We start from the raw sequence: 72,089 nt of genomic DNA on the forward strand, positions 1-72,089 counted from the left end.
TTAGGTGAACAGAGGGAGAGAGAAAGACAAAGGGAGGGATTATTTGGCTGAATTTGAAGTAAACGTCAGACTATAAACTGAAAGCATTCATTGTAAAAATCAGAAAGTCAGAATCCTGAAATTTCTTTTTCTATGAAAAGTTGAAGTTATAGAGCTATAGTTCAAGTTGATGGAACATATCAATGTCCCAGTCAACTCTTATATGATTAAGTATTTCAAACCATCATGTCTTTTAGTGATTTCACCAAGTTTTAAGTTTTAATAAAGACCATCCCCATGCTCTGATTCCCATGGCAAGTAATCGGTAGTTACTGGTTTGCCAGCTAGACCTCACAGTTTGGTCTATATCTCATGTAGTCATGTGGAACATGTAAGCAAGTTGAGAGCTAGGCCTGCTTTTTCTCTGTAAAAAGTAAAAGTGCCATTCACTTGCAAAAAGTAAAATCTCACCATGGATTGGGCTACTCTAGAATCTAGCTTGTTAATTGCATTAGCCCCAGATCCTGTCTCATTAGTTCACCGGTGATATAGGAGAGAAGCGAAAACATCCATCTAAGCCTTTGTCTGGATCTTTATTTCCTGTCCACTTTGTCTCACCAAGAGACAAACTAGGAATTTGAAATAATAACCTCACAGAAACCTGCTCAGATTGCCCAAACACGCACGTGGTATTAGGGGAGCGAGTGTGGAGAGTGTGAAGCTGATGATTAATTTGGTTAATTTGACAGAGAAGTCTGGCCACACTGGCCACCCATGTGTTGATCTTTCATTTGGATGTGCCTGACATGACACTCCACAGTAATGATACACTGACTGCCTGAGTCATAAGGTCTGTTGGAGTATGAAGGAGCAGGGTAGTTTGAGGGTCACACTGAAATTAGTGGAGGAAGAGAGTGGACGTGGCGATCGCGGATCTCCATGCCAGAGCAGAGCACGAGCGCGTGAGGACCAACAGTCTGCGGAAGGTTAATGCGTTACCGTGGCAACAGAACGACAGTCAATGGGCATTTGGCATTCGTGAGGACACTCTGGCCATGTCTGTCTGCAACAGGCGTGAGGTGAGGGGACAGATGACAGCAGGAGACCCAACCAAACAAACACGACTGGGAGGAGGAGGAGGATGAGGAGGAGGAGGGGGGCAGTGTCTGAACACTGGCAGTAATCTCCAAAAAGACAAGAGTTCCATGTCTTACCAAGTCAAATGGTTTTAACCAACCATAACAAAGAGATTACAATGTTTTTCGAGGCCACTCCTTAGCGCACAGACCACTGTGTCTGCCCTGTCTACACTGGAATTTGTAACTGCTTGCAACCATTTGGACAACTCCAAGGGGGGCCCAGAATATTATTAATGCTGTGAGACTGCCAGGAAATCTTAAAAGCAGTAATATTCCTTCTCAGGGAATGGCTATTAACAACAACAAAAAAACACTGTAATGCTGCCAAAAGTTATAGTAACAAAACGATAACAGCGGAAGTGTATGCCTACACCATTAAACTGAAGATAGACAAAGAGGAAAAGGTTTCTGTACTCTGCAGCAATCACAGCTTTAAATATCTTGAACTCTGGTTGTAGGTAGGCTACAGGGGCTGGTACTGCTGTGTTCTGGTGCATTGAAGGCCCTTGACCCAAATTAGTCACTGACCCAAAGGGATCACAGCATCAGAGTAGGAACAGGCTAGACTGCCAACACCCACCCAGCCATTCCCCTGTGCATAATGTGATTGGGCTCGAACGGAGAGATGACAGTCACATTCTCATGAATACAGCCATGGGCGGCCATCTCCAACTGACAAGGAGGTAAATTAAGAAGATCAAATCTCACACCATGCATTTCCCCGAACCCACACCCCATCTCTTTCCCACTCGCTTCCTGTCTGCTCTCCACTGTTTTCCCCTCCACATCCATAAAAAAAGGAAATCCAATTAATTTCAATGTAAATATGACAGGAACATTAGACCAATCACATACTTGTGAGCCTCTGTACATGGCAGCACACAGCAATGCGTTTCACCACACACAGTGCTTTCTCCTGAGTAATATATCTCCACATAAAACATTCAGCGTTCATCTCGTGGTAGGTAGGTTGCTGAATAATGTGTTCACAGCTTACTGCCAAGAACATGCAATAAAGTCAAGGGAGAAATCAGTGTGTCTTGGCTTTGACAATATCTTCAGTAGGCTACGCTCTGAGGGAAAATAGGATCAGCTCAAAGATTTTGAGTTGGATTTAGCAGTCATTTTTTAAATCAACATGCAGTATTAGTGGCGACCCGATAACCCCCCCTTGGCTGAAATGTGCAACTGACTTTTTCACCCCCACTTAAACTTTGCCACACTTTTTCATTTTCACCTTTCATTGAAAGAAAACAAGGTGGCTACAAGAGTGCTCAGATGTTGCTCCCTAAGACTTAATCTGGATAGGTGGGTGAGCACTGAAGAATGGCTACATCTATTTGGGGCATAAGTACGTATGGCCTCAGTGGTGGAACACTGGTGTCTGGCACCCAGATGATACACTGTTTATGACTCTCTTCTGCAGCACTGGCCTACTTAGGTGAGTCTGAAAGTGTGAGCAGGCAAACTATATGGCCAAAGAGGAAAATTAAATCAGAGGGCATTTTCTTGTGCCAAAGAGTGCATTTTTGTTGCCAATTCTAGAGCTCCCACTGGGGGCCATTGCTGATTTCAGCATTACTAGAAATGCTACTCTGGCTAGCTGTCAATGAAATACAACAGGCGCCCAAACAGAGCTGTGCTGGGTTCTGTGCTGGCATAAGTACCACTGACTTTGTATCCGTGGTGTAGCTTTTCTGAAAGTAATGCCAATAACAAAAACTAGCATGGATACAAAGATGAAAACATATCAGATGGTGTGCTGTTATCTTAACTGTTTATTAAAATACAATACTCTTGAAGATAAAATCACAGTTATGACTGTAAATTATGTAGTTTCTCTGGAATAATACTCTAAACTGTGTGAAAATGAACATAAAGCTATATCTAGAGTGATCCACCCCACTGCAAATGTCTAGTGTCATGATACTATGACTCCATGCTTGACACACTGGAAAATTAAAATGAGACAAACTTACATAGCCTCTTCCTGTAGCTCTAAACAGTTTCCTTCCTTCATTACTGATCACTGGGAGTATGTAGAAAACATACTGTAAGTGTATACCGAAAGCCTTGGCACAATGAGGATTTTTTTTCATAAGGAATGAAAGTTAAAGGCTGTTTTTTTAGTAATTATTTTATTTTTATTAAGCTACTGACATGACATTCTTTGTGCAGTAATGCTGACTCCATTGCAGAATTATGTGACTCATAAAAAACACATGGCATGTCAACTGAATAATCTCACCACAAAAACATTCACAGTTAGCATACTACATAACACCAATACATTTGTCTCAATCCAAAACTGAAATGTTCTTACATTTTTAAGTATTACATTCTTAGTTAGCACAACTTCGGCATTATTATTAAAATCACCTAGAAAGCGACAATAGTTCCTAGAGGCTAGATACTTGTTTTCAGTCACTTTGATCAAAACCAGGCCAAAAGGATGCGACACTTGACATAAACCAGCAACGCATGGAGTTTGCATGGCTACATGACGCCACCTAGTGTCAGACAGGATCAAACACTTCCCCCCTCAAATTAGAAATACCAAAACGCACTTCTCAATCTGGGCATTTTACACCAGATGGCAATAAAACAGATGGGAAATTACATCATAAGAAAGGTAAAGACTGTTTTCTTTTACAGATATGACAATCATGCATTTGGGGCAAGATACAATTAGAAAGAGATGTATAATGTATTAAAGGTATGATCTGTGATTCTGGTGATACTAATTAAATGACCTGCTGTGTTCCTGAAGCAACGTGCTGATTGGCTGGAATAGTGCACAGCTTGGTTCGAGACACTTTGTTTGTTTGGCATTTACATAGCCAGAACAGAGTTTTTTTAATGCACACACTGAAGGGACAGCTGGAGGGCCGTGTGGAGCAATTCACTGAATTTGTCCAAAAGTGTATTGGATTATAATTGTGGACTGCTCCTTTACGTCAAGAAAAATGAAGACACGAAAGAGAGAAACACATTTCCTTGAAAGTGCGTTCTACATTGTGATACACAGTGTGAAAAAAAATAGGTAGAATTGGTCCACACAGGAAAATACTTTTTAGTAAATGGCAGTATTTATTGTAATCATTAGTATTATTGTACAAAAGTGCAAATACCTAGTAGTGAATTAAGTCTTTATTACCTTAATGAGTAAAACAAAGCTATTATAAAAATATGTATTTTAAGTAACCATTTCATTGTTTCAGAGAATTTGAATTAGCAGCCATCACACTGGAGTGTCCTGTAAATCAAGAAAACAATTAGTTCTTTGAACAATGACCATCAAAATAACATAGATAGTCTATTTTATGGCACCTTCTAATAACAGCAACAACAAATGCTGGACTTTGTGTGCTGAATATGTAACACAAGTATCCAGCACAAAGAGTATTAGCTGTATATCATGAATATGTCAAAGATGAAAAAGCTTTTACCTTTAACAGCACCACCAATAGTGCAACTAGCAGGCCAAGAGCCACCATGGTGGCCAGGACGGCCCAAACGCAAGTGAACCGAGCACAGCTGCAGAGGCGAGTTAGCATGAAGAACTTGGCCCTCTTCAACTGAGCTGCATTCTGGGGTGGGTAGCGGACCTGGTTCATGCTCTCCATGGCCAGTGACTTGATGAGGCATGCTCTGTGGTGACTTAGACGGTCAAAGGTGTGCTTGCCGTGATAGACACCCATCCCACTGTTTCCTACAGGGTAGAAGGGGCCAGAGAACAGGGAGAAGGACAAAAAAAAACTCACTACTCATTTTCCTTCTCTTTAAGCTTGGTGAGTTTCACTTCAAACAAAACACGTCCAAGAAAGGCAAATGTTCATTTAGTTCCAGTCACGACATGAAATTTAAATTAAGAAAACTAAAAGTGACACACATCAAAGTGCCAAGGGGAAAAGAGACACATGTAATTAGTTGACTTGTATTGCAGGGAGTTTACAGCAGTTTTTTGTATACTGGAATGTTTAGTCTGCAAGCTATTCAAAGTAGAAGGCATAACATGAAGGGCTCCAGCCACATCTTAGCCCAAACTTGAGTAGTAGCCAGAAGCACAGTGTGCTGAGACCAGAACTTGTGAGTGCAATACTGCTATTATATGCCTTGAGGCAGTGGCGTAACGTAGTAACGACGGGCCCAGGTGCAAGATATTATGACGGGCCCCCCTAGTGAACGCTAAAAAAAAAAATCGTAGCGTTCCCTACTTCCACAACCGCGTCTAAAAAACCGTTAATCAAAGGTGTTTGTTATCGATATAAATAGTGTTTAATTAATCAACCTTACATATTTCAGAAGTGATTGGTGTGTACACAATTAACTAAGTCTTGTTTGACTCAGCAGGAACATTTCTTACCGTAACAATTGTTAACTGTTGCATGGTTGCTGACACACCACTGAGGGCAGAAACAGCGATTCTGATCCCAGCTGAACTGCTGCACTGCTGACTCCGTGGGCTGGCGACTAGTTGACGGCAATTCAAAAGCCAAAATAATCTAATTTAGGCAGCCTTGCCGCCTTCTCCTCCTGTTCTTTTTTCTCTTGCCCTTTTCTACTTCCACTATTGTGCTTAAAAGGCATTGTTACGAGTAAAGTTGTGCTGTGCAGTGCTCAATGAGCAAGGTTATCAGCCCTTCAGACCTAAGTTATCAGAATTGGTTTAACTATAGCGTATTGTATTGTCACATGATCAAATAGAGACTTGACATTGGACAACAACATACATATTACCCAGCAATCATCATTGCTAATCACAAAAATACCAAAGAAAATAAGAACTTATTCATTTAATTGAATAGTGTTTTGATAGTTTCTATAGTGTATGTAGGATATGCATATGATTTTGTTATAAATTGCTACTTTTTCCCAAAAAATTATCACCACCATGACTGAGATAAGTTTGCCCTTTCAGGTGTATATATAGCATTTGACACTTCTATCGTTTTTAAAATAGCGCGCATTTGAACATAAGCAGACCTTAGACAATTTAACGCTGTACAGGGATCAAGGGTGGGCCCGCTATGCAACCTTCGCTGATAAGGGGGCCCGTAAATTTACGCGTGTATATCTTTGGGCTCGGCTACGGGCCCCGACACCTCACGGGCCCAGGTGCAGCCGCACCTGCCTTGAGGACAGACAGATAGCAGGGGTGCAGTCTAACTGGAATGGCCGTGTAGATAAAAACCCCACCTGTGACTAACCATATAGATAGCTTTACAGAGCAGACCAAATTACATGGGAGTACAATGAACATGAATGAGTGCTCCTAGTTTGTAGTGTGTCTTGAAGCCCCATATAGATGGTGGCTAGCATAACACCATAATGAATTTACGCAGCAGAAGCTTGCACAAAAATGTACCTTCTGCAATCTTCATTTAGAGAAATCTAATAGTTGTTTGCCATGCCAGAAAATAACTAACATGATTTTCAAAAAATCCATCCCATACATAAAAACCCATCTGCATTTTGCAAATGGCAAAGCCTTGTTAACGGACCATACTATATTGTGAATAGTGAATAATGGTGTCATCAGTGTAGCGTTTCCAACTTAAGCAATAGTTAGCCTACTGTTGTCTCTTTGCTTGATTCAGATTTTTAAACCTTACCGACACCACCAAAAGGAAGAGAGTTGATTGTGTAGTGCATAATGACATCATTGACGGTCACTCCACCGCTGGAGGTCTCTGATAGCATTCTCTTTATCACCTGAAAAAGAGACAGACAGTAGAACTACTGAATAGCATTGATTGATGTCTCACAATAAATCCCCATAAAATACCAAATCAAAATCTCACCAACTCTCCACTGGTGTACCTCAGGGATCAGTACTTGGAGCCCTCTTTTTTCTATTTACATCACTTCCTTAGGTGAGATTATTTGTTCCCATGAGTTCTCATATCACTGTTATGTGGATGACACTCGACTGTACTTGTATTTCTCCCCAGGATGACTCCACAATATCAGCTGGAATTTCTGCATGCCTCAGTGATATTTCAGCTCGGAAGATGGATTGTCACCTTCAACTCAATCTTTCAAAAACTGAGCTCCTCGTATTCCCAGCCAACTCGGCTATCCCACAAAATATTAACATCCAGCTCGATTCAACTTCATTGACCCCAACTAAATATGCACGAAACATGGGAGTTATATTTGATGACCAACTTGATTTCTCTGAGCCTGTAGCTTCTGTCTTGAGGTCTTGTCGATTCACACTCTATAATATTCAGAAGATCAGACCCTCTCTTACACAATATGCTACACAAAGTCTAAACTAGACTATTGCAACGCAATTTTAACATGCCTGCCTGCATGTGTAGTGAGACCGTTGCAGATGATTCAGAATGCGGTGGCACGTTTAGTCCACCAAAGAGGACACATGTAACATCACTGTAACACCACTGTCTCGGCGCGGATCTCGGACTGTCTTGCTGATATATCCACATGGATGAAAAACCACCACCTTCAGCTGAACCTGGCCAAAACGGAACTGATGGTCTTTCCAGCCAAACAGGCCATCCACCACAACATCAGCATCAATATTGACTCCTTGTCTCTTGTTCCATCCAAAACAGCAAGAAACCTCGGGGTCATTATTGATGACCAACTGACTTTCACGGACCACATTGCCTCTGTCTCTAGGTCCTGCCGCTTTGCGCTATTCAACATCCGCAAAATCAGGCCGTACCTAACCCAGTATGCCACCCAGCTGCTGGTGCAAACCTTGGTGAATTCACGCCTTGATTACTGCAACGCCCTCCTAACGGGCCTGCCGGCTTGCGTGGTGAAACCACTACAAATGATCCAGAACGCGGCGGCGCGTCTGGTGTTCAACCAACCGAAGAGGGCACACGTCACCCCGCTACTCATTGACCTCCACTGGCAGCCTGTAGCTGCTCGCATTAAGTTCAAGTCACTTATGCTTGCCTACAAAGTGCTTGATGGTTCTGCTCCCACCTACCTAAATGCTCTTGTAAGGGCAAATGTTACACCCAGGATGCTGCGCTCTTCTAGTGAGCATCGTTTGGCACTGCCGTCTGTGCAAGCACGGCAGTCCAGACTATTCTCATTTGTAGTTCCACGTTGGTGGAATGAGCTGCCCAGCACTACCAGAGCAGGGGCGTCCCTCTCTACCTTTAAGAAGCTTTTGAAGACCCAACTCTTCAGAGAGCACTTCCCGTCCTAACTGGCACTTCGACTAGTGCGTAACTTGCAATTACAGCAGTTACACTTCTGCACTCTTTCTTTCTTTCTTTTTATTTCATTTTGTTATATTTCTAATGTAAAGTAGTATTTATTTATTGTTACACCAGGTTCTATTGCTCGTAGCTTGAATATTCTCTCCCTTGTACGTCGCTTTGGACAAAAGCGTCTGCTAAATGACTAAATGTAAATGTAAATGTAAATGTGTTATAATTTAATTGAAATCCCTCACTCTGCCTATAGGACAGCCACTGGATCAGCACCTGCCTATTTAAATGCTATGATTCAGCTCTATTTATTTTCATGACCACTTCACTCTTCTGATAAACGTTTGTTGTCTTTGCTGTCTCTTAGCAGCAAGAGATTGCAGTCAAGACTCTTTTTGTTCCTGGTATGATTTAACTCTTGATCAGTAATAAGGAACAAGTGTAAAATTGCCACTAAGTCTTGATTGTTCCTCGATCAGTTACAAGGAACAAACAAGACATATTGGCAATTTTACACGGTAACTGTTACCTTGTAACTGATCAAGAGTTCAATCATCCAATCCACCAAACAACTCAAAACAAGAGTGAATACCAACAAGAGAAAACAAGAGCATTGGCAGAGAATTTTGGAAAATTTTACTTGGGTGCTACCCACATTATCAGCTGTGCTGCTCATCCCACAAATGCTTGATCCTTACCAGTTGGACATTATTGTTAAGGTCAACAGGCTTTCCAACGATATAAAATGCAATGCCAATTAGCATTGTAACAACAGAGCAATAATCGACCAAACACAATTTTTGGAGGTTTATAACCATAACCTCAACTATAACCATAAAATACCCATAAAATAATATATGTTTAAGGTGCAGTCTGCGATATTAATCCCATACACATTTTGTCAAATTCAGCATATTGCTCCTCAAGCTGTTCATTCAGTGTTTTAGCTAAAAAAAAAGAAAAAAAACTCCAGTGTTCAAACACAGCCCTGGCTCTGTAAATAGGAAACAAACACAGTGGCTCAGACAGAGCCATAATCAATCCTAGCCAATCAACACGGTGCTTCAGGAGCATGGAAGGAAAGGTATAATTACGAAGGGCTCATTCTAAGCTAAGAAAAACACAATTATTCATAGTTACACGTACACTAATGAAAATATAATTATGAATACTATATTCCATTTCTAGAAACTACCCACTGTACTTTTAAATTCCTTGTGCTATTGGCTGGGGACTTCCCACCAATCCTCTCACTGTCACATGTAAGTACTCATACCCAGGGGCGGACTGGGGGGGAAAAGTGGCCCGGGAGATACTGTCAGACCGGCCCACTCAATACAATAATAATAATAATAATAAACTTTATTTTTTATAGCACCAAGGCGCGCTGCCCAATCAATGCATCGCACGTATTGACCAGTCAGTGGCCTTCTTGGAAAAATACCCCTACACTTAACATTATTTTGGATGATTACAAAGAAATTACATCATTTATGTTTTTTTTTTTAATAACATTTGGATCCACCAATTTGCCACATGGAATAAAATTATACTGGCTATTGTAACACTCCAAGGTAGGTATAGTTTGCTAGATGAATAGGCTTAACTCTGGGCTAGTATCAGATGGTTATACGTATAACTACAGAACATTAAGGAATGAATATCCACACAATAAAGAAACTGGAATCAGAGGGTAGAACTAGTATGAACTATATTGTAGAAATGAACAGAATAGAACATACGATGGGGTGTGAACATCAGTGGTATCAGTAGTGTTGCATGCTTGGTGTGTGATTGTGTGTGTGTGTGTAGGGGTGTTGAAGGTGCATAACAAAACAATAAGTTAAGTAACAGAACCTAAACTAACTCTGCTGGCCCGGGTGCATTATAGTCACATGATAGTAAAAAACAATATCAGTATACTCATGTGTTATTATTACCTCACTATCTAATCTAGATAACATATTAACATTGTTTATAATGTTAGTGTTGTGTGTAACACGGTGATTTTAGCATAACAAGCTAGCTGGTCAACTTATTTGACATACGTTATTAGAAATTATAAGATTGCCCTCTTTACAACTACCACCATAGATAGCTTGCTCATCGATTGTAAACAAGTGACTACGTCTAACATGTTACATTAGATAATCTCGATATCAGTGCCAGCTTGCTGATTTTACCGGATCATAACGATCTCAATTTTGGAAATGTATCTACCTAACGTTAGATAGGCTAGCTTGTAGGGAACATTACCTCATCTTTGAAAAGCAAGCTAACAATGGCCAGGTCAAGGACACAACTTACTTTCGTATCACTGTCAGCAGTCGGTGGTTTCCCCAAATAAATTAGAGATTTTTAAATATTTTGATGCACCTTCCTCCAGACATCTTTTCTTTTTCTCCATTTACATTTTGGTGCCGATGACATGCTCTCACTGTCCAAAACGACTTTGTCTGCCAGCGAGTGACGCAAGTGTTGAGTAGGCGCACGAGAACGTACGTTCAATTTAAGAATCATCATCCTAAAAATCCACTTCGGCTGTGTAAGAACCCATTTTCAGGCGTTCATGAGTAAAAAAAATTTGTTCGAAAAATATGCACCATGAGTGTGAATACAGATCGCGAGCAGTAGTATAAATATCAGTCAGTGATTTCTGACGATTATAGATAGAGTAAATTATACGTGTTCTGTGAAGCATACTATAGTCAGTGTCGCTAAGTAAATGGGAGGGCCATTGGGAGATAGATGAGGGCCGATATTTTAGACCACCCCAACCCCGTCGGCCCACCGGAGATTCCCCCGGTATCCCCGATGGCCAGTCCGCCCCTGCTCATACCCAACAACCTAACCTAACCAATATAACAACTGTCCAACCATAGATCCTCTTATCAGTTGAAAGAGACATGGTCCAAAGGGCTTTGACAATGGCTTTTGGACTTTGGCCACAACGTTTTAGTTGGAAATGTTAATGTGGTTCAGTATAATCTATGTACAATCTATCTATGATCATGATCTTTGGACCAGTTCCCCTTTCTAGGTGACAGCACTTATTCCCAAGAAGCAACATTCCCTGATATGCTTTTGGCTATGTACCTTCTTATCTTGTGAGAAGACATAAAGAGCCAAGGGCTTCTCCCTGTCATTGATGAAGCGAATGGCCTCGTCCACACCACTGATGGGGACGATGGGCAGGACAGGTCCAAAGATCTCTTCTTGCATGAGCCTGGCATGGGGTGACACGTCCCGCAAAACTGTGGGGGCTGAGAAGGACGAAAGAGGAGGAGGATGTTAGAGTGGCAGCCAACACAGTCTTCTCTCTCTGAAACAATACCACAAGCATCACTCTCCAGACCAACTTCACTAATGAAATGGGCCAAATGATAAGTAAATAAGTGTATTCAACTTGCTTTAACTGCACAATGACTTTGAAAAGGGGATCAAATAAGATTTGTGCTATTTTGTTACTCGCTCTCTCCCAGGAGCAAGTATTTTTAAAGAACTGATACTACTTCATTTCCTGTTACTCATGCTTACTCGTGTCCTACTTGTTCTCTCTGCTCTCTGTCAGTGCACTTCTGCTCTGTTCATTATACCAGAGAGCATCACATGGAATTGATTTTCCATCCTTACAAGTATACATTAAGGAGTAAATGATTAGACTCCCACGTACATTGTTAAAAACAAGTCAATATTTGCCCATGACTCCTCACCAAATGTGTCCTTTAATGCCTTTCATTTTGGGATTGCTGGATAATCGCTACCGAGGTGGACACAGATGTTATTGCTATTCAACATGTTAATTCATCTTCCTTACCTATGTAGCATTCTTCTCTATTGTTCTTCCCCCCGACAGTAACAGTGCTGCCTTCCAGGAGAGCAATGACACGATCAAAATGGTGCTGGTTGATGATGCGGCCATAGTCCGGTGAGCTTTTAGGGTCTTCACCATAGAACTCCTGCAAATACATTGGTATATACAGTATGTAATGTCTACTGAATACTTCACTCACAAAAACATCAAAATCACCTCTAGAATGATGAAAACTAACCAGTAATGTCCGCTGAATCTCTTCAACAACTCGATCTTGGATGCCAGGCTCACACAGGATGTAGTCAGGTGCAATGCAGGTCTGACCACAATTAGCAAACTTTCCCCAAGTGATGCGACTGAAGAAACAAATCAATCCATCAGAAAAGTTTAACAAGATATTCATAGCTCTCATGCTAAGAAATAGTTGAATAGGTTGAATTTTAGATGATCTTCCTCTTTAGAAAATTTCCTTTGGTGTTTGTGGAGGTTTAAAGAAATTGATAGGAAAGCAAAATTACAACTTTTCTGTGAAAATCTTGTCCTACCGACATTCTACGGATATGCCACACTTACCGGCATGCTACGGATAGGTCGCAGTCTTTGTCGATGTAACAAGGGCTCTTCCCTCCCAGCTCCAGAGTGACGGGGGTGAGGTGGCGAGCAGCCGCCTCCATCACCAGTTTCCCCACAGTGCTGTTCCCCGTGTAGAAGACGTGGTCAAAGCGCTGCCGCAGCAGCTCCTGGGTCTCAGGGACGCCCCCCGTCACCACTGGGTACAATTCCTGACAAAAATTAAAAGAAATAAAGTCAAATAACAATAGTAATTGTATTGAACTGTAATGTATATGTCTGAAATGCTTAGAACAGAGATTCTCAACCTTTTTGCCCCCAAGGCCCCCTTGTGTTCAAGGAAATATTCCTAGCCCCCCTCCCCCACAGGAGATGTGATAACCTGTCTGCCTGTCATCATGGTGACTTCATCCACTCCAAAGTCCAATACAGTACGTCAAGCTTATTCAATTTGACCCCATAAAAACATTCAAAAACAACTTTTGCCATAATCCTCAAATATCTCAAGTGGCATCCTTCATTTCCCATTCCCATACATCCAAAGATAGTGAAAAGGCTATTGTTGTATATTATAAAACAATTGGGTTCTATTGAATTATTTAGCTGTTTCTGATTGGACGAGAGACGTTCCATGAGTTGGAATATCCCAGGACATCCCAACTCGGACTTTTCACAGCTAATAATAAATCACTCCGCGATGAAACATTCTATAGCACGTTGATACAATTAAGGATAATCGTTAATTCAAAGTTCTTATAATTCCAAAAGACGTTGACAATGGAACTATTTTTTTGTTGCGGAGAAACAAGGGCGAAATAAAAAAAATGTAATCAATAACTTCGTGTTTAAATGTGAATTGGTTGACTATAAAATTGTTTTATAAAAGCAATATAGTACTCGTGCGAGTGGGGTAGGTAAGGGATATTCCCACGGGTGTGGCCTCCGGCCTCGTGGCTACGGCCGAACACCACCCGTGGGAATATCCCTTACCTACCCCACTCGCACTCGTACTATATTGCTTAAATATTAACTTCTTTGTATTATTTATGTTAGTCGAATAATTACTTTAGTTTTAAGGTTTTGTAATTGAAGCATTCAGTAATGGGCCTCGTTTATCAATACTAACATGTGCATCAGAGTTTGAAAGGTGATGGGTGCCATAATTCACTTAAAACACAAAATATTTCATGATAGAACTTTTGAGTGTAGATTTTAAAATGTTCTCTGTACAAATGTTTGTGTGTTTCACTTCGGAAATCATTTTTAAAAATGAGCCCATCACCTCAAGGCCTCCCTTGCAGCTCCCTAAGGCCCCCGGACCCCCTGTTGAGAACACTTGCTGGCTTTTTCAGTGTAAAATCATGATAATAGCTTCAAAATGTGGAACTCTCTCTGAGGCTTTATAATCAGCAACTAACATTTCAACATAATGAACTAACTGACTCATTTCCATGTAAGTACTGCAGAACTTTGATGGAAACAAATCTGCACAAGTCCCAGTCTTGGTTTAAAAGCAAATACTGCTGCAATACTGGAGACCAGCAACAGTATGAGAGGAGTGGTGTCAAAGGTCACTGGCACTGGCACCACAAAACACAGAACCAAAATAAAAGCCACCATGAAGCACAAATTACAGGGTAACAGAAATACAAGGATGTGAACCTGGTCCAAATACTGAGGGAGCAATTCTTTGAGGAGACTGGCAGAGTGCTTGCTCAACTCTGAGGGCTTCACAACCGCCGCATTTCCTGCCCAGTGAGAAGGACACATAGACAGAGAAGACAGAGACAGAAAGTGGACAAACAGAAGAAGTGAGAATCAGCTCGAAATAGAGGCATGAGTATAGGGAATATTCAAATACGTCAGACAAGATTAAAAATAGAGAAGCGAATCTGCTTAGTCAGTGGTACCGGCAGCAATGGCTCCAATGAGAGGCTGTAGCGTGAGGGCCCAGGGGTAGTTCCAGGCTCCGATGATAAGCACCACACCCAGTGGCTCCGCTTGCGTGTACACCTGGTCCGACAACGTGAGAAGGTTCTTCTTTGCGGAACGTGGAGCAGCCCAGTCTGCCAGACTGCTCTCAGCCAAGTTGATGTCATTTTCCAGCCCAATTAGTTCGAACAGTGGAGTGTCAAACTGGCTCTTTGTACAACAAGAACACCCAAGTTTTTTCAGTTTAATGATTGCTCTAGTTAGTCATTACATTAGCAGTAGAGATCTGCAAAACACTATCAAAAACTAAATAAGACACTAAACAGACTTAAAATGAGTGAGATTTGAGGCTGCCGGCTAAAGTACAAATAAGTGAATGAAATAAATTCAAATGACATGTTTAGCTACAATAGCACATTGTACTGAAAAAGCTCAGAATATCGATCTGTAGTTACTGATATACGGCTTACTCGATTGATATCCTGTTTGAGAGCTGATGCAATCTCTGCTTCCTTCTCTGTGATGAGCCTATGCAGGGCGTGGAGCTGCTGAAGCCTGAACTGCAGGGGTCGTGACCTGCCTGAAAGGAAGGCCTTCCTGGCACAGTCTACTGCCTGCTTCTCCATCAGTCACGTGTCCACTCTCTTTTTGTCGACCGTAGAACAGCAACTCTGCAGGCCAACAAATGTAGAGACTTTTTCCAGTAAACAGATACCAAGTATTATAATCTGTGCAGAACTCAACTCAGCTTAATAAAATCACACAAGGAATCTATGATGTGAGGGCAAGCATGAAATAAAACCTGTAAATCAATCAATAAATACATGTGTGAATAAGTTACTACAGAGATAAGCAAGAGAGAAATAGCAACCTCTTGGTATTAAGGTTTTGTGTCTTATTTTGACATCCCTGGTTTTCATATCATAACATTAGTTTTGATCATATTTAACCCTTAGGGGAACCCGTGGGGAATATGGAGTTTTTTGTAAGGGTATGCTTAGATTTGATTTTTTTTTTACTACATTCCTTTTACTCTCATGTTATTATTGCTGAGGTCTTCTAGAATATAATCATACATGCCACTTTTGTCTCAATGTTATTTGTTAGAGGAAATATACAAAAACATCAAGGCATGCCAGACTACCTAAGACACGTTGTCACATTTCCTCATTTTCAGGATTTCCAAACCTCAGACACAATACAACCATTAGTCTGAACAACCACGATTTGTGTGCACTTTGCAATTGCACTTCCAATAATATAATTATGGCAATAACAACTATAATAATATTATATAATTGTTTATAAGTATTTATAATTATTAATGGAAATTAATTGTGATACATACAAGTCATCTTTACAACCACTTAATATAGGTCACTTTCACTGGATGGTAATGTTATGTGGGCATTTTGCTTTGCTCTTGCAGGATAGTTTTGCTGTAAACAAGTATACAAAACAAACACTTACCTATTAACAAAATTAGTTTGTCTTTCCTGTCGAAATGTAACATTTAGCCCTACCCTGCTTTTGTATTCGTTTGTTTAGATCTTACAAGACACCACAATGTAAACAAATGCAATGAGAATGAAACTGAATATGCAAAGTGCTTAATTTAATGTGTTGCTTAATGCTCTCGTTCTGCCGTGACTGTAGGCGCTAATTTGTTGTTATAGGCCATGTTTTGAAGCATTTTCATTTTTTGGCTTAACAACTTTAACCTCGTATCAGTAAGTGAACTTAGCTAGCCCATGCGTTACAGCTGGTTTGTCTTAGGGCGACTGAGAGATGGCAATACATCCCTATTTCAGGTCATATGACATATGTGCATGTTAACAAATTAAAGCTTAACAAATAGCTAGTTTATTGAGGCAGACTAATACAAAAGTAGCTACAACAAAAACAAAACAGCAGAAATACCCAGCCGCAGCCCTCGTCCCAAAAAACGGCATTTACAAGCAGGACGGGGAACAGCGTAATACGTAATACGGAGCCCATAACAGGAGAAACTAGTCAAACTGAAAATATGCCTCAACACAGAAATACTAAGAAAATAGACAGACAAAATCTCCGAAATCTCACATCGGCGGGAGTTTAATCGATTAACGTTAGTCCAATGGCAAGATTGAATCTGAGTGAATCACGTGCCAAAGCAACAGTAGATAAGACCATCACATTGCTTACTGCTAATCAAACACCTCTAATGACATGATAAACATAGTGGAACAGTTGAATTCCACGCGAACGTCTGACTTACCTTATAAAGACTTCGGCTGCCCGTAGTAATGCAGCTCCAGTTATCACGCTGCAAGGGTACATGTAGCCTTGTGTATTTCCCTCGTTGTCCAAGGGCGGCGTATGAGATAGGAAGTATCAGCGCCATAAATTATCTGATATCGAATTACGGAGCAATTATCATTAATCATTAACTGTCATTGTAACTGATAAGCAACTTCAGGTTTTCAGAATTCAGCAATACACCAGATATGTTTAAAACTAAAGTTAAACATATTTCCTTTTACTCTGTTTGACAACAACCATTTGCTCTAAACAAATGAATTAATACAACGGTTGCAATGATACATTCAGAAAATATAATTGAGCCAAACGTAACAACGATTCATTCAATCAGACGGGTTTATTTTAATTAATTGTGCTTTCAATGGATCTTAATCCTCGAAACAAAAAAACACAATTCTGTTTGTAGGAAGAAATATTTAAGTGGATGATGTGAAATGATTTGACCAAAAATGAACAAAACTTAATTCACATTGTAATTAAAAGTGGAGCAAAAACAAATTATCATTCATGAATGTGCAATGTAGTCAATTTGACTCCTAGAAATGTTTAAACTAAAACAACACAGATAAATATATATATACACATATATTACTGGGACGGAGTACAGTCACTATAGTTCAGTTTGTTCTCTGACTGCCATACCAATGTGCCTGGCTCTTTTGCCATTGTTGTGAGGGTGCAGGATTGTAATGCCGTATGCCCCAGGTTTGAGTGCATGTGTGGCGTCTGCTCTCTCTTCTTCTCTTTGTGACAATAACTTACTGCTACTCTTTCCAAGGACATGCTGACACTCCCACCAAGGGAACTTCGATCAGTGACCACATTTCTGAGGCATTATCTTAAAAACCTCTGTAAAAATAAGAAACAGAATGGGATACAACATAAGTGATAGCAGCAATAAATGAAATAGTTGAGAGTGTAGGCATATATAATACATAGGTGATACAAACAAAGGTAAGAGGTAATTTAAAACAAAAGGACCATTTACTGGTCGTGGCACTGTAGCATAACTAATTAAAGCTCGAAGATCATAGGCCTCTTTGTGCTTTGAAGTCTTCAACAAGTAAACACATTGTTTGTGCAGAACAAAGCATAATTGTTAGAGTGATTCTCTGGATCAAAATACTGGAGAACTGAATCCATGAAAGGAAAGAACTGTTTAAAATGCGAAAAAACTATTTCAGAATAGAAAAGTGTCACAAGCACATTTAAAAGAGTCATCACAGAGTTTCTGTCTAAAACTAACAAGCGAACTAGCCAACAGCCAAACTACTTGGAAATGTCAGCAACAGAATTATCGGCACTGAAAAAATAGATTCTGTTCACACATTTTCATGGGAACGTCATCTGTGTCCCTTACCTGTCCCTCACAAGAGAATGTATTATCAAAATGAATTTAATGATGATACAGAAAGTAATTACTTAAAAAACAGACCTTAAAAACTTTAAAAGCAGACTAAATTTTTACTTTCAAAACCTGCAAATGTAATTCACTAATTAATCATAATAATCTAATAGTCAATCATCAATCTAATAGCGAGCCTACTAAGGTGCTCTGCCATGAATTAAAACTACCTGATCTGAAATCATCCAGCTCTAAAATGAACTAAGCGGAAATAACAAACTGCTTCAAGGTTGAAACCTGGCAAGCAGAGAAAATCCGTTCAGTCAAGGTTTAGAAGGCTTTTCCGGTTCACTTTCAAACTGGCTAGTCAGGGACGGCTTACCTGGACTATAAACGCTGCCAAGACTGCAAGCATAGCCACCTTAGCCACCTTTCGCAGCCGGCCCAGGTTCACCTGCTTAAGGAGAAACAACCGGGCCCACTGCAGTTTTTTAGTGGTATGTGGTGGGTAGCGCATCTGGTTCACCCCCTCCATGTTGAGTTTCTTAATAAGACAGCTACGAAGATGGCTCAGCTGATCAAAAGTGTATTTGCCATGGTAGCATCCCATGCCACTGTTGCCTGAAATATCAAAGGTATGGGTTTACTTCAGTGCAAATCAATGCTTGTGTAGTATGGTGAAAATAACCGTACATTTTAGGGGAAACTCCTCACCGACACCCCCAAAGGGTAAGTCACTGATGGTGTAGTGCACAAGACAGTCATTGGCCAGCAATGCCCCGCTAGATGTCTCTGAAATCATCTGTCTAATCACCTAGAAGGAAAAAAAAGCAAACAGATCAAATGTGTATCTTTGCCTACTTGTTACCACCGCCAATGAGGTTATGTTTGAACCCCTGTCCATTTGTCCTTTTGTTTGTAGGATTACGCAAAAAAAACAATGGCCCTATTCATCATGAAAACTTGGTGGAAAGGTGGATCACGGACCAAGGAAGATCCCACAACATTTGGGAGCGGATCCGACTCAGAGTATCTGCATGAATTTAGCTTCACTTTAGCTTAAATTGAGAGATATATGCCATTCGTTTCCGTTTCTCTAATGTTCCGAGGTACGGCATTAAAAGTGACCATTGGGCCTTGGCGGAGGTATGCGCTCTACTGAGTGCCATTCATCTAATTAAACTACATATGATGGGACTCATATGAACTGCATGTGAGCTATGATAACACAAGTAACATACGGTATATGATAAAGGAGACAAAAGGTGTGCATTTTTCTGATTTGGATGATAAACTAATAAATGTGGCTCATCCTTAGTAAAGTACTTATAACACACATCATTGAGAAAACAGCTTACTCACATGTTCATAGTTACTAATTATGAATTACCACTTCCTCCTTCTGTCTATGGTTAACAGAACTAGCACTAGAACTAAGGTTAAAAGCCTAGAAAAACAACGTGTTTTTGTTGGACTTCGCCCAGCAAAGAACTCAACAAAGCAAGCGTTCCACCTGTGTCACTTAATGAAATACCAGCCTAAAAATCTGCATTTTATTTTGTATTCCACCTTGTTGTTCGAGGAGAAGACATAGAGAGCCAGAGGCTTCTCCCTCTGGTTGATGAAGGAGATGGCCTCCTCCATTCCATCGACCGTAATGATGGGAAGCAGAGGCCCGAAGATCTCCTCCTGCATCACCTTGGAGTTCGCCATCACCCCTTTCAGAACAGTGGGCGCTGACGTGAAAACAAAAGCACACTCAGGACGTCCACTCCACACAGCCTCCTATCATAAGCATAACGATGTGAGAAGGGGGGGTATTGGAGTACCGATGTAGCACTGGGATTCATCAGTGTCTCCTCCGACTGCCACGGAGCTCCCTTCCATCAGGGCCATCAGCCTCTTGAAGTGGCGCTGATTGATGATGCGTCCGTAGTCCGTGCAAGTTTTGGGGTCGTCCGTGTAAAATTCCTGGCAGGATGAATCAGCCCGCCAGAGAGAGAGAACGAGAGAGAGAGAGAGACATTAATGATTCAGACAATGAAAAAGTCAATTTACAAAATGTGTAATGAGTCATCTATCAATGTGGCCTGGAGTTGAAGGACACGTTGATGATTACTGAGAACTATGAGTCCATCACCCCCCATGAAATATAGTTGTAGTAGTGGAGCCAAGCTTATTTCAGGGCCCTCTAGTGTTCAAATGATCCAGAATGTTTTGAGTCCATGTACCAAGTTTGGTCTTGATACATCAAAGCGTTGATGACATAAGACTTCACAAGACTATGCAGTTTCACTGCTTGGCCCCTAATTCATGAATTCATCATAACTCACTGACCTTAATGCATTTAGTGATCTCGTCAATCACACGATCCTGGATGCTGGGTTCACAGAGGATGTAGTCAGGAGCAATACAGGTCTGGCCACAGTTTACATACTTTCCCCAGGTGATGCGGCTGAAACCCAGAAAAAAAGCAACAATTATTATTTTAGATTCTCTTTTTGATTATCGAGTGAATAGGCAAGGACGCCAGACCAGGCATATGTGGACTGATATAGCTAAGAGCTGGATATAGAAGAATTAGCTGAAATCTGTCAGCAGAATAAGTATCTTAAAAAAGGTGTGTAATTTGAACTTCATGTTTACAGCACTTACCGACAGGCAATGCTGAGGTCGCAGTCTTTGTCGATGTAACAAGGGCTCTTCCCTCCCAGCTCCAGAGTGACGGGGGTGAGGTGGCGAGCAGCCGCCTCCATCACCAGTTTCCCCACAGTGCTGTTCCCCGTGTAGAAGACGTGGTCAAAGCGCTGCAGCAGCAGCTCCTGGGTCTCAGGGACGCCCCCCGTCACCACTGGGTACATTTCCTGGTGGCACAAGCATTCATTTGATACCCTTTTTTAAGAAGAATGACCTGGATTGGACCAGGGTTATTTGACCAAGGTGTAACCTGTGTTACAGTTCAGACCAAGCCAGTCAACGCTGGTTATACCCAGGTTGTGGTAATATTCATATTTCATTAATGAGATGTCTTTTTCCATGATGATTCATACGTGCTATTGTATATGTACATACATGAAATACATGAAATGTCAGTATTTTTGGTTAAAGACAGAAACTCTAACAAACTGTTTCAGACATAGGGTGAAGCATGTAAATCTATTCTAGTAGACCCCTAGATAATTATGAACATTGAAAATGAGCTCCTCTTTAATGCATTGTTTACAGAATTATAATGTTGTTTGCAACATTGTAGTTGTTAGCAACCTGAATCGTGCCATTCATACCACAATCCACCCATGTTCAACTCTTGTACGCAGGTGAAGAGGTATGTTGAGAAGCTGTGTCTAATAACCTGGGTGGACCTTTTTATACTAAATATCAACACTGGTTTAACCCGGTCACCATTATGAAATTATTCTGCTGTAATAAAAATAAATACAGTAGCAAGTAATGAACTGTTTATTTTGTTATGGCAATAGTAGAGGTGGGTTTTACCTTGTCCAGATAGAGGGGGAGAAGCTCCTCCATGACTTTGGCTGTGTGAGCGCTCACTTCTGATGGCTTCACAACAGCGGCATTGCCTGAGGAATGATGACAGACACCGGGGGGCGTTGAGAGTAATCCCGGCAAGGAACAGGCCACTAATAGGTCCTAAAACACCATTACATTACCACAGCAGAAGCTACAAACAAACAAACAAACAAACCAACAGAACAAAACAGTGTGGATGTGGATGCTTTTGAAAGGATGTTACCTAGTTGCTGAGGCCAACAGATAATAAAGACGCCTCACCTGCTGCAATGGCACCAATGAGGGGTTGAAGAGTGACTGCCCAGGGGTAGTTCCACGCTCCGATGATGAGCACCACACCGAGAGGCTCGGGCTGGATGAACACCTCGTCAGCGATGGTGAGGAGGTTCTTCTCCACGGGCCGAGGAGCCGCCCACTCCGCCAGCCGGTCCACGGCCAGGTTTATCTCCCCCTCCAGCCCAATCATCTCATACAACTGTGTTCCATTTTCACTCTACATAGACCAGATGCAGATGCAGGTGAAAATTCATCAAGCGACTATAGAGGCAATGCACAGCACATAGCATAGATGGTTTTCATGCTGGATTTCTACATGGGCACCTACCTTATACAGATCATTCTTAAGAGCATCAACAATGTCTGCTTGCTTCTCTGAGAGGAGCCTGCGGAGGTTCTTAAGCTGGTTTATTCTGTATGCCAGCTCTTTAGACCTCCCAGTTTGGAAGGCCTTTCTGGCTTGCTCAACGGCTTGCTGCTGTCGAGACATTCCTGACAAGAGGAGGCATGACAGACACCGCAGAGACAAGTCATTTTCTGCTGATCAAAGGAAAGAGGGCAGGGGTCGCCTCGCTCTGATCTGATCCTAGAAGAAACATGTTGCTCATCATGTCTGCAAAATAACTGCTAAAAACAATCGTGTTGTTTCAAATTAAACACAAAAATTAAAGCACAGGTGGAGATGCTTATCTCTGCATGCAGAAACAGTAGCTGTCTTCGATATTGCCTGTGACTACTGTTTCTGCATGCAGAGATAAGCATCGTGCAAGACTGATAACCAAAAGTCGCTAAAACAACAGGCAAACCTCTCAGCTTTTTTATGCTTTGGTTGCCTTGTTTAAACAAAAGTGTATTGAAATCCGTACAGCTACTCTGAGTTTATTTTATATGTATGGCTCATCAATTTTGAAACGCACTTAACGTTACTTTATGCAGCCTGAACTAATATATAAGAACTTGGTTTTGTGACTGATTAATCGAAGTCTAGTTAGCCTACAGTGTAGGAGCAGAACATGGTAGAGCGACATTTTTGAAACATACAAGTTATTGAGCACTTACCAAATATGAAATACGCTACCTAATATCACATAGGTATCAGGGTGTCTGGTCAGTCCAGCTGTGCTGTGTTATTTAGGTACATTCTTCCAGCAGCGTGTAGCCAGCAACAATAACGAACATTTCAATATGGCCGTCATTCGTAATACAAAAATAAAATAAAAGTCGAAACTTATTTATTAGTTTTAAATTATACAAGAATGGCAAATGCTCATTTATCGAACTGTATGTGCTACCAGAGGTACAATAATCGTGAAGATGGGACAATACAAGCCAAAATGAAAAAAAAAAGATTGATTTAGAACGAAGGAAGCCCAAGAAGTGGATCCTAAGAGATTTTCAACCCTAGCCTTGCCTGTATTTTTCATGGCATTTTATTTTTTGTCTGTAATGGTACTTCTGTAGCTTGCTTTATGATATTGGTCTATTGTTTCTTTCTGTTTCCTTTTTGTTTTGTTTGTTTTTTGCAGTCATTTGTATTCCTTTATCAAGTCTATCATAGTGTTAAGTTCTAGTGGTGATGCTCCATCAGTTAAAGACTTTATCAAGTGTATGGTGTAGGAAACACTAATAATCATTTGAATTGTACTCTGATCAAGTGTAGCTTTTGTATAAAAAACAAGGATTGGCACCGGTCCAAATCTGGATTTTTTCCCCCTCCCTCTCCTTGCTTTGGGCTTCCTTCGGATTTAGATACCCTACTAGTGTTGTTCAGCTAATTTGTTTCTCCAAACAAATTGTTGGAAATGACAAATCCAAAAAAATTATCTACGAGAGAAACGCTGTTTGAACATCTACATGAGTAATTCCACCTGCCTGAGACTGAGTTGAAAAGTAGACAATAACATCCATAGAACTGGCCTACAATAACTGCCTACTGATGAACTTCAAATTGTGTGGCTGAGAAAACAACAAATTGTGCATCGTTGATATGGGGGTGAAATTAAATCATTATAACTACTTTAAAGAAATATATAAATATTGATGCCTGAATCACCGTTGTAGGCAACAAAGTTATTTCCGGCATTACTTTTTTGTCTTTTTACATGTGAATGACATTAGAGAGATATAGATACCTTCCCTGTCTTGTTAACTGATATGAAGTGCAAAAGTTACAATTGACTCTTTGTTCATCAGCTGTCATGGGTGTATATAAATATTGTTGTGCTGCATGTGTGCGTTTGTGTATGTATTGTATACATGTATATTTTAAATAGGGAACACAATATTGGCACTCTGTAGTTAGTTGTGTAAAGGAGCTTGTCAACAGGTCATTTTAGAAATACTGTGCATTGATATTGAGATCTGAATCGCCTACCAGGTTATAAAAACCCCAGTTGAGTCACATATAATAGGTCTATAGAAATGTATTTCTTTTTAGAAAATATATAGACATTGAGGCCTGAATTGAGCCTCACAAAGAAGTCGTAACAGAGGATGAACTTCCTGAGGCTGCAGAAGATGTTCAACCTGCCAAAAGCCATGATGGTGCACTTTTACACCGCCAGCGTTGAGTCCATCCTAACCTGCTCCATCACCATCGGGTACGCTGCCTTCACTGTCAAAGACAAGAGCAGACTGCTGCATATCATTCGTTCTACTGAGAGGGTGATTGGCTGCAATTTGCCATCGCCCCCTCCCAACGTGGTCAGGTTTTTTTTTTTAAACTCCCCTGTGGTTAGAGACTGCGGTGCTTCAGGCCCAAAAACTCACGCCATCAGAACAGTTTCTTTCTAACAGGAGTCAGTTTCATCAACAATCCCCACAAATGTCTGTTTCAGCCCACTGACAGCTATTCAGTGAGTCATGTTAATAATTGTATAATTGTCAGACTTTAATCGCACAAGCGACACACGTGAATACATGGAGGCGACACAGGACACACACACACACACACGCAGGCCTGAGGTCGTTTGTAAATTTAGCTTCTGCATTTATCCCATCCCGGACGGTCCTTCCTCCAGGACCCCAGGAGCAGTGGGCAGCTTTTTTAAGCGCCCGGGGACCAGGTGAGATGAACCGTCTGTCTTGGTCAGGGACCGACGAAGAGTGTTCTGTTCTTTTGCATGTTTTTTCTGTTGGGGTTGTTAGTGGAGGAAACCCCATGTGAACACGGGGAGAACATGCAAACTCCACACAGAAAGGCCCGGGAGATAGCCCACCTGAGCACTGAAGGTCTGGGGAGGACCTGCCCCCCAGAGCCAACAGCTCCCCATGCGGGAATTGAACCCATGATCTTCTTGCTGTGAGGCTGCAGTGCAAGCAGTGCAAGCAACTGAGCCACCGTGCCATGTTGACACAACCTTGCACTGTTGCACATTTCCAAGATTCCTTTTAAATTCATTTTGATACATATTTAGCTTAGTCTATGAACATTTTTATTCAGATGGTTGTTGTCTATTTTTTTGACGATCTATAATAGATTTAATGGAGAAATTAATTGACATTATGAAATGAATAAACAACAAAAAATCATCAAAATGTTGTGTAGCTTACCTAACAGGCCACCATCTCATTCCACAGTTATTTGCAAGAGGAGTCTGCAATAATGACAAAATTCGCAAATGCAGTATGCAGTTGATTTATCTTGAGTAGTTAGCAGCACAACAGGCATATGCCGTGAAGAACGTTGAAACATTCTATTCGTCAAACTGGATTTTCAGACAAAACTTTGGAGAGGACTTTTATTTTACGTCTTTTGTCGCCATATTACCTCCGGTTGTCGATAACTGTCGCTAGCTTCATGGAACTTATTCTACCACTTCCCTTTTCTTCGTTTGCGAATACTCAACAGTATTATATTCATTGTCGCCATCTGTCGGAAAGGGAAAACATTGCAGCAATGTAAAATCTCGAACTTCGCTTGTTGGCTCACCATAACCAACTTGAATGAGAAACTCATTTGATACTCATTTGTCTGTTTTCCCTATGAAAGACGCTTAAATAAAGCACGGACTATCTCTTAGTATTCCACAGAGTTGGACACTTGAGAGCATTCTGAAAAATATAGCTGCACTTGTAAAATATTAGATACAGTGCACTTGAGTTATTACAACTATTAGTGCAAGAAATATCAGCCAGCCATTATTCCCCTTAGGGTCACTGAAAGAGTGTATGATCTATTACCACAATTTCACTGAAGCAGTGGCCTTATCTGAAAGAATCCCTCCTAGCTCAGAACCTTCCAGTTTACCCCTCAACAATGATTAACGGACAAACTCACTGTAGTTACTTAGTGTTTAGCCCCTTCAAAGCCCTTTGCATTTATCTCCCAGCTCTATTAACCACAACACCAGTATATAGGGTTCTCGAGGATAGTAAGAAATATGGCTGGTCACACAAGCATATTTTATTCATTGAAGGTGAGAGAAACAGCTATGGGAAGCAGGAAATCATGCACTGAACATGGAAGAGCTGGATAATATAACTGCCAGTGCTACAATAAATACAATTCACACTTCAGTTAGTCTATGCTGATTTGTGACAGTGAGTAATTAAACTAATTACACTGAGCAACGTACACATGGTGCTCTCACTCTTGCCATTGATTTAAATGCTGCAACATCTTGTACAATCAGAATCACAGGTTGTTTTTATTCATACAGAAGAGAATATGTTAGATTCCTTGTGCTTGGTTGGGGATTTCCCGCAGCGGCCAACGCTTACACATGTAGTACTCATATCCAACAACCCAGCCTATGTATTATAACACATCAGGGTTGCACTACAATCATCATACTTAGCAATATAGCAACAACAACAAAGAGATGCAATTAAGAGCATTTCACTGGGGTTGTGGGCATCTCCCTTGGTCCGTATTTGTTGAAATAGGCCCACAACACCTCCTCAAGGCTCAACAGTGGTATCTGGTGTCACAGACCAACCAACTCATACTCACGATGAGTTAGGTCACATGTCAATACCAGAGACAAGAACACATATGCCTCAAGATGCACAGAATGCATTGCTGAGAGACTTCCTCACAACAGCCATAACCAAATGCCAGTCCAACAGGGAAGTGGTGACAAAGGGATATGGTATTTACTGCTATGGCGTCTTCTAAGATATTCCGTGGGTGACACCAGGCATTAACAGTCTTCACAGCTCAGTTTGTGAAGATTGTTGTGAGGTGTAGGACACTGTCCAATGTAATGACCTTCATGGACAAGGTCTCCCACACCATTGTAATGAAGAGGAGCATTTCTAAAGCAAACAGACTGGACTGTGGAGCAGTTTTCAAGGTTTATATCTTTGACATGCAGTATGGCATAAACTAAACGCAATACACATTATATAGATATACTGCATATCAAAATGTTTCAATATTTTGTGATTGACCATGCAGGCATTGTGTGCCAAATAGGGAAATTATTTCTTGGATTAAACTGTTATATTATTTCCTGTTTTAAAGAAATGTATTATTGTTACACTGTGTTGGTTTTGATATAGCCTATACTAGACTGTCTGTGTTTTTTTGCTGCTTCTGTGAAGAATTTTGTAACATGGATTTTGAAAAGTGCTGTGGAAATGTTGACGATGACAACCACAACAATTATAATGATAATAGATGTAATAATTATAATTATAATAATAATTATTATTGTCATCATCACCCATTTTAATTTTCCAAATGTGACAGTTTTATATGTACCCATACAAAACATAACCCGTACAAAAGGAGGAAAAGAGGGCTTAGTTTACATTAGTATAAAATCTTTCCTAATAGATCCAATTGATTTTGAAATAAGCCATACATTTTTGTGTTGTGGTAATGTGGCCTTCCGACCAATAGGGGGAAGATTGCAGCAATCACTACCGTTCTGGTCTCCATCAATGTTTTCTTCCTGTCACGAGAGGAGAAAAAGACGTAGCAGAGCTAGCTAACTATGAAAAGCTGAATACAAAGCCCATCCATCCATTGTGAACCAACATTTGTGGGGTTTTTCTCATGATTTTGTATTTCCACTCGCCTGTCGTTTAGCCGAGTCGCACATACAGATATTCGCGCGATTACATTGCTAGACAGGTAGGGATTTAAATGTTTTCACTCATCTGTTAGCCTGCTAGCTAGCCATTTAGCTAGCCGGCTTCTGTTGCTCAGCTGGTAAGAAATTGTTTTGCGCATCATCCCATCATCATGTGACAAGGTGGGTAACAGATAATGTCAAACTATACGCCTCTAATTTTATTAGAAACCTGATGTGACAATGAAAATATTACGCATTTTATGTTATTTGACTCTGACATTTGTAGATAACTTTGTAACGTTAGATTCCAAGTCGAAGTCGGTCAGCTGACAATTATCCGAAGTTGTTGTTATGATGGACCTCAAATGGTTCCAGCAAGTTAATTGATCAATCTTTGTAGCTCGTTTAGCAGAATTTAATGTAAGCTGATGGTTAGCGGTAATAACAACAGTTTGTTCCGTTCAACTACTAGCCTAAGCTACAAAATTAACAAGCCTAACTTTATCCTCAGCTTCCAGATATAACTTGCCAACAACTGCGCAAATCTGGCCATTTAGGCTACATTAACACACAGGCTGTATGATGTAGACTTAAAATAACATTTCCAGAGCCTAAAGATAGTTTCCCCCCTCCTTTTTCTCTAGATTCATATACCATGGCATACTGATCTTCTGGACCACCGTAGTCGCACAGGAAGGACTTGTTTGTGCTCATATCAAATATGAGCCACAGTAACCATAATGGACCAAGCAACAAACCCATGCTGATCTGTAGAGCTGGTGAATAACTGAGAACTCATCCCTAGCAGGACGTAATTATCCTCATTGCTCTACTCTAGGTGCTTCCTGAGCCAGTCAGTCATCTGGTACCCCAGTATCTCACCCCTGCCTCACTATGTCTGTGCCCAAAGACATGGGAGAGCGGGGCAAGGAGAGGGAGCGTGGCGCCCGCCCCAAGGTGAGGCAGAGCCGCTCTGAGGAGAGGAGGGAAGCGGGCGTCAGCAGGAAGGGTGGACGGGGCAAGAAGAAGGGCCTGCCCTCACAAGGCATGGTCATGGATAGGCCAGTTAGCGATGGGTTCAAGTATGGAGATCAGATGGGCAGCTTGGTCAGAGAGTGTGGTTCTTCGTCACCAGTGCGGGAGCGGAGGAGGTGGCCAGGCTTAGGGAGTGAAAGGAGCACTGTGAGGCTGGCACAGGATGGGGCGTATGGGGTGTCTCTCTCAGAGCTGCCCACCCAGGAGGCTGAGGGAAAGGCGGCAGCGAGTGGAGGTAGCAGTAGCAGTAACAGCAACAGCAGCAGCCGCACCCTCAGGCAGAAGATCCAGGATGCGGTGGGCCAGTGCTTCCCGATCAAGAGCCACAGCACAGTGTCCTCCGCTCACATATTCTCTCCTTCATCTGTTGCTTCATCTTCCTCCTCCTCCTCTTCATCTTCATCCTCCTCTTCGTCTTCGTCACTCTCAGTTTCCTCGAGGCGTAAGATCCACCTTAGTGAGCTGATGCTGGACAGCTGCCCTTTCCCAGCTGGGACGGAGCTGGCACAGAAGTGGTACCTCATCAAGCAGCACACGGCGCCCATCTCCCAGCCTCCCCTCCTGGAGTCTTCCTCCCCGGGCGGCTCAGTAGAGGTGGGTGGAGATGCTCCTGCCGCCGCCGCTGTCACTGACACTGTGGAGGATGAAGATGACCTGCTGCGTGAGCGCCGGCGAATCAGCATCGAACAAGGCGTGGAGCCGCCACCCAACGCACAAATCCACACCTTTGAGGTGACGGCGGAGATCAACCCGCTGTACAAACTGGGGCCCAAGCTGGCCCACGGCATGAACGAGCTGGCTGGAGACGACCGAGCCACTCTGCTACAGCAGCAGCAACAACAACAACAAGAGCAACAACAACAACAACAGCAGGAGCAGGAGCAGCAGCAGCAGCAGCAGCAGCAGCAGCTGCAGCAGCAGCAACAACAGCAGCAGCTCCTACTTCAGAGGCAGCATCAGCAGCACCAGCTGCTCCTCCAGAGCTGCCTGGACACGCTGGATGAAGTGGCTGCCTCCTCGTCCTCTTCCACAGCGGCGGCTGCTTCAGCTGCCTCAGCAGCCTCGTCCTCCTCCTCCTCCTCCTCCAACTCCTCCACTGTCCTGGGGGTCACGTCCAATCTTGGCTCGGGATCGGAATCGACCTCCCTGAGGGGCGGTTGCCCTCAGTCGAACCCCCCTGAGGGCGATCCGGCCAAACCCAAGGAGCGCTTCCGCATCCACACCCAGATTGACTATATCCACTGCCTGGTACCCGACCTGCTGCAGATCACCAACCTGCCCTGCTACTGGGGCGTGATGGACCGCTACCAGGCCGAAGCGCTGCTTGAGGCCAAGCCCGAGGGCACCTTCCTGCTGCGCGACTCGGCCCAGGAGGACTACCTATTCTCGGTGAGCTTCCGCCGATACGGGCGCTCACTGCACGCGCGCATCGAGCAGTGGAACCACAACTTCAGCTTCGACGTGCACGACCCCAGCGTCTTCCATGCGCCCACCGTCACCGGCCTGCTCGAGCACTACAAGGACCCCAACTCGTGCATGTTCTTCGAGCCGCTGCTGTCCACGCCTGTGCACCGCACACAGCCCTTTAGCCTGCAGCACATCTGCCGCGCCGTCATCAGCAACCACACCAGCTATGACGGCATCAGTGCCCTGCCCATCCCAAACGCGCTCAAGGAGCACCTCAAGGAGTACCATTACAAGCAGAGGGTGCGCGTGCGCAGGATGGACACATGGTGGGAGTAGGGATACACCCCCCCCCCAAAACCAATTAACCTACCAGCCCCTACTCTTCACTCCTCAACCCACCAATCACCACCCTGATACCTTATTTCCCTCCTTAAGCACATCCTTGGGAAAATAATAGTGCCCATCCATCCATTATAAGCCTTAATTTGTCAAACGAAATGTATTCTGCAGTGCTTTGGGGACTATGCTTCCATGTCTTATTTTGACCACAGACGGCTCTTCTTTGCTAGTGTATGTGCTGTGGTGATAGCCATGAATGTACAAGTACCTGTGCTTTTGGACATGGTGGTAGTGTAGGAAATCTATCATTTCCTCATATTCATAAGTAAAGGATGAATGTATCTCGCATTGTAGAGAGGATCCTGGGAGCTTTTGGATCAACCTCGGAGGCTGAAGCATTTGCACCGCATAGTGGAGAGACACTACACTCTGTCCTGCAGTAGAAAGTAACACCAAATAGTAGAAATGCATCTTCTCCTTATGCCTAGCCTGTGGTGCTTCAAAATGCCACATTAACCTATTTTAAAACTGAGGACATTTCGCTTCTTTAAACAAGATATTGGAGATAATCCCCTTCAGATAATCTCTTGCCCTCTCCAATCCCTCTCAACCTCTTGGACCAGAGATAATCAGCACCTTGCTTGGGGTGAGAATATGTTCAGCGAGCAAAAAATAAGTGGTGGCAGATAGTCACTCCACAATCATGCCCTGGTGAGCTGTGGAGACATTTGTGAATGTTTTTTTTTTTTTTTGTAATTTAAATGAATATTCTTCCAGTCACATTCTGAATGCCCATGTTCACATCCTGCAGACAGGTGATCCATGGGGAACCACTTAATGAAATGGGGCCAATCAATGACCGGACTGAGCCTCATCCTGTGAATGTACGACACTTAAAAGCTTCCCACCCACCACCCACCATGCCTTCTCTCCCCGTCACACTCAATTAGCCTCGCATACAGTGAAATAACGTCCCCAGTGCATTAAGGTGCCAAGGGGAGCGCACCTGTGTCATGAATCAGAGTTATGACTTCTTGGGAGGTGTTACGAAGAGAGACCATCTCAGCTTCCTCTTATCTTCCTTAGAAAAATGACTGATGGAAGAATGGCGAATCATGTCGTGAATGTTACCTTTCTGTGGGTGACAGCGGTATTTATGAGGACTTTTCTTCATAGCAGGGCGGGGGGTCACTTGAGGAATATGGAGCTGTCACGGGGAATATCAAAGAATGATACGGTCCAAATATCCCCACTGCGAATCTGGTGCACTTTTTGATCACAGACCTGAGCTCTGTGAAGTCAGGTCAGGGCTTTATGTGCACAGACATAGAAGTAATGCACAGCCTGTGCATTGAATAATGATGGGGGTCCTAGTTGGTGCTCACCTAAGACGGGGTGAGAAAAGCTTAAACCATCCACTCCTGCCACCGATATCAAAGAGCATATGTTATATTAGTCAGGATAACTGATAAGTCTTTGAAGCACATTCCTCCCTTCAAAAAGTGAAGTATCATGATTGGTAATTGTCTGCTCTGCTAATGTGTTCTAGGTAGGCCAAAAATAGAGGGCCTTCATCCTTAGAAACTTGGAAATGGCTGATGCAAAAATTGTGACAACAATGTCGTCTTCTTCTTCTGCTTCCCTGCATTCCGGTAATTGAATGGGATCAGTTAGTCGTGTGTCTCATGTTTAAAAGCGGAAAAAGAATGCGACCCTCAGGTGCATCCTCTATTTCTCAGTAGCTGTCCAGTCTCGGGCAAACGTTGAGAAAGTTTGTTTGGCATGGTTCTAAGTGATTCTTTTACTGGAACAGCTCCCAGTTTTAAAACGCCCACAGAGTGTTATTGTATAGCCATACGTTTAGCTCTTTGTTCCTCTATTTCTCAGTGATTCTGTTCCTAGAACAGCTCCCATACAGTTAATCTGTGTTATTGTACCAGGCTAATGCTTCATTGCTATAATCATTATGCTATGTTGAGACACAGTCTTGCCAAATGCATACCTGCTACCATGAACTGATGGTTGGGGTCAAGGCGATGGTGCTTTAGCTGATGGCGTTAGTATTAAGTGCAGCGTACACCTCACCTCCTCACCCCGTCTGAGTTATCTGGTCAGCACTCTTCCCACAATCCCCTCTGGCGAGGCCACACCGGGGCTGTCTGCTCTGCTGTCAAGTCCAGATGTGTGAGGAATAATGCCACTGACATTATAAAACACACACACACACACATACACACTCTCCATCTGTCTCTCTCTCGCACACACTCATGCATACACACCCATTCTCTCTCTTTATTTATATATGCTCACACATAAACATATATATTTATATGGCAGCATGTCATGTGTATATGTATATATATACATATACACATACACACACACACACACACACACACACACACACACACACACACACACACACACACACACACACACACACACAAGATGCTCTGAAGGAAGAATATGTGTGTTTCTTCACATTGTAAGCCTGTGCAGGAGCCTGCTGGCATTTCTTTTTTTAAACTTGGAACTAGAAGTAATATCCAGCTTTCCTTCACCGTTGCCACGGAAATAGTGCAGCGCCTTGATAGTGCTTATGAATGTAACATGAGCCGACGAGCATGAAAAAACCTTTTTGTTGAACTTTGTTTTGAATTCCTACTTTTAACATCATCTTTGGTTGATATTACCCTGTATTGACACATTTTTACACTGGTATTTATTTAATTTCTATTTAACTACTGTTGTCGTTGATGCAGTTTTTCCTGTGTTTTGAACTTTTGATAACCTAGCTTTCAGCTCACCAATCCCACAAAGTGTTCTTTTCTATTTAATGCCGTTTAGCATTGTATGAGAGAAGCACACAGTAAGGTCGAAGTATATTTATATGGCAGCATGTCAGTTGTCAGCTAATGTCGAGTGAGTACAAGTGCTGTGGAAGAGCTTGATGACACTCTTGAAGCTTTTTATCCAAATATAAACTACTATCACGAAATTGAAATTGATGTTGTCTTTTCTCAGTTTCAGGAAATATATCTGGTAGCGTCTGGTAGCACGATTACATCAACAATAGGTAAAAAAAATACCAGACTATATAATCCTCTAAAATAGGTGTTTCTCATTTTCCAGCTGTCATGTATTATATATAATTATTTAATAACAGATTTGTAACTCATGAACAGTGTTTACTGATGTATGACAAAGATGCTGAGGGTAGTGGCAGCGGTTCCTAGTAACGGTGGTTCACTTCAACACATTCATTATATCGAGGTTAAAATAACTTCATGGTCAGTTGTGTAACTATAATAGCCAATTAGAGGGTGCATTCATTTGTGACACAATTATAAACTCAATTACAGTAACTAGTGGTATAAATTAAGAGTGAGATAGTTAAACCAACTAACTATTGGCACACACGTCCTACCTACTGATATGAACATTGTGCTACCATGATGCATGTTCACATTTCATAGATATTCCAGTGACCTTTTGACATTGATTGGTTTTCAATTCTATAGGGTAGAAGTGTCTTTTAAAACCCACAGAGGATAAATGTGGTACAAAAAGGTCACAGCTCTAAACTGACACAGGTGTCTGTAGCCTGCTTTCAGTTTATACCTTTCATCGGTCCACAAAATAAACATAGAAGGTGTGTTATGCTATTGATTAATGAAGAACAAAAAACAACTAAAAACTGATTAAATGTTAGATAAAAGGGTGTGCACCTAGAGCATCTATATGCTGGATTGACCATGAAAAAAATAGGAATTATAATTTGTTGTACGTTTTGCTCATTGGAGCCTTCACAATCCAGGTTTCATCCGTGGGGCATTGGGAGTTTCGACTGATTGAGCTCTTTGAGAAGGTATCTTGAAAGACACACTACAACACACCACACTCACTACTTGAGATTCCACGTCTGATGTCTCATCTGAACTTGGGGCCAAGCCCAGACGATTTGCGACAGCATTGCTTTGAACTCTGTCCAAAGGCATTGCATGTTTTTTTTATTTTTTTTTACGCTACGTGTCAATTCCACTGAATTTCCCCCATGTTCTCACCTCGTTTGCTTCTCCCCTCCACTGACCCGCCTGACCAAGAGCTGTTTGACTCAAAGTGTTTTTAAAAGGCCTCTCTGTGCCGACCCAGTCTGCCCTCGCCTGGAGCATTTGGGACAGTGTACACGCATTAGTGCATGGCCAGAGCTTGCAAAAACACCAATTACTGTGCCGTTTTCAAACACCGCCGCTACAAGCCAGCTCACAGAGTGCCATATTATATCTATATGCTTCGCTATTTGTTAATGGCTGCTTGTGGAAGTGGAAGTAGATATTAAGGCCACACTATAATAGGACCTTTACAATAAACAATGGATTTATTCCCCTTCATTATGTCCTTATACAGTGCCAGTCGGAGCTGTGATGACATTTCTAAACAAATTCTTCCGTGTGCTACTCTTAGTTTTCATGTCCCTGGACCTGTCTAGGAACCGTACGGCCCTCTCAGGCTGGTGCATTTGGCTGCGTTTTGTCACCGTACTGCAGAGGCTTGTGATTCCAACATTTGCTCATTTGGCGGGGCATTCCGCTCCAATTCTCCTGAAGATCTGAGTCGCCTTTAAAGGTGCACATCTGAGACCACTAGGCTAGTTAATATTCAGCATTGGTAGGAACTCATCACAGAAAAAGAACACTTGGTCCGACTTGTGGGTGTTTCAAAATGGCAACCTCCTCCATCATGGTGTTAAAATGGTAACAAATTTGATGCTGCTCACAGCCTGATATGTCATCACGGTGTTGGCCTTTAAAAAAAAATAAAAAATAGCCTTGTGATCATTGCTACATATACAGGAAGTAGATAAGTAGGCTTCACTCCTGAACAACAATTAGAATTGGGAGGAAGGTTCCACTGCAATGTGTCCAGTTCCTATATTTTTCTGCCCATGCCTAATTTCACGCTGGGATCTCATACGTTTGTATTGCCTCTCTCCTCGTACATGTGCAGATTGTATCATCTTAAAAAGAAACAAAAAAAACTCACCAGGCTCACAGATCCTCTGCTCCCTTCCATGGCAGTAGTACACATGCAGCTAGTGTCCATCTGTGTCAGGCCAATTAGCTGCACCTTGGCAATCCAGGGAAAACACACACACACACAAACAAACACACACACACACACACACACACTCAGACAAACGCACACACGCACACATATGGACGGCTGGGGACATTAGAGGCCTCTGTATGATCCCTCCAAGCCTGCAAGGCTGTGCCATATGGTGGCTGGCAATGGCAGTCCCACCCTGCCTCGCCCTAACCCTGTGCTGCAGAGGCCCATTCCTCACTGTAAGAAACCCCCCTCAGACGTATATGATGGAGTATACACAGAGTGGGAGAAACATGAAGGGGGGGGGGGGGGGGGGTGAAGAGGGAGAGAGAGAGGAAGAAAGAGCTGAGATTCAGACATGCACGCTTAGCAGAAGCGTTGGCAGAGCAGGTGCGCAGTGCTGGGCCAGTCTGCTGATGCTCCGTGGGAGAGGGGCGAGCAGGGCAGCCCTCGGGGCAGCACGCGGACATGAGCGTAAACACGGAAAGTGCCATATGCACACCGCTCTCAGAGGATCAAGGTCAGCGTCCTGACTTTGATTAATTATTTAGTCATTGATTTCGTTTTATTTCTTAAGTGCTTGCCAGAGATTCTGTTGACCTTCGTTCATTTCTCTCTCACTGAACACAAGCAAAACACGGCATGAGCGTCACCTGTGCATCTTTTTTCATGGGACTGGCACAGGTATGATACCGCAAAGCTTTGCATTCACAGTTGGTTACAAGCACCACCAGAACATAAATGTGATATCCCTATGTCATATAACCCTCCCAAGTGTCTAGAAGTCTTACATCTCTACATAGCTCTACAATGCAATGCGTTGATTCATGCAGTGTGTAGAGCAGACAGACAAAATCACAGACAGATTATCTGAAGCTGGTTGAGCTTATTTAGCAGTTTTGGTAGTTTATCCATTGATGCAGCATTTCAACATTTGTAATAATATTGTACTTCTTGGCTTTCTTTGCCAGCCTCGTCAGCATCAAAAGCAGTAGCAGCCGACTGTCCTGGCCCATTGTACTGGCTCTCCTGGGGGGAAAAGCATGAACACACCCTGGTGTAGCGGTTGTGAAAACGCCAAGGACGGCAAGAACTGGAGGATTTCATTTGTGTAATCAATACCACATCTTCGCAGGGTCACAAAGTTTCTTAGGGCCTGTCTTTATTTTTTAGCCTGCATTGAAGATCAATGGTCTGTAAAGATTGGCTTCTATCATTAATGCATTTGCGCGTACAAATTATTCAGTGCTTTTCTTTCATTCCCTGTTTGATGAATATTCATAATGTCTTCTAGAGCTCTCTGTGTGTACAACAAACAAGCGAAGGCTAATTGGAAGGGTGATAGGCTAAGGCTTACCCATTTGCACAAGCTCTACAGCCAATTTATTTCAATCAGATCCTTTGTAGTGATATGATTAGAATCATCCAATGTCTTCATGAAGATGCAAACTGTGGAAATAGGGAGCCATTAAGTCAATCCCGATGACAAGCACATGCCCTACACGGATCGGATGCTCATTTTCCCCACAGATTTTGTCACTCTTGAACAGATTAGGAAAATTATGTAATTACTGATTTTTCACTGGGATTCAGTCAGTTAATTGTTTCTCATAAGGCCTCTGTGTAATTAGCTTTCCCCCTGACCGGTGGAGTGTAAACCAAACAATAGATTAATCATGACTTATAAGCACTACCTATACACAGCCCTTGAATGTGCCTCATCGTTAGGAAGAATAGAAGTCCCACTCGGTGGAGACTACCAGTGTGTGTGTGTGTGTGTGTGTGTGTGTGTGTGTGTGTGTGTGTGTGTGTGTGTGAGAGAGAGTTTGTGTGTGTGTGTGTGTGTCACTTGGAGTGTGTGTCACTTCAAGGAAAAATTAGAGCCGAAAATGCCAAGCTGCACTTTTTTGTGCCGCTGTCCGAGTTTGATGTGGTGGAATTGCCACTATTGATTTCAACAGACAGGGATGGAACGCTTTCTCACCAGTGCAATCGTATTTCATGTCCATTTTACAGGGCCTATTAATCCAACACAGGAATAGGCCTCTCCTTGTTGAACGAAGTACCAATGAAGGCAGCTTCTTAATGACTAAAAACCCATTTACATTTAAACCATATTTACTTACATATACAGCCTGAGTGATGGACTGTACCATAATTGCATAGATGGTTTTTGGAGGGCGAGAGGACTTTCACGTCTAGTCACTGCTATTTCATCAAATCTAGATGCTAATGGCCAAACTGTGTATTTCACATATGTATTGGTTTAATTGACAGGTGTGACTGCCTTGTCCAAGACAAATTAACTACAATATAAGGTTAGCTACAGTTAGCTAATGGATATGTGCATTGATGATATCCAGCAGTGAAACGAAAAGAAAAGTGAAAAGAAAAACATGAGAATGGTTATTTAAGGTCAAATATTTTATATAAAAGGAATGTCAACTAAGCAAAAAGACAATGGCTTGCTACTAGCAATAATACTATTTGTTAAATCCATGAAATAATATTTATAATGATAAATAAATAATATTTCCATGTCGGCTTGAATTGCAAGTTTACATTTATTCGGCCTTGTAATGACTACTGCCTTCTATTTCAGCCAATTAAACGGTTAAGGGGTTCAGTTTGGGAAAACTACAGATTAGTAAGATTGAGCTCACAAAAAGCATTTAACAGATTTAATAGTTATCCATAAGAAAATAAAAGTCAAACTCTTACGAGGCACGGCCATTTAAAGCCCTGATCTTGTTTCCGTGCTCCGTCTTTCTCCTTTCCTTTCCTTTTGGCAGATCCAGGGAGATGAAGGGGCACACATGGCAGCCTGACTATCATTACTGATGTCTTCTCACTACAAAGCAAACCTGAAATATTGAGAAACATATATTTCAATTATTGATCACGGCTGCTACCTTAGAACAGGGATAAGGTTGGCCCTGCCTAGGCCTAGGCAGGGAAAAGGAAGTTGTGGCAGGGCCAACCTTATCCATAAACCCTCACCAGGAGAACAGAGACAGAAAGAGAAAGAAAAAAAGAGACTGTAAGGTATATCATTCAGCAGGTCTGGTGAATATCTATTAAACCGACGCTGCGCTCTGAGTGTGTGTGTTTATCAGTGCATCTATAATTATGTTTCTAGTTATCATAGTTATATCATTAAGCACAGATATATCTTCAGGATCACACTGCCCCATCCCTCTGTACTGAGGCGGTCTTTGTTTGACATAGAAGTTTAGAAAATGTTTGAACGTCCGCCCATATCACTAAACTAAGTTCTATTTCTTGATGGCCTAAACCAGGTGACTGGCATCGTGTGACAGGTATCTAAGTAACATATCAGGAACTAGGTGAGTATGACTCTCCGTCCAGTTACGCTCAGCAGCAGGCCTCAAGATGCTAAGGTCCAAACTACCCGAAACATCATCTTCAGGAGTTCCAGAAAATGGCAAGTTGCCTTGTAGATGCTGTGCCAAATTCTCCTATACATAACGTTACGCCGTGAAGTTAAGGGAACGTTAATCGGCAAGTTTCTTGGCACTGAGCACCAAGTAATGCACCTATTTCTGCACCGCCCAGAGAGAAAGAGGGAGAGAGAGAGCATATTGATTTGCACATTTCAAGGTGCAGCCTAGACCCTTGCTGGTTGTGTGGGGTGGTGATGGGACAAGGGGAGGGGAGAGAAAGGAGAGAGAATACTGCTCTCAGTCTGCCTCTGAATCTCTGCAAAGCAGCGGAGAGACGGGAATCCAAAGCAGACAGACAAGCTCCTCCAGCAGGATGAACGGCTGGGAGGCCCCAGCAGACCCCACCTCTGACTCCAGTACACTTAGTCTGTGCTCGGGCCGTGCGTATTGATATCCAGATCAATGTGCGCAATTCAGGGGAGAATCAGAATAGCAACACTGGGTTTGGCGAATAATGCATCAGCAGCAGGATATTCGTAATACATAACAAGGTGATTGTAATTTCTTTCAAAAGTCTGTGTAACGAACAATGTTTTGTACAGGACTCAACAGCAGACTCAGAGACAGGGGTAAAAAGTAAATCAAAACGTTTTACTTTCCGAGTTCGGTACACGATAAGGCAGTCCAATAACAAGTAAAGAAATCCAACAAGTGGCAGGCAGCGGCAGGGGTCGATGTAGCTCCAGCCCAGGTCCGGTACACAGGTAGACGGTAGATGATCAGGCAGAGGTACAAGTAGGGAAGAGGCAAAAGCAGAGTCGATAAGGCAGGCAGGGTTCGGTATCACGAGGGAAAGTATTAACATGAGAAATCGCTGGGACGCTAACAACACGGAGGACACTTAGACGAACTGGCAACGAGACAACAGGAACACACAGACTATATACACAAGGTGATGAGGAACAGGTGACAACAATCATGACGGGACAGATGACAATAATCAAGACGGGGCAGACAATCAACAAGGCGGAGCACGCACAAGGGCGGAGAGAGGAGAGATGAGTAAACAAACACACAACACTGAGTAAAATAAGATAATTAAGGAAACATAACTTATTTTATGAGCCGGGACTTAACAGTCTAGGTGTGAGCCTTGGCCACATTTACGTGGAAATCTAATATTGCAGGGAGGGGCTAGGATGTTAAAGAAGGAATGAAGGAAGGGAGGGAGGATTTACAAATAAGGGAAATGAGAATCAGCTCTATTTGCTAGCACCATCCAAAGTCCCCCCCCCCCCCCCAAAAAAAAAAATCTGCCTCTCTTCATCTCTATGTGCCTTTGCCTCAATCCCCGTTTCAAAATAAAAGTCCCATCACACTTTAAGTGCAATGCCTTTCAAGCTGACATTCACTTTTGATGGCCTTGATGGTTTTATTTGAAATCTGTAGTTCACAGGCCAGAATCTGTTTTCAGTTTAAAAGATGCTATAAAACAATAGTGAGTTGATTCTACATTAATTCTGTATATTTAACATTTAAATATCCATCATTACAAGCTTCAGTCTGATTAATCACAAATAGTTCATTGTTTTAAAATTGATTGACAGCACTTTTTCCAACGCATATCTTTTCGGCTATGTAACAAACCTGAGCATACAACGGAACGCAAACACTCACACACACACAAGCCTGCAAACACACCTGTGCATGCAAGGAGCAAACACACCTCCCTCGCACATGTTTAACACTCTCCTCACGCCTGGCTTCTTGTGAGCAGAGTCAGAATCAGAGCAGAGCAGACGTGAGCGGCTCCCAAGCACACAGTGCTCTCTGCTCAGCAGAGGGCTCCAAAGAGCCACACACCTCTCTGCACCATCAAACCACTCCGGGCAGGGGCTCTGTGTATGAGTCGGTGTGACTGTGCGTGTGTGTGTGTGTGGGTGTGACTGTGTGTGTTTGTGTGTATGAGTGGGTGTGACTGTGTGTGTGTATGTGGTGGGTGGGTGTGTATGAGTGGGTGTGACTGTGTGTGTGTATGTGTGTGAGCTGGTGATGGTGGGTTTGTTGACGCACCCCCCAACACCAGCTGCCAGCGCCCAGGCAGTCATCATGCAGGTGCTACTCTCTCTCTCTCTCCCTCTCTCCTAATCGCTCTTTCTTCCTATCTCTCTCCCCCTCATCTTCTCTCTCTTCCTCTCTCCTTTCTTTTTCTACCTCTCTTTCCCTCTCTCTCTCTCCCTTTCCCTCTCTCTCTCTCCCTTTCCCTCTCTCTACCCCAGAGGGATGCTGGCCCCGCACAGTGCAGCACAAAGCGCATTGGCCACACAAGCTCACAGCCTGTTTGTATCCACTGGAGCTTATTCTTCGCAGCCACCTTTGAGAGAGACGATTCTTACGCTGAATCCCACTCCCAACCCCCCACCATACACACACACACACTCTGTGTTCCGCAAAGAAGATGTGATTATCTGAGGGGGGTGAACAAACCTTGCCGTGCACTCCCCCTTTGCCCTCTGCAGTATGACAATATCCCAAACAATCTGCTGGGTAATCTCCAGAACCAGCAATTATGGAAACTCATCAGGCAGTTTTGTCTCGCGGGCTGGCACATTGTGAGGGAGGTTCACTGACGCCCGGCTCATCACCCCGAGGTGTGTTGAGGTATGTCAGAGAATGCTGTGCCAACACAACCCCCCCCCCCCAGATCTACTGCTTTGTCTTCATTATGTGCTAAAGCTATGTGTACTGGAAACATGGCGCAAAGAGGACAACTCAGCATCGACTGTCAAAAATGAATGAATTATTTTTGTCTTGATCTGTGTTATGTGCATGTGGCACAGTGACTTGTGTCTCAAAGGATTACATGTTAATATCGCCCACCCACCACCACCCCTTCCCATGACAGATAATACTTTTACAAGTGCACAGTGCATTCCATTCTTTGCAGCTAAATGTCGGTAATTAAAGACATCAAAAAGTATAAAGGAAAAAGATTAAGGGAAAAAAAGGACTCTGTCTGAATGGGCAATCACTGGGCAAAAACTGACAGATGAATAGGGTTCTCTCTTTTTTTAGTGTAATTGTTTTCACTCTTCGACCCCTGGTCAACCACTTCTGTAGTACACACACACATTCTCATGTGTTTGGTTCAGATGAGCAAGCTCTGTGCTCAGTACTGGCTCCCTTGATATGAAGTTCACTTTCTTTTCACCCACTGCTCTGCACAGATGGAAGGGGTGGAGAGAGAGGATAAAAAAAGAAAGTGTCATTCTTTTCCCCACACAGCGTTTTTTAACCTTGAATCCAGTCACGACTGACTATAATGACCGAGCGCTTCATCAAATCTACTGAGCCTTGTTTGTGCTTTTCAGCTTCTTGTCTTTTTCATATTTTCAAAGCCTAGCATGGACCACTACAGAGGTACAAGTGAGTGCATTTAATCAGGAAGCGAATCATCACACACACTTTGTTCCCGCACACACACACACACACACACACACACACGCACACACACACACACACTCACATGCAGTAATTAGAGACTGGGTCGGCGAGAATATTTAACCTTCAGGTTACTCATGAGTGTCTTCTTTTGCCGGTGGGAATGAATGTATCCTCTACCTTCCTTCCTGTTATCTCTCAGAGATTTTTGTGAATGTTACAGGAGCAATGCTTAAGATGTCGAGTACATCATATGCAACTGGGGCCTGACCAGTGTAAGTACATTGGCTTATGGAGGGGCAGCAATTAATGCAGGTACAATGGTACCATCCTTACATGGGTGGAACCAATTAATGTAAGGATAATATGTACCATGGAAGTGAATAAATGCATATATGTTGATACTCTCCTCACGAGGGCCACCACGAGGGCACCACACAAAGTGTAGTGGCTACCATAGTGGTCAAAATAAAAGATCAGTTATAAATCAGTCTCATGAAATATACAGAACTATCAATTTGAAACTAATTCAATGAATAACTACACCCAATTACCATATTTATAACTAGTAAAAATGGAATGGAATTCTGAATAGTATAGGTTGGCAGCATTCACTATTGTGCAACAATAAATAGACCAGCACATATAATCAAAAGCATATATCCGTATAGGATAGAGGTGCCAGGTTAAGAAAGAGAACGGTTGGTTAGCATGTAAGACCCTGCATCTGTGTGGCGACGCCAACTACCCAGTAATAAAAAAACCTAATGACGAAAAGAGAAAACAATAAGACCACATTTACACATAGCCGGGTATTTACAGAAACGAATATTTCTGCCCCTCCGTTTTCAAAAATAACGTCGTACACACAACATCGTTTTCAAAAAAGTTTCTGTTTACATGAGCCCGCCTAAATACGCCCTTCTATGGAGGGATGCAGTAACTCCGAAAGAGACAGTAGTGATGAGCGCGACATTCGGAAGTTCTCATGCTATTCGTCCGGGAGGACGACTTCTTTCTCGAAGTTTTCCCACCAGACAGCAGTTCGCCCTGGTCGGATCCAAAACCGTCGGTGGCGACGTTGGCAGGCAATGTAGCCTACGTCTTGGGAGTGAAAGCAGTAGAAAGACTGCTGACCTCCATGCAGTTCTTCGCCTCTGCTCCTCCATATAGAAAAGCAGTTGTGTTTGTAAATACAAACAGGCGTTTGCATTAACGTCTAAATGAGCACTACCTTAACAGCATCCATGATCAGTAAGCAAACTAACTGTAAACAATAGGACGCTCACATGATGTGATGCATTTTTAGTCGCATACTGTGACGTTTGAGAACCTAAAACTCTGTTTGACCTAGTTCACACGCAAACACAAAAACGTTTTTTCAGAAATCTCCACTTTGGCCGGAGTTTTTAGAAATGATCGTTTTCCGTGATAAAACCTCCATTTTCGTGTAAATGAAAGGCCAAAACGCATGAAAATATATGCGTTTTCCCATCGTGTAAACGGGGTATAAATCTCAGTGACCAAATCAATGAATGTACACTAACAAGAGTTATGCTGTCCTGTGCTTAGCCGTGTACACCATTACGCTATGCTAGCTAGATTACCCAGTACCCATTTACCAGTCCATGACAGGGAATCGGTTCCTTGGTGCACTACTGCTTAGCTGGCGATTCTGATGACTCAGTGATGAGGAAGAATTGTGGTGCCGGCTGTAGTCAGTGCTGTGCGGTGTTCTGATATTGGAGGAAACCGGTCTCTCCTTTGTTCATTTCAAAGAGTTTGCAGGTCGTCTTGTTTCTTAGCTAATGAGGAATTACGCAGGAGCTTGTGTTGGTGCCTTCAGGAAAAGTCTGGTGCAGGAGTCAAATTTGGCGCATGGAGGGAGAGCTTGAGAGCGGTGACTTTTTGTTCACCAGGTCAGCGGGCACGGTTAAGGTGATATCGAGTTACGTTACTGGGATTGATTGGAGGAGATGTGTGACTGTTTATATAAGTTCCTGATTAAACCACACATAATTTCCTGATTAAATGCATACATTGTACCTAACCCAGATAGATCAGAGGAGAGGGAACGAATCCGATTAGACGGATTCTATATGTTGTCTATATGTTTTCCTATATCTTAAGAAGAACAGCATAATCACAGTGTTTTGCTCATTCCATTTCCCATGTTCCGAGCAGGCCTTTCTTCACCAGTCCTAATGTTTCTGATTACAGCTCCCCATCTCACTGCAGTTTTCATACAGCTGCAGGAGAGAGGAACGTGAACGGGGGCCCTCTTTATAAGCGAGTCAGGCAGAGAGGCCGTGCCAAGACTGCAGTCAGTCTGTATTTTCTTTCACTGCCATGTTGTGTTTCCCTGAGATCTATGTTGCTTGTGTGTTCTGCTCTATAATCATGGCGGGTCTGTGATTTCAGCTGCAATCTCTCCATGACTGTGATGATAGCCTCTGTGACTGTGAAGATAACCTCAGGATCTTGTGTTTCTTTCTACCCATAAGTATTACAGCGGCTGGGGTGGTGGACATGCAGAGCTTCCCAGCATGCCCCAGGTGGCTGTTGTTTAATCCCAGTCCGTTAATGTTCCGTTATGTTCCCCTTTTGTGTCTTGTAGAAGTGCAGGTGAATTGTTATCATTTAGTCCTTATGTTGTATTGATGAATTGCTGAGTTAGTGTATTGTGTTAATTAATGTATCTGTTCACCATAAATGTAACTGTCAGTGTTGAATGATCCTTTTCCTTCCTACAGTGTCAAAGTTAGTTCCCCCTGCATGCAATTTCCTGGTAGGCGTCACTTCTAATAAAAGGCTGTTGCTGTGTCAGAAGTGGGATCAGAGGATGACAATGACTCTACAGAAAACGAAGGAGCTCATTACACGGCTAGGGGACCATGGTTGAAAGCACATATTCCGTTGGAAGCAAATATTCCAGCTGTCTCGATGAGACTACCTGATGCCACATCCCTGCTCGGTGAGTGGCGAGATCAGAACGCCAACGGAGCCAGCATCCCACGCTCTATGGCTGCGTACAACTATTGAAAGAGTGCCGGATCGCCACCACCCTGCTAAGACCTGGGACTGACGCCACCACCGCCACCCTACTAAGACCTGGGACTGACGCCGGCAATATGTCAGGCCTTCCCAGAGCAGCCGACGTACCTGGGGTATATTTCCCAAATGCATAGTAGCTAACTATGTTAGCAACTTACATAGTTAGAAACATGTTGGATGCACCTGTTTCCCAAAACCACAATTCAAACTACTGAAGGTAACTACGTTGGTAACTTACACAGCCCGAACCATTGTGCCATTGTGCCCCGAACCATCGACACAGGTATTTCCTAAAACCATAGTTTCGACCGAACATTTGCCGTAAAGTTGTTTCTTGACCTGTGGTTAGAAGTTTAGCTTCAGATACTTCCTGTCTAAGACATCACTGAAGACTGATTTTTGGTTTTCAAATGAATCATTATAAATGTATTCCCATTCCTGGTTGATATTTGACGTTGTTAACCGCCACAAAAACCTACTTCTAATTGCCTTCAGTAAAAAATGCATGATTAAAATGCCCACTTGCAGAAATTATCATGTGAGTTTAATTCACACACCTGCAAACAATAATGTGAAATGCTGCACCACTGCACAGTAAGTTTATAATATGTAGCCTATTATATTCATATTCTCGTGTTGTTGGGAAGGAATGTAGTGTATGCTTTACATGGAACCAGCAACAGAGGATTAGAGGGATCATTCTGCAGACTAAAGGCTAGATGTGTTTATTTGGAAATACCACAATAGACACATTTTCAATGTAACGATGTAAAGCCCCATAAAGTCACAAGGTAAGCCTATATGATCAAATTTATTTGCTAGATGACCTAGAAATTTTGAGAAAATTTCATGGATGAAATTGAGGTCTCAGTCTCAGTGATTTGCCCCTCATTTAAACATGTATGTGTGCCAGTCCACATGCTATACTGCATCATTATCCAAGTAAGTTCAAACTACTAACTAACATGGTTCAAACGTACATAGTACCATGCTGGTACGACAGTTTGGAGAAACCATCGTACTCCAGATTTTTGTTTAAGGATGCATTGTACCATTTTAGTTCAATCTTAACTTTCATCATTGTAGGGAAAATGCACCCCTGGCCTACCTCAAACGAGTGCAGATGGCAGCCCAGTTCACATCGTTGAGTCGAAGTCGCCGTGCTTATCTTCACAGACCTCCAGCCAACTGGCTGTTCAACTGGCAAGCCATCAAGAGAGCGTTACAGCACCAGTTCAGCCGACCTGTTGATGACGCTAGGGACAAGCTGGTCAACCGTGGCAAGAGAGAAGGAGAGAGACTGGGTGCTTACAGTGTGGACCTCCGCCTTTACATCTGGTGTGGGTACCCAACCTTCGACACTACGATGCAGGAATAGCTTGCTCTCCAAGCCTTTGTTGAGGGTCTTTAGCCCGAGTGACACCAAGAACACAACTGCTTTAGTGTGCGCTCCGAATCCTGACGGCGGCCCCGATCAAGCGGGTCGAGCATGTGCTGCACTCCTCCACCATGAGGCACCCAGTGCGTCAGGCAGGCGATGAGGGGAGTGACGAGAAAGAGGTGACACACCAGATCACCATCACAACTCCACAAGGACCACGGCGGGGACCCCAAAGAACAGCTGGGAAGTCTGGAAAGGTGATGTTCAGTGAACAATTAGAAAGGCTGAACTTGAATTTCAACAAACCATCTGTAAAGTCTCTGTAGGTGGACTATCCAAATACAGTGATACTGTTTCTTGTGACAGTTAATGTATCTGTCCACTGTAAACAAAACTGTCAGTGTGGATGATGTCTTATCCCTTCCAACCGTGTCAAAGTCAGTTCCTCCTGCATTCATTTCCTTGTTGTGCCACTTCTATTAAAATGCTGTTGCCAAAAAGAACCCGGCTTGTCACATTTGGCTGGATTTGCTATATAGACCATCACTACAGGATCATCAGGAATATAGCTTGTTTGTGTCTACCTTAAATTTAAGGAACAATGTCATACTCACGCAACTGAAATAATGCATCATGCCATGCATGCTGTATAAGAGCAAGCTGCTCAGGGAAGGGTTGGTGTGGATACATTTAGCAGTAAACCCTGAGCACTGAGGTGCATTTAAAAGTCAGAAACAGCAGGTCAGATGGACTGCCATAACATCCCAGGAGAGAGAGAGACAGAGCGAGAGAGAGATAGCTTATGCCCAGGAGAGAGAGAGAGAGAGAGGAAGAGAGGGAGGGAGGGAGACAGCTTATGCCCAGGCAGAGGGAGGTTCGCACACTCAAGATGGAGGGGGCGGGTGCTGGACCACTGGGGACGACCGGCGGAGACAGAGCTGAGATGCAGTGTGTCCCCCTACGAGCAGCAGGGACCTCCTGACATCCAGTGGTAGCAAATCAAAAATAGCTGTGCCACAGTGCAGGGTCATGTGATTTATTACAGGAGGGGAAGGCTCCTTGCTTTTTGTTTCCAGCAGCTGCAGTAGGAAATACCCAGGCCTTGAGTCTGAGGGGAATGACAAAGATGAAGCAATATCTCCACCACCAAGACATCATTGCCAAACTGATAGATACGGGAACGGCACCTGGAAGCCAAAGTCTACTGTATGTTATGGAACTGGTAAAGCAGAGCACCCCAACATTTAAGCACCGACTGCCTAAAACACTTAAACATTAAAAAAGCATTGCTTCCACACCAGGGAAGAATAAGAGTGCTGGTTAATCCATCCAGAACGACCGGAGGAATGGTATTTAACTTACAGGCCCCAGTGATCTCTCTCTCTCTCTCTCTCTCTCTCTCTCTCTCTCTCTGCAGAGATAATCAAAAAGCCAGAATGCAAGAGGGAGAAAGGAAAGGCAAATAGGACAGAGTCTGGGACCTCTGAAAGATCGGTTGAAGCCTCAGGTTGAGGCTCATTACCTGGAGGCAGAGGTTGGTGAAGCTTACCCTTCATCCAGGACTAATCTCCCCTCCCCCCTCACTCCTTCCCCCCTCTCACTCCGAATGCATGCCCTGCGACTGCCTGCCAGAGTAGAGGGACCCCAAAATTGCTGCTGGATTACGGTGACCTCCTTTAGCAGGTGTGTGTGCATGTGTGTGTGATGCGGGGGTGTATGTGTGTCTGTGTGAGGGGTGGTGGTGGGGGGTGCAAGTGTGTGTGTGTGTGGTGCGGGTTGTATGTGTGTGTACGTGGTGGGGTGTAAGTGTGTGTGTGTGTGGTGGGGGGTGTAAGTGTGTGTGTGTGTGTGTGAGGATGATTCATAGCCTTTCATCTCGGGGCGCCTTCACGGTGAGGAGCTCCCGCTTTTAGCCACTCAGACTGATCATGATGCACTAAACGGAGTGTGCCCAGGACGTTATTCACATCACAATAAAGGCCGGCGAGCACTGCTCGGCAACGCGCTCAAGCTGAGCACATAAATTAGTATGCTCCTGGTTACACAACCACTCCAGTGGCTGCCAACCACACAGGGAAAGAGCACAGGGAAACGACGCGAGAAAAAGATAGAGCGACTTACACTAATGGATGGATGGATAGATAGATAGATAGATAAGGTTAGGTTACATGATAGACAGGATAAGTTTAAAGGTACATGATATATCCGTAGGCACCAATGTACCGGGAGAGATGTGAGACAGTGAGAAGGAGAGGCGAGACAAGTGAAAGAGAGAGAGAGAGATACAGGAAGAGGAGATAGTATAATGATTGAATGAGTAAGTCAGAGTGAGTGATAGAGAGTGAGAGAGGGAGACAGGGAGAGCATTCTCATCTACGTATGTTGAGCCACACTGCTGGCTGAGCTAATAAAACGGCTTTGTGTTTAGCATGCCAGTGGGCACGTGTTCAAATGACCTCTCTGGCAGGGCCCCTACTCCTCAAATCAGCTAGCTCATCAAGTCATCTGATTAAATGCAACTCGCCCTGCCACGCATTGCCCTGTGTTAATTGTTACTGAAAATGAGAAGCGAGTTCATGTTCTATAATTCATGCCCTAGATTTGCCATGTGAATGGACTATTGAATTTGCCAGTGGTGAGATATTTTGTTTGCCAAATATTGTTGGGGAACCTTTTAACAGAAATTTGCATGACCAGCTTACAGGATTGACTATGCTCTGGTTTGCTCTTTCATGTATGGCAACAGAAGACACACACACATGCATACATAATAGCTCTGTGTGTACTTGGTTATTTATGGTGACCAACCAATCATGGTGCGGGAGTTGAGGAGTGGGGGTGAAGGACAGAATTAAACTAAAGTCTTCAGCCAATAAATTGAAATTTGCGACTGTAATTCCCCCTGTGAGCTGGCGTTCGACACACACATCTGCCTCAGTCCGTTTCCCCCCCATTGAATGTTTACAGCAACACGTGCTGAATATGGCATGTGGTGATAGCATGTTCACACTTCATCAGATTATGCCGTGGTTAACGATTAAGACGGGTTATTACTGTCCGCTGGAAACGCCGAGTGGTTGAGGGGCAGATTGCTTTGCCTTTGTCCTGATCAGGGCCAGTCGGCTGGGCGGGCTTAATGAAAAACCTGGATAGATTTATTGGTCTTGCATTGTGACAGTAATCCTGTGCTTCATTAAGTGTCTAAGAGAGCCTTTTCCGACACAGGAGAGCTTACGAAGGGAGAGGCGGTTGGGATTAAAAGCGAGCTCGCCGCACAACCTGGGAGGTGTAATTTATCCCAGTGCGTACGCTGCCCAGCCAGGTCATTATATTTCATTGTGTGGTGAACAGGTAGGGCAATTTTATAATTACAGCTGTAGTCTAATGTGTTTGGCCCTCCTTGCCGGGTGGTAATTTGAGGGCTGTGCAATTGGCAGACCTGCTTTTAAAGTCAGTCCAAAGTTATTTATCTTCGCTTTCTAATGCGTTTGCTTTAGCCAAGACTATTTTTGTGCATTGCTTTTGGGTTGGATTACAACTATTCTGAGATATTTTCATCAGGGCAACATGTAACATCAGCAACAGTATTACTGTTTATTTGTGTTATTTGTGTTATTTTTGTATAAGTACAGCTGCAGGCGAGAGTTAGACATCTAATTAAACAAATTACCTCATAACACCCAATGACCCATGAATGTCTAGTAGCAGTGTTTGATAAAGGTTATGTTACACTGGGAGTGTCTCAACACAGGCTCAACTTTTACCGCAGCACATGTACTATGCACTGTTATGTATAATTTCGTATATAATAAGTGAAGAAATCCTCAGTGCCTTGTAAAAGTGATTAACACACATGAATGTTTGTTTCTGCAGTGTGAGTGTGTGTGCTTTTCAGACCGCACTGCTGTGGTCCTTACAAACCAGAGCAACACACACACACACACACACACACACACACACACACACACACACACAGCTTGCTTTATTTATTTGTTTTTCACACAAGGACATACAAGCATATCTCCTTTTCCTTTTCACCAAGCCCTCTTGTGGTTTTGTGGTCTTCTCCAGCCATCCCACACCCTTCCTATGGCCTCCCCACTGTGCTAGCCTATGAACAGATAATCCCCAATCTGATGCTGCCTCCAAGGAGGGGCCAGCTCTTTGCTTTAAGATCCCCATTGCCCCTGAATGATAGCTGGGGATGCTCAACAATGTACACTGTGTGGGCTTCAAAATATATAAGAGGCTATAAAAGAGAAGCACTACTTAGGTAAAGTACAATCTGGTACTGCATAATTTAGTGTGGCCATTGTCAGTGAGATGTTAATGTGTTTGTCAAGGTAGAACTGTCCATAATACTTTTATTTTTAGTGATAACACTGAGTGGCTGGGTTGCTAGTCGAGCATAGTGTAGGTTCTGTGTATGTGTGCTTTTATGTGTGTGTGTGTATCTGTGTGTGTGTGTAAGGTGCTGGGTATGTGTATACCTCTTTTCTGCTTAGCCAAGTGGTGACACATGTTACTGATTTTAAAAAGGCCTGTGTGAAGAACCACTTTCCAGACCAATGGTGGAGCTGTGAATGGGTGAAGATTTCTATGTGTTCGTCTGTCGGCCCCTTGTTCAAATATAACATTTTATTAAGGGACTCTATCTGGGTAAACCTAATTAATCAGATTCTTTTTTAGGAATTTAGGAACTCGTCTCCTCTTTTAATGCAACGGTATTACCTGTTAGGTAGGTCATTTCTTCTGTTATGACAAATTCCTCTATTACTTTTTATGAACTGGTTTCCTCTAGGGAAAGTGTCACTCAGGATATCACCATGGCCGTTTTCTGGATTTTGGAGTATTCCACGGTCACAAACTAGTTCTGAAGAATAGTTGAACGGCTGCAGTGCTGCCATAGATTGCTATACTTACCAGCATGTTAGACCTAACTGGTTCAGAGACTCAGTGCCAGGCTGCTGCACAAGCTCAGTATAACCATCTGGTCCAGTGCAGAGGCTGGAAGGCAAGCACTGTTCGATAGCACTCACTTCATCACATGACATTCTCATTGGAAGAATGCATGTGAAAGTATTCTGACCAGATCAACTGCAATGTTGGGAATGCAGCAAGGGAAAAAAGGAAAAGCATGGAGCAAGGAAAGCACTCAACATGGATGCAAAATCTAAAGCTGTGAAAGAGCCAAATTTGGTCCCTTGGTTCAAGTTAGCTTGTTCAGAGTAAGAGACTTGTGGGACTTCAGAGTAAGAGACGGCTTAGCGAAAGAATAAGTTTATTCCGACGCGTAGCACACACCTTGGATAGCACGGTCGCAAGTCACGAGGGAAGTCTTCCATGATCTTACAGAAATACGTAGGTTATATAGAGTAGAATTAACATATCAACACAATGGCATAATACAATTATCCACAGGTATCCTTCTGGAGGACATGTTGGGGTGTGGGCTACTCAGGACCTTTTGGCAACGGGGGCTAAATTAAGTATGTGGGGGTTATCTGATGTATGTATGTATGTATGTAAAATGGTACTCCACCAAACTTGAGGTATTCCACCTGGCATGGAAGGATAGTCTTCTAAGCTATAAACGAGTACTTTCTGAGGCAAAATCGGCTTACTATTCTTAATTGATTGACAATAATAAAAACAACCCAAAGTTCCTATTTAACACCATTTCTAGGCTAACAAAAAACCACAATACAATCGAACATTCTGTTCCCATAAGCTTTAGTGGTAATGATTTCATGACCTTTTTCAATAACAAAATTCTAACAATAAGAGAACAAATTCATAGTCTCCTCCCCCTCTATGACCTTACACCTCTTCCAAAATGCCCTATGGCTATGGCAACACCCCCTAAACCTGGTGCTCTCCTTGAATCCTTCGCACCCATTGACCTCCCTGAACTAAACTCCCTGATCCTCTCATCTAAATCATCGACGTGCCTACTAGACCCTATCCCCACAAAACTTCTTAAACATGCACTACCGTTATTAAGTGAGACATTACTTAATGTAATGAATAATTCACTAATTTCCGGATACGTCCCCAAATCATTTAAAATAGCAGTGATCAAACCATCTCTCAAAAAACCTAACCTTGATCCTGATAATCTAGCTAACTATAGACCCATATCTAACCTCCCCTTCTTGTCAAAAATACTTGAAAAAATAGTAGCTAAGCAACTTACTTCCTTTCTACACCAAAACAAAATCGAAGAAACCCTCCAATCTGGCTTTAGAGCCCACCACAGCACTGAAACGGCCTTAGTCAAAGTCCTGAATGACCTAGTAATCGCATCCGATCATGGCTGCACCTCAATACTAGTTCTACTAGACCTTAGTGTCGCCTTCGACACTATAGATCACCATATCCTATTACAGAGACTTGAACACCATGTTGGCATCAAAGGCTGTGCCTTATCCTGGTTTAGATCTTGCCTCTCTGATCGCCATCAATTCGTTCATGTCCATGAGAAATCATCCAATCACACTAGAGTAAGCTACGGTGTTCCCCAAGGCTCTGTCCTCGGACCACTGCTCTTTTCCCTTTACATGCTACCCTTAGGTGCTGTCATAAGGAACCATGGCATTAACTTCCACTGCTATGCTGATGACACCCAACTCTACCTATCCATGAAACCTGATGAAATTGTACATTTACCCAAGATAGAAACTTGCCTGCAAGATGTAAAATCTTGGATGGCTAACAACTTCCTGCTCCTCAACTCTGATAAAACTGAGGTTATGCTTGTAGGCCCCGATCAATTGAGAATGACACTATCTAGCCATCTATCCACACTCGATGGCATCCCAACACCCAATACTAGCATCAAAAACCTTGGTGTAACTATCAACCAAGACCTCCTATTTGACTCACACATAAAACAGATCTCAAAGACATCATTTTTTCATTCACGCAATATTGCCAAAATTAGAAAAGTCCTATCCCTCCAAGATGCAGAAAAACTAATCCACGCATTATTACTTCCCGACTAGATTACTGCAATGCTCTCCTGTCCGGATGCAGCATCAACTCAATAAAGAGCCTCCAACTTATACAGAACGCTGCTGCCCGTACACTCACCAGAACAAAAAAATATGAGCACATCTCACCTGTACTTGCCTCTCTGCATTGGCTCCCTGTCAAAAGTAGAATTGATTTCAAAGTACTCCTGCTAACATACAAGGCCCTAAATGACCTGGCTCCAAACTACCTTAAGGAACTAGTTGTCCCCTACTGCCCTCCAAGACCGCTGCGTTCCCAGAATGCAGGCCTCCTTGTAATTCCAAGAATATCAAAAACCACAGTAGGAGGCAGAGCCTTTAGCTACCGAGCCCCCCCTCCTCTGGAACAATCTCCCTGCCTCCATCCGAGATGCAGACACCCTACCTATATTCAAATCAAGACTAAAGACATTCCTCTTTAGTGCATCCTATAGCCACAAGTAATTGCATCAACAAACCCATCACCTGCTGGGCCAGCCAGTCAGCAAGCATAACTAGACATAACTGAACACATAAGAATAATAAAAAAAAAGAAGTATATCACTGGGCTACAGACAGCGTATGTTGTACCCTGCAACCCTAACAAAGCTTACGACTAAAATCTCCATATGTACCAAACCAAACTAATTGCTAAATGGCAGCATAACTAAACATAACTAATGCTAAACCAAACTAAATGCCAAACCAAACTAAATGCTAAATGCCAGCATAGCTAAACACATCTAAAACACATGCAATACCCCCCTAATCAACATAACTGGGCTACAGACAGCGTATGTTGTACCGTGAAGGAGTGCGGAAGATCCCGGGTACAGCACACGGCGAGTATTGCGACTGTCGCCAGCCAACTAAATATTAAATAAAATCCCCATACACCCAGCCAGGCAGCCTCTTTCTCTCTCTCTCTCCCTCTCCCTCTCCTTTCTTATCACATTGCTAATGCCTATAATAACCCACTCACTCTGTTCTTTTTCTTTCTCTCCTAATCTAGACTATCTTCGCCATGGGACGCTGCTGTAGTCTCTCCACCCGGTCTACCTGCAGAAACCCTCGACCAATTGACCTATGGCTAAGCCCCGCCCCCCTTAGTTACTGTTGCTAACTCGGACAAGTTATCAGAGCTGACTAGAGTTTACAATGGCAGCTATCAGTGTAAAAACGATATCCCAAGAGGCTCTAGACAACTTTTGGAGACAAAAGAACCTGATTTCGTCTAGAAGCTTTCAAAGGGGACTTCATTATGCAATGGAGGGATATGTATAAAATTTAAAACTAGATATGGTATAACAAGCTTACATTTGAGGCGAAAGTGTACAGATCACTATGCAAAGGGTAGAAGCCTCATCCCACGGTCATCACGATTGCAGATAAATACATCCAATACCAGCATTGTTCATGCACCGCAGGGAAAGATTAAATTAATTTACCTTCAGTTAATTTAACTAATCTGGAGAGGCACTGAGATGTAGACCTACGTTTATTATAACTAGCATTAACCTGCCCCTGACAGGACAGTGTCCTAACTGTCTAGCTAGCTATCGTAACCGGCATGCGTGTGTTATCGGCACATGTTCACATTGTCATGTTAATTCATTATTAAACTTTTGTATACTTGTGCATATCGATTGTTTAATAGAATGGCTGATTTTTAACAAACTGTCCGATAACTGACATAGTTACGCTAGCGCAGCTAGTGAATAGCTAACGTTAACGTTAGCTCGTTTTAGCCAGAGATAACTTGCCTAAGCCTAGTATCTATAACATCAGTGGTGAAAGTAAGCCGGTACTGTCAATGACAATACTGTGAATAATGAGTATGCCTATGATCATGTAAGCTTAGTTGATTGCTTTAGCAGAGGAAAATTCCAACCTAACAAGAGTATGGCAGATAGCTAATGAACATAGTTGACTGTGTGGTCTGCCACACAACTTAATCCACCGGAGACATTTGGCCCTGCCTTGTTTTAGTTTGGGAAATGGGATAAAATATACCCCATTGCCTATCCTCTCATGATACCTCGTATAAGTGTTGTATCTACCCCATGCACATCGTTTGACCATTTTTGTTCAACTTACATTACAACAAACCCCATAAAACAAGTGAAGAATCACGGTTTCTAATGCTACTCTATGGAGTTGTAAACTCAAGATGTCCGAGTGCAGTTGTTACTAAACTGCCATTGGCTCGTCTGCGTTCGAGGGGCGGGGCTTAGCCATAGGTCAATTGCACCCACCGCCACCGCACTGCCGTACACTTACTCTACCTCATACCCTATGCTAGCATTTATATACAATATATATTATTGCCACCATCGACATGTTTCTCTGTTCCTACTCCCCTTACCCCTGTAATAGTAACCCTATCAGCACAGTGTAGATCCACTAAACTGGTCTTGTCTGTATCATGTATTTACCACTGGATGTCTGTATATATATTATGTACATCTACCAAATGCAGGCTATGTACAACACCTGTTGTTTCCCTTCCCCTTCTGCCACACAACCCTCCCCCCTTTCCCCCTTCCTATCTCCACCCGGCCGACCTCAAGCAGATGGGTTCCCCCTTATGTGCCGTGGTTCTGCTTAAGGTTCCTTCCCGACTAACAGGGAGTTTTTTCTTGCCCGTGTTGCCATTGTGCTTGCACTAAGGGGGTTTCAGGCTCTGGGCTCTGTAAAGCGCCTAGAGACAATTGTATTGTTATGGCGCTATATAAATAAAATTGAATTGAATTGAATTGAATTGAATTGTATGTGTTTGATATCACTCTTAAGAGGATGTGGACAATATGTCTGCTTGGGCAGCGTGATCTCCAAAACCTGTTCGTATAAATGTATACGAAATATTGTGACATAGAAATTCGTAACAATACATACGTCTGGCTGGTATGGCATTATTAACCACACCCAAAATACAACGTGAGTGAACGTCTGTCTCCGCCATATTGGATTGAGAGCTCCCTATTAATTCCATGTGAATTCCAAAATGTGTGTAATTACTTGTGTTCTGCTTCATGAAATACTGTTTTTCTGTTATATTCTTACAATTTAACATTGATTTTTTCATTAAAAATGCAATCATAACACGTTTATTTTACATCGTTTGACTTAACGAAGGGTGTTTCTACGGGGCGTGGATCCCCATTCACTTTGAATGGGGTGACGTCATCAGTTGTCTTTTTTTGCTTAGATTTTTTTTAAACTTACAGAGAAGTAGACACTGCACAATGTAAAAACCTTGTTATTGTAACTGAAAAATACGTCTGAGGGGATTTGCGAGGTGTCTGGGCCAGCTATCTAATGTTAGCGGCGTGATTGGTTGTTGACCTGTCAATCTCACTATAAACGTTTCCGTCACCACCATAGACATATATACATAGACGCCCCATTGACTGCTTCAGATCGTTGCTGCCACGTGCAAGCGCCATATTGGAGAGGTGAAGACTGGCCTGTAAACAAACGCAAGTAAACGGTGGGGCTGCGTTTTTTTTAATAAAAAGCACTATAGCATTTACATTTCTCAACCGATTTCAGGTTAGATTTGATATTTGATTTGATATTGGCTTGATATTGACTTGTGATATTGATATATGCACATAAAAGCAATGAATGCATATGAATGATTTCTTCCAAGGCTGATAAACCACTGACTACACTGACTACAATTCAATTTATTTATATAGTGCAAAAACAATAAAATTGTCTCCTTAGAGGTGGTAATAGGGGAGGGGAAACAATCAGGAACATGGCAGAAAAATGGGCAGACCAGGTGAGATCATTGCTGATGTTCACCCCCAGGAACCTGAAGCAGCTGACCTTTTCCACTTGTTGTTGTTGCTGTGTAGGGGTGCATGCTCCACCTCCTGCTGCCTCCTAAAGTCCACAATCATCTCCTTAGTCTTGCTGATGTTGAGAGTGAGGTTATTATCCTGACACCATGTTGTCAGGGTATCAACCTCCCCTCTGTAGGCTGACTCGTCACTCTCAGTGATGAGGCCCACAATAGTTGTGTCCTCAGCAAACTTAACGATGAGATTGGAACTGTGCGTTGCCGCACGTCATATGTGAACGTCATGTTTGAACAAGGAGAACAGGAGGGGGCTGAGCACACAGCCCTGGGGGGTGCCTGTGTTGGTGATCACTGTGGCTGAGGTGCGGTCACCGATTCTCCCTGTCAGGAAGTCGAAGATCCACTTGCATAGGGAGGTGTTTAGTCCCAGGTCCACGAGCTTGGAGACGAGTCTGGAGGGGATGATGGTGTTGAATGGTGAACTGTAGTCAATAAACAGCATCCTGACATACGTATTCCCTTTGTCCAGGTGGGAGAGCGCGGTGTGCACAGTCAGGGCGATGGCATCGTCTGTAGACCTGTTGGACCGGTATGCGAACTGCATAGGGTCCAGGGTGGGGGGCAGTGAGGAGCAAATTAATGATTTGACTAGCCGCTCGAAGCACTTCATGATGACAGAGGTCAGTGCTACCGGGCGATAGTCACTCATGCAGGTGACCTTAGTGTTCTTAGGCACAGGGACGATGGTGGTCCTCTTGAAGCAGGTGGGAAGTACAGACAGGCTGAGGGAGAGGTTGAAGATGTCACTGAAGACCCCTGCTAGCTGGTCAGCACAACCCCTGAGGGCCCTACCTGAAATGTCATCTGGGCCAGGTGCCTTGTGAGGGTTGGTCTTTTTGAAGCAATGCCGGCAATGCTCGGCTAGAGGCACATCACTGGCTAGGCCATTAGGTAACTCCACTGCATAAGTGGTCACTGTCCTTCACAAAGCGAGCGTAGAAGGCGTTCAGCTCGTCAGGTAGTAGGACAGAGGACTGGGTCTCACTGCAACCCCTCCCTTTGTAGTCTGTGATGGCTCTTAGTCCACTCCACATGCGCCTGGGCTCAGAGCCATGGTGGCTGGACTCCAACCTGGTCCTGTAAGTCCTTTTAGCTGTTGTGTGGGGAGGGGGCGAGAACAGAGAACAAAGGGTGATAGCAGAAAGGAGGCTATCTGGGGAGAAGGGGACCACATCTCGCCTGTCAAGAGATACACATACTTGATAATCAAATGGCCAAAAGGTATACAAAGCCAGCCACATCCTTGGAAGATCACTCTTGAAACTGTTCCTGATTCAGCACTTCTTGACATGGTAGAGACTGCCCACCCAGAACATTAACATACATGGCAGAAAGACCCTCCACATGGTAATTCGTGTGTGAGCATAGTAATGCTCATATGGGGGACTGATAGAACCAAATATAACTATTCTACTGTTATTTTGTATCATCTGATTCTGTAACATACAACGTGATGTAACAGCCACAGCATAACGGCATTGTAACAGACATAACACAAGAATAAAATAATATCTGACTCATTGTTTCAGCTGTTTCAGGAAAGGTGGATGTAGAAAAATAAAATGGTTGTAATGCAGTGATGTGGTGAACATGGAGCAGCCTTGCAAAACAAGTGTCACGAAAGGTCAGGCAGAGAGTCCTGTGTGCAAAAACAAGTGTCAAGTAAGGCCAGGTAGAAAGGCCTTACTGAGCCTAGTGGGGTCATGCCTGTGACCCTGAGTGTGCTGGGTAGTCAGACAGGCAGTCAGGGCCTAGTGGGGTCATGCCTGTGACCTTGAGTGTGCTGTGTAATCAAGGCAAGCAGTCAGGGCCTAGTGGGGTCAAGACTGTAACTCCTGGTACCCTTTCATAATTTCTGTTACCTTCTTACTAAATCAAAATTATTATAAAAAAAAAGAAAAAATGAAATAGCAGCTTTGAAGAATGTATTCATTTCAACAGTGGATAATTAACATTTAATGAAACATAATACCTGCACTACGTTAGGGTTACAAACTGAGTGCAGACGATAATTTGCCAGACAAAGCTTTGCTCAGATCGTGTGTAATCTAGTAGGTAAATGTTGTATCACATTGTCATGGAACAAGAAATACGCATAATTAGTTGAATCACTTTTGCTCATTTGGAAATTATCGTCAGAGGCCAGGATGGATCCGTGAGGAGGGCAATACGTGGGTGGCATCACTACGCATTAGTCAATCAGAACGCTCGTACTGTCATTGCCATATAAAAAAGAAAAACTATTCTAAGGTTATTAGTGTTCTGACTTGTACTTGTCCTATAAATTATCACCCGGTATATACAATGTCTGGGAGATCTTGAGTGCTTTATTCTTCATGCCCTGCATGGTACATTATACTGGTTTCCGGCTGCCAGACATTTCATAATACAAGTCCTGATTCTATCAGTACTAAACATTACAATTAGCTTATCCTATTTTGTAGTCTGTAATCATTACGGATTTACACGTTTCAACGTGCTATCTGGTGTGCTGTTGGATGGAGTAACAAAACTGGTTCAAACATTAGGATTATAATTGCATTTACTAGAGTTGCGATATGCATTCGCATTAATCAGCAGGTTGAGGTATTTATGCCAGGAAAGCTATAGCAATATATTCTAAGGTTATTATCCTGTTTTGTAGTCTGTAATCACTACAGATATACACGTTTCGACGTGCTATCTAGGGTGCTATTGGATGTAATCGTGAATAGTTTCCTAGGTCTACTTTGTAGTTCAAACAATTAGGATATCTAATTCTTTCCAACTTCTTCGATAAAATCGATCCTATAAAGGTATCCTGCATGGAACAGCCAGTCCGTATTTATTTCGTATGTATCACTACGAATTTGTATGTTCAAAATTTCACTTTATTTCGTAAGTATTGTTACGAATTTGTATGTTCAAAATGTTCGTATACAGCTGATTGAGACCAGGCTGGCTTAGGGGGAGTTTGAGGTGGTATGTGTGTCTGGGGGTCAAGGTGGATTGTGGGGACCTGAGAGGAAATGCCAGGCAAAGGGGTCCAGTTGAAAGGCTAATCTCCAACCATCTGGTGTGGCTGAAGCTAACAGGGTGGGAGTTTATTAATATGGTCTGTAGGTTCTCCTGATAATATCAGATCCAAAAACTAAAATCTAACTCAATATTCTAATTCTCATTTCGAAGTGATACCTTACTGAAAACAGACAGGGCAATTATTTGATGCTTTGGGTGATATTTTAAAATCAGAGTGTGATTGGGAAGTTCCCACCTCATTATGGCCGTACCCTTAACACAGCGCACCTATTCCCCTTGTCTGCCGGCCGTTGATTGTTTGGTTAACCTCAACAGTCAGGGCAGTAGGAGTCTGGCCCGCTTTACAATGTTGCACCAGCTCATGCATTTTCCCAAAGTAATAGATTCAAATGTCAAGCAATGATGATGGGTGATAATGAGCTTTACATTTCTCTCCGTCTCTCTCTCTCTCTCTCTCTCTGTCTCTCTCTTCCACACACACACACACACACACACACACACACACACACACACACACACACAAGCTTTGGGCACAGCATTGCTTTCGTCACACTTCCTGGTTCTTCTTTTAAACCTGTTAGCACCGTCCTTCTTCACCCTCTAATTATGGACGACCTGTCCTCTGATTCCAACATCCATCTCCTCATTGAGTAAACTTCTTCATTACCTCTAACGAAAGTGAATATTTAGCTTTCCCAAAATGATGCCTCTGTCGATATTCTGATGGCAAAAGGAAAAGGGATTGCACCATGGTTCCAGTACTTGCCAACTCTCAGCTATACCACACACAGGTGGTAAAAATCTTGAGCCGGGTCACTTTCTTTCGGCGGGGGGTGGAAATCGATGTGCTCTGTACATCACAAATTACACGTTGCTCTCATGGGAAGCATTCTTCAGACAAACCTTTTAATTATTAAAAGAAGCACAGAAGCACCAAAGAAATGGAGCCAAAATCCAAAGTCAGAGATTACCCAGAAACGGAGGGAAATAACTAGAAGGGGTGGTATTTATCACTTGCTAATAATTTCCCAGTGGGGAGGTATCTAGGGATGGGAAGGGGGGGAGTGTATATTGATTTAGATACAGCAAGCCAGACAAAGACTGAGCCAAAGGAGCGCTGGGGAACTCATACAGCTTTGTGCCCCTCCCCAATCCACTCCTCCAGCTCTTCTGTCAGATCTTCCGCCCCAACCCCTTCCCTGATTTATGCAAGCCTCTTCTTTTACTCATTCCTCTATCGTACCTCAAAGCTCCTCAGTCAATTTCACTTTCAATTTCAGATGTGGGCCCAGTTCAGACTGTCTGTTTGCATGGGCTGCTTTAGCCAACATTTGCCAGAAGTGTGGGCTAGTTCGAGGAGTGTGCTCATTTAGATAGAAAAGCAAATTATTAAAAGGAGACTGTCCTCACCAGAAATTGCATGCAGCACTATGTTTGCACAGAATTTTGCAGACAAGGTTTTACTGTAGAGATAGGAGAATGAACAGGGGGAAAGGGTTGGTGGTGTTTGGAAGATGTAGAGGTTAGGACAACAATGTGTGAGAGCTCAGAATAGACTGTGGAAGTTACCATACCTAATGCCAAGGTCATGTGATATATTTGCTAACTTGACTGAAAAATGTCTGTCAGAGACTCTTCTTGCTTAGTTTCTAAATTAGTAGCCACTGGAGCCGCCTATCTGTGCACAAAGTGTGTACTTTAACTCGATCTTAACTTGAAATATAATTTCTTAAGAAATGAAGCAAAGGAAAACCTCATTTCATTTGTTTCTGAGGACTATTGTGTGTGTGCCTGTGTTTGTGTGTGTGTGTGTGTGTGTGTGTGAGAGAGAGAGAAAGAGAGACTGCATGTGTGTTTGGCTTTTCAACATGTCTCTTTGCTTCTCATTGTGTGTATCTCAGTGTGTGTGTGTGTGTGTGTGTGTGTGTGTGTGTGTGCACTTTGTTTGTTTTTTTGTTTAGCCTGTTTACCATTTTATAAAATAAATTGAAAACAACTCTGTTTGTCCTTTATCCCTGCAACAGATGTACTTTTGACATTTACTTTCTGCAGATACTGGAAAGCGGACTCGCACATTTGAACTTTTGGTAGTATTCTGTTTACTTTTTCAATTGTACACTTCACAGAAGTGGCCAAAAAGACAACGGTTGCTTACGGAAGCCCTGAACTAAATGTGATTAAAAAAAAAATTGGAAATCTAACTCATTTTTATCAGATTTGATCTCGTTATTTCAAGATATTACCCAAAACAAGGAGATATTAATATGAATATATAATATCTCAAAATAATGACACATGAGATGTTCTCTTGAAATTACAAGATCTTGAAAGTCAAGAAAATATTAATTATTTCAAGCTATTAATGAGATGAAAGATACTTACGTCAACAGCAAAGTGTCATCCCTCTGAGGTTGTGCATGCTACATTTTCATAAACATAGTCACATAAACATCAGTACCATACATCTCTGTCCATGGTTTCTTCAGTATTCTACCCGGCTGTCTTCACCGGCTGTGTGGTGTCTTGCAGAACTCCCCCCTACTCGTGCCCAGACACTGTAATCCAGAAGGTTGAGGTCTGGCGAGCTGAGAGGTCATGTATCTTGGTCCCAGGAGGCTGTCATGTCAGACACAGGACACACTGCAATGTCAGATAAAGGATTGAGCCCAGACTTGTCATATTCTTTTTCTGTATGGCAAGGTGCTCTATCTTGTTGCTTCAACAAAGTTACAATCTGGAAAGGATTTCTTAATCAAGGGAAAGACCTATTTGGTCATGATATTAACATGCCTATCATACATATAATGCATTCAGTGGTATGAATATGGATGGGCACGTTTGACCATCTGGAACTTTGATGGCCAACATCATAATATAATGTTCACAGGGTTTTAGGAAACAAAAACATGCATAGCATTCTCTGGAACTGTAGAGATGTTCTGTGTAATAGTCAATCTCTCATTCCTATCAACGGTTCAATGCTTCATCAGCCTGATAGAGTTTCTTCTAGCTGACAATGATGATGATGATGATGTCCAGAATGATGCTTGAGCTCAATGAGAAGTCTTGAAGCTCTGGTCAGTCTTTTGTTCCTAGATGCTTGGGTTATAAATTGCCTGGCTTGCCAGTGAAGGCTTTGTATAAATGTCTCATTTGATGATTCTTCTCACTGCAGTGTAGCTAACACAATTTCCTTTCACAGTCTTCCTTTTCAATTTTGAATTTAGATTTTTCTGGATGACTGCTGCCATGCACACAAATGTATGCATACCACTAGATTGTGTCTTGAAGATTCATGTCACATTAGACAGCATTACAGTATTAGCAACAGTGAATCAGTGTACATTATAAGTTGAAAATGCAACTTCCTGTGACTTTTTTAGCTTGCTTCAGATCAACCGTTAAATGAATAGTGCTCTACAGGCTGTTTTACTAGTCATTTACCACACACACATCACACATTTACCACACATGTTCCATTACTCAGGACCTGCTTTGTAGCTCCATTTTCAACAAAACCAAGCACAAGCCCTATATTCCTGCTCTGCTAAAAGTAGCCAAAAGATCACGACAATCTGTGTTTTAAGTTGTTTCAGCTAATCTTCTCCACTGGAGAGCTCATGACTAAGGCAAACATTATTGACCTCTTCCCTAACTCGACTCTTTTGGCCTTGGTGGTTCCTGAAAGCACATCAATTCTTCAAAAAGTTAAAGCAACTTCAGAAATGTTTTTTTTTTTTTTTAAATGAAATATTTAGAGAGAAGTTCAGAGGTTTGAGTTACGCGTTTAAGCAGATGGGAAGGATTGCGTGGGGTGGTCACATTCAGGAACAGCATGAGCGGTGCTATGTGAAGACATTTGTGATTGTACCATCAGCAGGGAAGAGAGGACACATGCAGTGTGCGGTCCTCAAGATGGATCGGACTGTACACTCATGTCTTTCAGTAAACTCACAGCTGACAAATAACCCTATTCCATCCTGTAGCACACATAATTCATACATTCAAAGACATCATTCCTCTCTGCTTTTTCCACAAACAGAAAAGTGATACAAAGGGTATTATTTAAAAAAAAAAATAGTGTCCTTCTCAGTTTGCAGACTATGTGAATGTTTTATACCATCACAACAACATCAGCTCCTAAGAAATGTTTTTTTTTTTATGTCGCCTCAGAACACATCGAATGGAATGGCAGTGGAAAAATAAACCATTTGTCCCCTGTCCCTCAGGACACATGATCTGAAATTCTACCAAAGCTCCTGCAAAGTGAACATTAATGACAGCTGGCTATAGTCTTCATGTTTGGCACTGCTCCGCTGCTAAGACTGATAACCGAAAGTACCAGCCAAGATTGTATTTCTGGATTGTATTCTGTAGAATATTTTAGGAATCCTTTCCAGGCTGACTATTGAGGCAGCAGACGAAGATTAAACTGTTCTACTACACTTGCAAAATTTAGTGTAAAACCTTTTTTTTTGTCATTTCAATCCATAGCTTGTTACATATCAGGTGTTACATATCAGGTACTATCAAAGTGTGAGAGAATGGATGTGTTAATGTTGTCAGTGGGCGGTAAACATGAATCAAGTAATCATCTAATTTGTATATGTGTGTTTGTCAGTTTCTGTTGTCAGTCAAGCAGGTAATGTAATAATGTTGCCAGAATGAACTGAGTCAGCAAAGGTCTTTAATGGATTGCACATGAATACACTTATCTGATGGTTGTACTACGATGTTCATATTTGTTTTTGACAAAAAGAGTAATTATCATATGTTTCATAAAATAGCTGACAACTGAAGACATGACTGACATCAGACATTGGCAATTCGTGGTATAATGGTTTGAACGAGTAGGCCACAAGGGCCAGAACACACTCTGTTTAGTAAGCTACTGCTGAAGTGTAATTTAAATATAAATAGCAGAAAGCTGTGCAGAGCACACACGGTTAGTATAAAGAGGGAGTATAAAAAGGAAGTATAAAGAGGTTTGTAGAACCAGAATGTATGTGTGTGCCGCAGTGGAATGACGTTGTTAAACGAACACAGTGCATTATACAGCCTCAAGAGTGCTCCTCAAAACAACATTATGCCCCCCCCCCCCACACGCACGAGAGAGGTTCAAGAGAGACCTCTGAGCATATCTTGACTCTTGTGTGTGTGTGTTTGTGTGCGTTTGTGTGTAGGCCTATGTGTGTGAGAGAGAGAGTAGGTGGGTGGGGAGATATAATCAAACAATGTGAGGTCTAAATTTGTTTTGTGTTTGGGCTGGAGTCAAACAAACATGTTGACACAGCTCCTTCCTCTCTTGTTCAATGTTTTGTTAAAACAGGGCAGAAACTTCAATTTTCCCCGTGCTGCATCACAGCATCTCCTGTGTAATAATTCAGGGGTTTCTATCAACTGAAATTGGGTTTATCGCAATTTCATGTTTTGTTTAAATTACGCAATTACTTTAGAGGCACAAAGAACTGCTGTTGCGATGGGGGTGGGGTGGTGGGTTATCTAATCAGTAATATACTGTTGATGTGATAGGCTGTGCTTTTCCCACAATAGAATCCTGGAATGGAAAACAGAAAATAGAATGTCAAATACCTTAGTCTCGTCATAATATGGTTTGGTATGCATCGCCGGCTCTGTGTTTGTCAGTGCTTATGAAACTGTTTTATTCAAGGCCCATTTGCACCAGGTCTTTATTTCCCAACAGAAGTGGTTTCTCTTTCCTTGATTTAAGTTTATCTTCAGGGACTTTCTTATGATTGCACAATGGTAGAAATATCACACCCAGCTATAAACAAACAACATTTGTTTGGTGAGCGGTAAATTGCTTTGTCATCTAGTCAACTATTATGCATTATGCAACAGCATAGATTATTAGTAAACAAGTTATTCAGGTCATGCTCAGTGATTTGATGGATGAGTAAAGCTCAAGGTAAAGTTCCAAGTGAAGATTGGGGTTACTAAGAATGCAGGAACACTATGGTAAGTTCTCTATTTAAAGCAACAGTAAAGCAATTTAGTCAAAAATAAGTGAGCTATATAACTACACAAGTCATGCAAAAAACCTTGAAAACACCAACAATAGCCGACACTGATACATACATAGCTTGGTAGCATGGTAACTGGTGTCTTCTGGCATCCTGCTGTAAAAGATTCTCTTGCATTTTTGTCTTCGACCACAGAACTACAAACTATAGTCTGTCATAGTTTAGGTGGTGGGAATGCCGTTCCTATTAACATTTATTTGAAGATGATACCAAAAGTAGTTCCCTAGAAAAACATAGCTTGAAAAATTATAAATTCCTGCATAGTGTTGCTTAAACAGCTATTGGACAAAGAAATACGCCTTTCTTTTGTGTGTGAGAGTGTGCACATGCGTATAAAAACTGCTTAGTCAGTACATTTAATAAATGAAATGCTGAACTATTCAGTGTGTCTCAGTAGTTCTTCGGTGACCATGTTTATATTGCAAGCGAGTCGCAAAAATGTGGCGAGGGATCTGTGGGAATATCATCAACAACAGCAAGGACAGCTAAATAAATTGTACTGAGTCACATGAGGTTTACAAATTTCACATAATAATGCCTGAATTATTTCTATTCGTCACGACGTGCTGTACCTCACAGTTCTACACGAGCCAAGGATTTGCATCAGTGCAATATGACTCAATGCCCAGATCTGCATATCTCATTATGAAGGCAAAGCAAACGTTATGGAAAAGGGATGCTAATGCAGGCAAACACAGCACAGCGGATTCCACATGAACAAAACAGCCACTGATTGGGCACATTAACACATAATCTCCGCAATTATTCACGCTGTTAACCCAAGGGCACTGCCGTGAATATTCCCAAATAGGTCAGTGACAGATGAAGGCGGTTCTGGGAGCAAGAACTTTCTTTTCTTGTTGTCACTTCTGCTTGTTGTTGTTTTATCAGTGAAGTTCTGATCTTTACGGTCATGTGCAGTTCCATACCGGTGTTTTTTTTCTTTAGTGTAGAAACCACTGTAAACCTGCTCTGCTTAAAGGGTATGTCAAAGTGCAGAGAGAGTAGGACTAAAACAGACCTTAACAGGACACATATCGTAATAACATAAACAACATAACATCAACAAAAACCCCCCACCATGCTTGGAATTAAAAGACAGTCGGCGACTCCGTGAAATGTTTCGTAGGGGTTCAGTGGGTACAGAAATGAGCTGAAGCTGTGCTGTGTCTGGCCTCCACTTCCTGCTGGATTCTCAAGGAGTGACAGTGAGGAGTGAGTCACGGACTAATTCTAAAGCATGGTGAATCATAGCACAAACACCAGCTTTGTGCACTTTTTGAGAAGCCCCTTTCTTTTTCCTCTCTTCCGTCTGAGCACCTCATCTTGTCTTGTCTTATCTGGAATGGAGAGACAGAGGTAGGGGAACTCAGTTTCCCTCTAATTTGGCCTTAAACAAAAACACCATCAGAGATAAAGAGTACCTGACTAGCAAATGCTGTGTCCTTGTAAAACCAGTCCTTGGATTTTAGTGGAACCTGTTTGGGTTCTATGATTTCAGAGCACTCCTCTCTTTCCGAGCTCTGCTGAAGCAGCCCTCTGTGACGGGAACTAGCCATCTGCCCTGTCCCACACAAATGTTCCCAGTTCTATTTCTGCTCATCCATCATCGGAGGCCGACGCCTCCTCGCTCCTCCCTAATTGCCACCTCCTTCCGACCCACTCGGAGGAGCCATCAAACAAATGTGATGAAGGTCCCTGAAAATTAGACGCTGCCCTTAACGGCACCGCCGCTTGACGTCGCTTAGCGCCTCCCCGTCCCCGTCTTGTGAGGTCGATTTCATCCAAAAGGAAAAAAAATGTGTCCGTTTAAGCAATGTGTGTATGCTGTCTGGAAATAGTCGCGCGTGAAATAAACTAATCAACGGTGTGTGGACCATTGAGGTTAACCTTGTTCTGACTCTGGACCAGATGGGGGACATTGTTGGACAGGACAGAAGTGACATGTCAGGGTCCCCACCAGGAAGCAGGTGGACCTGCCGACCCTCTGGGTCATCACTGTCTGTTAGCAGGTTCCTCTGTGGAGGACTATGCCAAGCCTGCTCTATCATTATTAGCTGTGGGAAATAGCAGCCACACACCTGCACGCTGCATTCCAAATGAACAGAATCACAGCGGCATTCTCTTGGAGCGTACCACACCGTGTGTTACAGGTGCAGAGAGCTGTTGTCTGTGTTGAAGAGGAATCTGAAATTGTGTTCCCTTGCATTCTCTGAATCTTATTGCGTTGGTTCCTTTGGTTTCTTTGTCCTGGCCAGAAGAAGGTAAAAGATGCAATAAACATGAGAATATTGGCATACTGGCATACAACAGCATGGAATGCACAACAGTATTGGTGAATACTTTTTATCATGCCTTCAGAATAGCATAATCACTGTAAATCTTCAAGCATTTTGGAACAAAATCTACTTACTGCACTGTCAAACATAATTAAATCTGCCATGACAACTGTTGCCATGTGCGTATTATAGTGTTTTTGCTCTCTGCTTCACTTTGAAAACAGATTGGGCAGTTTGAGGAAAATCCAGCATATTCATTGGGATTCTTGTTATTGTGTGTAATTATGACCAATGCTCGTCACGGCTGTGACCTTGCTCATCAGTCTGGCTCTCTCTGAGTCTGCTTGAGAAAGACGGCAAGCACACTCACACACACTCACACACGCTCTTACACTCTCTCTCCCTCAGACACAACAGCAGTCACACTCTGCTGCAGACCAATTTCTTTAATGAATCCCCCCTCCGGCACAGACATGCTGATTAAATTAATTAATGGCAAAATAATCCAAGTGCATTCCACTGTTGCCCAGTGTCTCTCTCTCTCTCGCTCTCTCTGTGTGTGTGTGTAGCTTTTCAGAATGCTCCACACTGTCAGGAACCTCCTATGAAGCCATTAACCCACAAGGTGACCAAAAGCATACCCTCTAAAATGATCCCATGCTGATTTGCCTGGACTGAGAATGCATTAACATTCAGTCAGGTATTTTTCCACTGAGAGTCATACCAGGGTCACAAACAACAGACACGAGTTTCAGAGAAGGAGCATGCCTAGCCGTCAGACTGAAGCATTGGCTACAGAATCCCATGAGGTTTTGCAAATGCTTGCTTGTACGGTATAAACACTGTTGTGTTACAGTGTTTGATCAAGGTTATAGAGCAGGTCTCGCAAGATGAGACGTACTTTTGATAACATAATATATATATAATTTCATAGAAGCAACACATTGTTATTCATGATAATTCAAACATAAAAGCTATTCTGGAGAAGTGACATCTCCCAAGCCGAGGGAGGGGAAATAGATTTGTCCCCGCTGGCTCTACATGTGTGAATAATTAACAGGATGGCACTTTTGGCTGTCTTTCTGCAAGTGATAACTGAAAACTGGATTTTATTTCTTCAAAGCTTAGTATTTCCTTCTCTTACATCTATCTGCATCTTCATAATTTGCCCTATCATGTTATTAAAGCAATTTGAAATGTGGCCATGTTGCTGATAATTCTATTATTTCTAAGCCTACAGGGCAAACATAATTAGTTTTTTGTGTGTGTGTAAGCTGGTCTTTGTGTTTTGGCAGCCCTGTTTAGAGCCCTATTCATGTTCTAGGTTGTCAGGTCATTTCATTCTACATGATATAAAGTCTGCATACCCTCTGTTACCAATGTGCTATTGGTTTGTTTCTCTGTGGTTAGATACAGCATCTAAGACATGATATGGCTTCTTGTCTGTCTTGCCTTGACATCATAGACCGACATCTCTTTTACCTTACAAAGCCATTTAGCCACCATGGTTCCCGCAGATATTTCTTTAATAACCCAACATCCAGAACAAGGCCCAATCACCAGTTCATAATGTGATCCATCTACCAACTAGACAAAGTAATGTGTTGGGGGGGGGGGGGGGGGGGGGGGGGGGGATCATTGTCTGAAACAGCCTTCCTACCATTAACGTTCTGCTGCATTTCCAATACAGCTCGTCACGGTTGGGCATCTGAGTGGATTACAATGCGGTCACCCATCGCAGCATGGTAAATGGACCTGTGAAGGGGCTAATGCAGCAGACCGTGTGTCATTTACTCATCTGATCTGAGGCCAGTGATCAGCTAGCTGGGAGACCTCCTCCTCTCTCCCCAGGCCAGACTCAGATGGGTCGTGGTGCCATTAGAGCGGCCTAACCCTGGCTAACGTGACACCCTCGCCAAGGGGCTGCTTTATTGCTAATCTTCAAAATTGCTGGTCTGGAGAATGGACATGGTATGAGTTGTGTGTATGTGTGTGTGTGCTTGTGACAGAGGCCTGGTGGCACCATACACCTCAGCGCCAGCACCAGCACCAGCGTGTGGTCCAAATATAAAGTAGAGTCTACAATGAAATGTGATATGAGGATTATTATGATGTGAATGTTCATTTCTCCTTGCCAATTTTAGGACGTTTTGAAGAAAGTTCATTTTCTGGACAGTATTAGAAAAAATAGAACAAAAAAAATCAAACAAAATAATCCTTAAAGACAGATTGGGTCAGGAGAACAGCTCAGTTTTCCTATTTGATGGGGAGAGTTTAGCTACATATGCATCACAAAAAAATGGCCAAATGTGTCTTCCTGGCAGTGAGCACTATCATTCTCAAGAGAGAAGGAAATGGGTCCCACACAGCACCTCTGTGCTGGAAGGAAATGTTCTTGGGGTTTCACAATAGCGTAACAAGTCCAAAGATTGCCTCTCAAACCATGTCATGCTGGAACTCTTAAATAGGGATGCACCCGAATCCAAATCCACTATCCGGTAAAGCACAAATATAATGGAAACAGATATTTCCTCTACCCGAAGTTGCTCGTTATTATTAGAAAAGTTAACTCCATGACTGGCATGTCTGTGCAGCTGCCATTTTGTTCAATG

General features: G+C 42.7%; 3 protein-coding genes across 4 annotated transcripts; 1 reads left to right on the top strand and 2 right to left on the bottom strand.

Annotated features, from left to right (window-relative positions):
* Positions 1-3,239: 3,239 nt before the first annotated feature.
* On the bottom strand, positions 3,240-17,021 carry LOC105897198 (aldehyde dehydrogenase family 3 member A2-like). The gene is made up of 11 exons (XM_012824100.3): positions 16,888-17,021; positions 15,101-15,301; positions 14,609-14,840; positions 14,361-14,446; positions 12,702-12,910; positions 12,367-12,484; positions 12,132-12,273; positions 11,411-11,577; positions 6,734-6,833; positions 4,568-4,830; positions 3,240-4,374 (listed from the first exon to the last, which is right to left on the bottom strand). Exons 2-11 carry the CDS (start codon positions 15,254-15,256, stop codon positions 4,360-4,362), a joined length of 1,488 nt encoding a protein of 495 aa, XP_012679554.1. The 5' UTR covers positions 15,257-15,301; positions 16,888-17,021; the 3' UTR covers positions 3,240-4,359.
* Positions 17,022-17,249: 228 nt separating this feature from the next.
* On the bottom strand, positions 17,250-23,249 carry LOC105897199 (aldehyde dehydrogenase family 3 member A2-like). Its single transcript, XM_012824101.3, has 11 exons — positions 23,143-23,249; positions 22,412-22,575; positions 22,069-22,300; positions 21,772-21,857; positions 20,932-21,140; positions 20,614-20,731; positions 20,106-20,247; positions 19,846-20,012; positions 18,991-19,090; positions 18,659-18,897; positions 17,250-17,780 (listed from the first exon to the last, which is right to left on the bottom strand). Exons 2-11 carry the CDS (start codon positions 22,571-22,573, stop codon positions 17,766-17,768), a joined length of 1,470 nt encoding a protein of 489 aa, XP_012679555.2. The 5' UTR covers positions 22,574-22,575; positions 23,143-23,249; the 3' UTR covers positions 17,250-17,765.
* Positions 23,250-27,950: 4,701 nt separating this feature from the next.
* On the top strand, positions 27,951-33,211 carry socs9 (suppressor of cytokine signaling 9). 2 transcript variants are annotated; one of them, XM_031573636.2, is made up of 2 exons: positions 27,951-28,286; positions 28,945-33,211. In XM_031573636.2, the coding sequence occupies exon 2, from the start codon at positions 29,001-29,003 to the stop codon at positions 30,882-30,884; it is 1,884 nt and encodes a 627-aa protein (XP_031429496.1). In that variant the 5' UTR covers positions 27,951-28,286; positions 28,945-29,000; the 3' UTR covers positions 30,885-33,211. The 2 variants fall into 2 exon arrangements, with proteins under 2 accessions (XP_031429496.1, XP_031429495.1); XM_031573635.2 differs by having other exon boundaries at positions 27,953-28,286; positions 28,751-33,211.
* The last annotated feature ends 38,878 nt before the right edge of the window (positions 33,212-72,089 follow it).

The sequence above is a fragment of the Clupea harengus genome, chromosome 9 (assembly GCF_900700415.2).
Source record: "Clupea harengus chromosome 9, Ch_v2.0.2, whole genome shotgun sequence".
Classification (NCBI taxonomy): Eukaryota; Metazoa; Chordata; class Actinopteri; order Clupeiformes; family Clupeidae; genus Clupea; species Clupea harengus.

What these genes read in the sequence shown, in the direction of transcription:
- LOC105897198 (XM_012824100.3), bottom strand. Translation starts at nt 15,256, where the DNA reads ATGGAGAAGCAGGCAGTAGACTGTGCCAGGAAGGCCTTCCTTTCAGGC. An exon ending in CATTGGAGCCATTGCTGCCG is followed by an intron (nt 14,447 to 14,608) that starts GTACCACTGACT and finishes CTCACTGGGCAG; the next exon opens with GAAATGCGGCGGTTGTGAAG. An exon ending in GACCTATCCGTAGCATGCCG is followed by an intron (nt 12,485 to 12,701) that starts GTAAGTGTGGCA and finishes TTGTTTCTTCAG; the next exon opens with TCGCATCACTTGGGGAAAGT.
- LOC105897199 (XM_012824101.3), bottom strand. Translation starts at nt 22,573, where the DNA reads ATGTCTCGACAGCAGCAAGCCGTTGAGCAAGCCAGAAAGGCCTTCCAA. An exon ending in CATTGGTGCCATTGCAGCAG is followed by an intron (nt 21,858 to 22,068) that starts GTGAGGCGTCTT and finishes ATCATTCCTCAG; the next exon opens with GCAATGCCGCTGTTGTGAAG. An exon ending in CTTACCCTTTGGGGGTGTCG is followed by an intron (nt 18,898 to 18,990) that starts GTGAGGAGTTTC and finishes TTGATATTTCAG; the next exon opens with GCAACAGTGGCATGGGATGC.
- socs9 (XM_031573636.2), top strand. Translation starts at nt 29,001, where the DNA reads ATGTCTGTGCCCAAAGACATGGGAGAGCGGGGCAAGGAGAGGGAGCGT.